Source organism: Marmota monax, unplaced genomic scaffold (assembly GCF_021218885.2).
Source record: "Marmota monax isolate L192 unplaced genomic scaffold, Marmota_monax_Labrador192_F-V1.1 WCK01_AAM20220418_F8-fsc00099, whole genome shotgun sequence".
Taxonomy (NCBI): Eukaryota; Metazoa; Chordata; class Mammalia; order Rodentia; family Sciuridae; genus Marmota; species Marmota monax.
This window is the reverse complement of record NW_026692126.1, coordinates 3290726-3361526: the sequence shown is the minus strand read 5'-3', so window position 1 is coordinate 3361526 and position 70801 is coordinate 3290726. Positions and strand designations below refer to the sequence as shown.

Genomic DNA, 70801 nt, shown 5'->3' with positions numbered 1-70801 from the left:
AAAGGTCCTTAGCAGGTCAGAGTGCCAGAACTTGGTCTTGAAATATCAAACCTCTTAGCCTATTTACTCTTCAGACAGCACCCTGGGGAAGGTGATGACGATGTGATGATGGCATTTTATGGTTCATGATTAGGTGACTTGACTGAGTCTGGTTCGCAGTGTGGTCAGAGACCAGCAGCATCCGCGTCCCCTGAGAGCTGGTTGGAAATGCACAGCCTCAGGCCCCACCCTGGGCCTGCTGCAGCAGAATTTGCATTCTAATAAGATTCCTTGGTGATTCGATGTACCTTAATTTTTAAATTTATTTGTTCTTTCTAGATATACATGACAGTAGAGTGTGTTTTGACATATTAAACATACATAGAATAAGTATACTTGTTCTAATTAGGATCCCATTATTGTGGTTGTATATGATGTGGGGTTACATGGGTCATGTATTCATATATAAGGATACAAAAGATATGTCTGATTCATTCTACTGCCTTTTCTATTTCCATCCCCCGCCCTTCCCCTCATTCCCCTTTGTCTAATCCAGTGAACTTCTAATTTTCTCCCTTATTGTGGGTTAGCATCCACATATCAGAGAGAACATTCTGCCTTTGGTTTTGGGGGAGGGGCTTATTTCATTTAGCATGATGTTCTCCAGTTCTGTCCATTTCCTAGCAAATGCCATAATTTCATTCTTCTTTATCTAAGTAATATTCCATGTGTGTATATATGCCACATTTTCTTCATCCAGTCATCTGTTGTAGGGCACCTTGAGAAGTACTGACCTAGCGCATCTACTCCAACCTTCTCCTTTTATAAACAAGAAAACCAAAAACTAGAGAAGTTCGTGACTTTTCCAAAGTCACATGGCAAGTTGGTAGCTGAGCCAGGCTCAGAGCTCTTTGTACCTGGTCAAAGGAAGAGCCAGGGACTGCGAGTGCAGCACCCTTTCTACCTCAGTACCACCCCTGCCCATCTCCCTCGACTTCCCATCAAGCTGGGCAAGATGGCTTAGCCCCACTCTGATGCATCTCTAAGAAGATACACCTAATTTGGGGGGTTGGACCCTAAGCTTCCTGTGAAAACCTGGAGGGCCTGATTACTGGAGGAGCCAAACAGACCTTGTGGACCAAATTCTTGGCTGGTAGCACTGGTCAATTACAACCAAACCTGCAGAGTACCTCTTCCTGCAGAGTACCTTGGCTTACCCAAGAAGGGAGTAACCGGAGGCCTCCCCAGGGTCATAAAGCCACCCAAGCACTCAGAATGAAAGGCCCATAGAAAGACAGAGAGCTATTATGCCTGCTCACCTCCAGGTGAGCGCGCTGCCTCTGGCGGCTTAAGACACCCTATTAAACAGGAAAGTATGAAAATGACGGGCCGCCAGGCCGAGAGGCCCGTGGTTACGAGAGGCCGGGCCCCTCCAACTTCCTGGCAGAGGCGTAGCTGGCTTCATAAATTCCTCCCAACAGAGAGGTGACGTCGCCCCTGGCCGCTTTTACCAGAGCTGTTGGGCCACCATTCTTCTCTTGTTGTCTAGTGAAACCAAAGGCAAAGGCGGGTGGCAGAGGGGGAGGGTCACAGGGTGAGAGGCTGGCTGTCCAGCCCTGGCAAAGAGCCAGCTGGTCCTTGCACGGTGCCATTGCTGAGGGACTGTGTCATTCCCCTCACCCCCGGCCAGTCACGGGTCTCACACCCCCACCAAGCTGCATGCTGAGTGGGTTTGCAGAGAGAGGCCGACAGCTCATGCCACCCAACGGGGAGGGTTTCTGGGTTAGTGTGCATATTTGATTTGTGGGGTTGCTGCAGGAAGAGCCACAAACTAGTGTCTTAAAACAATAGAAAGTTATTATCTCATAGTTCTGGAAGCTGGAAGTCCAAGATCAAGGTGTTGCCCTGACTGGCTCCTTCCGGAGGCTCTGTTCCATGCTTTCTTCCAACTCTTGGTGGCTCCAGACCTTCCTTGGTGTGTGGCAGGACACCTGTCTCTGCCTCTGTTCCCACGAAGTATCGGCTCTGTTCAGATCCCACTCTGCCTTTCCCTTGGAGTAACACCTGCCCTAAATCCAGAATGAGCCCAGCAAGATCCTCAACTTATTTATATCTGCAAAGACCCTATTCCCAACCTGGTCGTGGTCACGGGTTCTGGAGATTAGGATATGGACATCTTTTGGAGGACACCATTCAGTTCGCGACAGTGTACACTAAAGACTGTGCTTCAGCAGCTGTCTCTGCCCTATAACTGTGGCATGGATGGATGTGGTGTGGTGGGAAATTGCTTGGCTCAGGATCACAGGAAGCATCTTTAAGGCTTAGATCTGCCACCAACCAGCAGTGGCTTTGAGAAAGTCACATACCCTCTCTGAGCCTCAGTCTACCCTCATCCTTACAATGGGTGATAATAGGAGCACCAACAATTCTCCAGGAAATGAAGGGCAGATTTTGAGATAAAGGACTGGAAATCACTTGGTAAACTAGAAAGCACCAGGCAGGTGTGAAACATTGTCCTGATTCTGTGTACGAAGAGTGGCAAGCAGAGGCACACTCATCCACACCAGCCAGCAACCCAGAAATTGCTGGCTCTGCTTGCGAGTCATCAAATGATTTCCCCGTGCAGCAATAAAAACAGAACTCTGCTCTGGACTGCAAACCCACCTTCCCAATTTCAGTGGTCTCCAGTATTTCCTGGATCTGAAAAGTTCTCCAAATCTTGTCCCAAATGTCACACGGCTCACCCTCCCCATCTTCAGCCTGAGTTTCAGAGTTGAGCCAGGGGGTTGCCATATTGGACCTAAGCTGGAGCACAGAGGTCAGTAGGGAGTCCTAAGCTGACCCTTTGGGCCAATCCAATCCCATTGATCCCTGATTGACTGACCAGTTTATAGGACAGTAAGGTGGGGGGACAGAATCCTCTGTGATAGAGACTGCCCAGGATCTTTCTTAGGGCAGAAGAGGCTCCCAGAGCAGACTGACCAAGGGCTGGGACTATCAGATTGGAAGCATGTCCAGGTGGAAAGGTGTGAGAGGGCCCTTCCCCAGCTCTCCTAGACTCATCCTTGGTCACCCTGCTCCTCTACCTTGTCCCCTTGGTAGCTGTGGTGACAATAGAGCCCTAAGACTAGAGATGACTGGAAGAGCAAAGTGTCATAGAGCCCTTCCACCCAACCCCTGCCCCTGCCAATTCCTCTAAAGATCTTTTGTCAAAATGGGTCCATGCCCAGCCCCCACTCTGGAGGGTCTGAAGTCAAGGCGCAGTGGGTGTGCTCCAGCAAGATGATACTGCCTGGACAGAGGGAGCTGAGGGGGCATCTGCTCACAGGGATGTCATACAGGACATGTGAATGGAATGTAGCTTGGCCATAGAGACGTTCATCAAACCATGTCAATATTCAGATCGTGGGCGTAGTTGTGCTGGTGATGCAAAGAGCTCGCAGTGCGTAAGGGACAGCATGTGTGCTAAGTGCCACACGCGAGGTACAATCTACTCTAAGGGTTTAGGGAGGGAGGAGTTACTTCCATTTGAGGACATGGGGGGTGTAAGTGCAGAGAAGGATTTGAGTTGGGCTCCAAATGACAGTTCTGGGATGGGATATGAAGGGCAGTGACACAGTATCAGCTGTGTCTCTTAGAGTGCCCCAAGTGACCAGTCATGGACCCCCAATCAGGTTCAGTGGATGAGAAACTCCACACCTTTGAGAGCATCCCCAAGCCCAGGCCCTACTGACTGCAGCTGGGGAGATGCCATTGCTTATTCCTGGTCATCTTATGAAGGAGACACCTTGCTGGGGCTTTCGGCAGGAGGCCCTGACCGGGGCAACACAGACAGGTTCTTAGCCTGGCCCTGGAGCATCTTGGCTCCCACCAGTGCCCATCCATGGCCTGGCAGGCTGCCTGCCCAGGAGCTCAGAGCAGAAACAGACCAGGGAGCCAGCTGCCCTGGGTGTGGCTGCCCTGTCTGGAGGCAAGGGCGGGTGACTCATCGAATCACCATCGAGGCTGTGCAGGGCTGGGGTTGGGATGGGCAGGTGACTGTGGGACAGAGAGAAAGAGCACGGGGGCTGCTCAGCCCTTCAGCACACACCCCAAGCTCCCGCCAGCTGTGCAGCTCCCACGGCCTGGCCTTTCCCTGGGCCTCTGTGGCTCCACCTCCCAATTACCAGCGATTCTCCAGCCCAGGACAGTGAGGAACTGCCCCTTAGATTCCTCCCTGCCTTGGCTGCCCTCTGAAGCCTCAAGCTTGTCACCCAGCACCTACCAAGGAGGGAGAAGGGGTCAAGTGCCCCCATGCTGGGGGAGGCAGGACCCAGACAGACACCTGAGACCTTGTCACTAGGCCTCTTTGCATTCAGTTGCCAATTCTGATGCATCAAGGGACTAGACAGGATTCTGAGGTCCCCTCTGCCTCTGAAACAGCCAATGGTGGCATTGACAGCCACATATCAGACAAAAATAGGTGGAGAGGGGAGGAGAGGCAGAGGCATCCAGGGAGGCTGTGAGTGGGACCTGAAAGCAGGTGCCGCACTACCCCCAGGAACAGAGAGGGATACTGGAAGGTTCCAGGAGGAAGGAGGAAGTGCAGGAGCTGGGAAAGTGACCCTGAATAATATGGAGAGTATGGGCAGTTAGGTGGGACGTAGGGGTGCTGCTGGAGGAAGGAGAAATGCTATTTTTTTTAATAAAGCACCTGCAGTATACCGGGCACTGTTCTGGACATTTCATATGTAACACCCATTTATGGTCACAAGAACACTAGGAGGCACGTGTTCCTCACCTAATGCTACAAACAAGGAAATTGAGGCACACAGAGGTCAAGTGACTTGTTCAAGGTCACATGAGCAGTGACAAATGTGGGGTGCACACCTTGATCTGTTGACTCCAAAGCCCCTGTTCTTGTTCTCCAAGGTCCTCCCTGGGCAGCCCTGGGGTCTGGGCCACTTGTTGGGTCATAGAGATGACTGTGGACTGACAGGACGCTGAGGTTGTAGCTCAGGCCCCTCAGCCTACCATGGGCTGCAGAACAGCACGGCTGGCCGGGGCCGGGGAGGGCAAAAGGAAAGGCAGGACTCCGTGAGGACAGAACTAAAATCGAGGTTGGCAGAGGGGCAGGGCACACCAGTGCAAGTTCAATGCTGACGGCAGCCGCCAGCACGGGCTGGGTCCCTGCCACCAGTCATCACCTACCCTCCCTGCTGGCTGCTGCCCCACCCACCCACCCCACCCAGAGAGACCAGAAGGACGGCTCTGAGAGAGCTCTGGCAGCAGAGGAGCAACAGGTGACACCCTGCCTCGCCCCTGAGCACGCCTGAGACTCATCCAGGCCCTCCTTTCTGGGCCTCCCGCCCCACTCCTGTGCTGCTGTCTCCTCCCTCCGCCAGCCCTGCCCAGCTCCTTCCAGGACAGATGCCAGTGGGGTGTCCATTCATGGGACCCAGGCCAGTTCCCTAGTCCTGGCCCTCATGGATCAGGGATCTGAGGTCACATGCTCTGATCTTCCAATTAGGGTGCCTGGCCAAAGGGGAGTGGCCTCTGCTGTTCCCATCCTTCCCAAATATCCGGTTTCCCTGTCCATGGCTAAGGGCCACTGTGCACCTCCTGGACCTTCCAGGCCAATGGCCCTGCAGCCTGGCACCTAGGGTGGTCACACCAGGAGAGAAGGTTGAGTTGGTCTATTCCTTGCCTGGTCCCCTGAGGGCAGCCAGGGTCCAGGATTGTGAAAGGAGATACCACAAGGTTTCTAAGAGGCATTGTTTATCTGGTTCCTAGATTGGGTTTTCCTGGGTTGTCCAGGACAGGGCAGGGCTTGAACAAATTCTGGCTTCCTGATATGAATTTCCCTTGGGAGATGAAAAAGGCAGATTCCCTACCCTCACATGGACGCGCAGAGAAGTGTGCTGGGGCTGAGGTTATGCCTGCCTGCAGGAGGTGAGATCCTAGGAGGAGTTGGCCTTTGGAAGCAAGGCTTGGCCAAGTTGCATGGAGCCCAACTGACTCAAGAGACCTGGGTAAGGTCTGCACAAGGCCCTGCTCTGGAGCAGATGACAGGTTCAGTTCAGCCAAATCGACAGTGATGAGCACCTGCTGTGTACCAGTAATGTGGACAGGGAGGAAGCAAAGCTTCCCTGCAGGCTGCTCAGAGACATGAATCTGACAAGTGGGTCATGGGCTGCCACACTGTGGCTGGGGGGTGTCTCCTGCAAGGACAAGAGGATTGAAAGTGACAGGAAGGCAGGAGCCCCTTGATTAAGGCCTTTCAATGGCTTCTCGTTATACTTACAATAAAATTCAAAACCTAGACAGAAGTTTAGAATGTCCAGCACGATCCTGCTCTGTCCAACACAGTGACCACTAGAAACATGTGGCCATCCCACTCTTGAAATGTGCTGGTTTGTTCAAGGAACTGAAATTTTCTTTTTATTTCATGTCATCTCAAGCCATAGAACAGCCACCACAGACAGAGCACTTCCACCATCACAAAAAGTTGTTCGGGACAGCACTGTCTGCTGCCCATCTTGGGCCTACTCTACCATCTCCCTGCTGCTGGCCTGTGGGTCCCAAGGACATCCCGGGCTCATGGGCTTTTTAAACCCACCATTCCCTCTGCTTGGAGCCCCTTCCCTCCCTCCCATGATGGGCAGCTGTGTTTCGTGTTTCAGGACTCGGTCTCCCCCCACTCTCTGTATTCTCCACCAGCCTCGAATCTGTTTCTCCAGAGCACTTAATAATCCGTAATCAGTTGCAAGTTTACCCTTCGACACCACTTTAGGATGTAAGCCCCATGAGAGCAAGATGCTGTTTTTGGTATCCCCAGGGGCTAGTGTAGTGAGTCTCGTCCACTTAGAGCTTGATACATATTTAAGTGGCTGATGAATGGGATCTACACATAGGGAAATACACTGGGGCAGGCATCAGCATGGAGTGAGTGGTTGAGGGTTAGCAGAGAAACAGAGTGATAAGGAACACCTGGGGGCTATTTAGAGATTCAAGAGGGGGCAGCATTGTTCATTGGGGAGGTCATGAGGCCTGAATTAGGCAGCCATGGAGGACTGCTGTCTGGCCAAAGGGCCTCACATAGAAAAGGCCTGACAACAGAGAGCTGGCCCAGTGGCTGTTGTGCAGAAAATTCCAGGTGCCTGGAGCAAAGAGACTGGGTTGAATAAGGTGAGGCCATCCTGGCAAGCATACAGGTCCAGAAAGGAAGGTTGCTTCATCTCCCAGCCCCAAAGGGGGTCTGCATCAGTTTGGTACACAAGGGGAGGTGGATCCCCTTACCTGGGGGGTTAGAAGTTAGGCAAAAAGAACCTGAAGCCGGGTTACTCTTAGAAGCATTAGGAATTCCAGAGACCTCAGCCTTGACTGGGTCTGACCTCTGCCTGGCCCGGGCTTCCCCTACCTCCCTATCTCTAGAAGGTAAACTTCACAGCCAGGAAGTTTGTCTCCTTTACCATTGTGTCCTTAGTGCCTAGGACAGGGCCTGTCCCATAGCAGGTGCTCATTAAATACTTGTTGAATAAATAGAGCCGTGTGCCACTTTTCGGTGAACATTGAGTCCACAGGTTGTTTTACTCTCTTGAAGACCGGGAGCCTTGGTTGTTGAGAGTGAAATCAGGGTCATACTTGATGTGACAGGCAGACAACAGAAAATTAGAAGCCTATTCCTCATCATTTGTTCCTAAGCTCTTGAGGATGAAAATTTACGCATCTTGTTTCATAGTCAAGTCATAATTAACTTCTTTTGGGAAGCTTTCCCCAGATCACCTGCTCATTTTCCAAAAAAATTCACTCAAATTTTTCCACCATCTAAATATATGTTCTAAAAGCATGCCACTTCAAAGATCAGTTTGTGTGACAATGCCCTTGACACCTGTTCTTCATTTTAGTAATGCTACCCTCTTTTCTGGTTGATTTCCAAGATAGGGCCCCACATGGGGTGAGGCTCAGGCAGGTGGGAGAGAGGGTCAATAGGAGAACTTCAACTCACTGGCTCAAAAGCATGCACTTGAGCCCCAAACCGACACCTTCAAGCTCACATATACCTCTCTCTGCTGGCCTTGATCATGGGACTCAACTGCCCCTTCCTGTCCTCCTTCTCCTAGTCCAGAAGGCTGATGTTGGCTCAAATCTAATCTTTACCATTGACTTAATCTGTGTTTTCTCAACTGCAAAACTATACTTCTTGGAGTGCTTATGGGGAGGACCAGAGGAAGAATGAGCTCAATGTAGACCTGCTTGTTGATGCACAGCAATGGCTTGGTGGGTGTCAGGGCCCCCTCGGCCTCTTGCAGATCCCCATTCACTTTGATATTGGCGGCAAGGGAGACCAAAGAGTTAGTCCAGAGGATTTGATTCAAGATTCTCCTGTTCTCCAAACCCACAAGTGGCATCAGAATTATATAGTGTTGACCACAGTATTAGATATTAGAACCCATTGACTATATCTCCTCACTTTACAGATTTGGTGCAGGGGAAAAGAGCCATCATGGAACATCAGGAGACACCATGAAGCAAATTAGTGACAACTGGAAGGGGAACCCAGATGGCCTGACTTCCCTTCCAGGTGACGGAAATAGATGTTATGGGAAGATAGATCCATGGAAGGGTTTTGAACCCACTGTTTGTCACAAAGAAATTACAAGAAGGCAGCCTGGCACTGTCATTGAGGGTCTAGGCTCTCAGTCCAGGCTGTGTGTGCTTGGCCTAATCTGTACCAATTACCAGCTGGTTGATCTCCCTGAGTGTCAGGTTCTTCATCTAAAGAAGAAATATGGTGGTGCTGATACCTGCCTCACAGGTCATGCTAAGGATTCAAAGCATTATAAGGATGACAGGGTCCATACAGCTGGCTTAGAATCATGTTTGACTTGTAAACATGGGATGCTCGTAGGAGCGTAGTAAATGATGGCTATTGCCGTCAACATATCAAAATAATGTCAATACCAAAATAATAGATCAGCAGCTAGAGAAACTGAACTTTATACTTGGAAACAGTTGTAAAGATAATCAGTTTTAGTGTCTGTGAACTTGATTTTTATAGGGATATGGGCTACTCTAGTCACCTCCTTCAGGGCCCTTCTATATCCTAGTAGGTAGCAAAATTATCATTATTTTAAGACATAATTAAGGTTAATTATGGCCAGCATATTAGGTTTTAGATAGGCCAAATGTGGGATACAATGGAGTTGCATTTTTATATGCTGTCATGTGCACTTTATAATATACTTGGGTCCTTAATATATTCGGTGTGCACCCTACTTTAATGCCCATTTTATAGGACTTTTATAAGGCAGCTGGATAGTGTGGTAGAACGAGCACTGAACTGAGAGTCAGGAGGCCTGGTTTGAATAGAGATATTGCCACATATTAACTGGGACACCACAGGCAAGCTACCTCCTCTCCTTACTAGTGCAGTGGGGAGCTGGGTTGGGTGATTCCAAGGCTCTGTCCAGCCCTGGTAGTCAGTGACTGGAAGCAGAATCTGAAAATATCAAGTGATGATAAAGGGTTATAGGTGTTGAACTTTTGCATCTAATTATGACATGTTTTTGGTCACATGTCTGATTTATTTCTTGCTGAGTCCTTTCTCTGCAGAATCAGAAGGGCAAAATAAAAGTGATATGTATGAGCTGTGAGAAGCAGTTACAAATGACCACGGTGACAGCATCCCATAGATATCGGAGACCCCAAAATTAAGCTGACCAGACTGCACTGCTACACAGTTCAGTGATGGATGTCCAGAACGAAAGGACCAAGTCATCAAGAAGAATGTTCAAGGTGCTCAACGTGGCTTTCTTTTGAAGGCAAGATCGCATGCGATGCCTTTTAGAAAGATTCCCATCAAAGTACTTTGAAAAACACTCAGCTGCTGTTACACACCAAATTCACTGGTGTGGCCCCCTCCATGCCTGGAGAGGATGCTACATAAATGAAGTATCTGTGTGTGTCCCCGGGGGTATGAGTGTGTATAGGAGAAAGCACACTGCAGTCCTAAAATACCAAGTCCATAGTAGGATAGTTTTAGAGATGAGATGGCTTCAGTTCTTTCAGTAAGGATCTGGGTAAGATTCAAGTTAGGATTCATTCACCTTAAACTAGCTAGCATTCATCCATTCAAATATTTTTTTATCGAGTGCCTAAAATATGATATTGTTTTAGGGGCTATTATGGAGTTTCAGAGAATCCACTCTTCACATGGTGTTGTATAGGAGTGTATCCACAAGCGACAGATGTGCTACTTTGCAGTGTTGTATTTGACCTCTGGTCCTTGGTGTGGCTTTCCTGCCCTCACTTCCCTTCAAACATTCTGCCTTAGAGCAGAATGAGGGGTCCCCATAAGACTGAGCAATCCCCTTGGGCAGGAACTGTGCTTCCTCTGCCATAAGCTTAGGAGCCCCCAAGGACAGGGTTGGTCTCTGCCATGACTTCAGTGCAAAGGGAGATTGGCACCTGACTCTCAGGGTAGGGGGCCTGGGCAGAAAGACTCCTTTTTCCTAGAGAGAGGTCTCCTTCCACTCCTGGGCTGAGCACATACTTTCTTCATGAGCCAGCGGGAGTAGAACAGAGGGGCGTCTCCCTAGAGCCTCACCTCCTAGGGGAGAGAAAGGAGGAGCCAGCAGGAACTTGAGAGCATCCCACACAGGAGAGCAGCCCTGCCCCCAAGAGCGCTCGCTCCGCAGCAGCAGCAGTGCCCTGCAGCTGGGCGTCTGAGCCCTGGCGGCGGCGCGCAGCCCAGTGGAGTGGGTGGTGCAGGGCAGGGGTGGTATATCCTGTCTGACCGAGGGCGGGCCCTGCCAGTGCCTGGAGACGGACGAGCCAGGGTGGAGGCGCCAGGAGCAGCTGCCGGGAGCCTTCACACGGACCACTCACTCTATGGCCATAGGGAGTCGCTGAGAGCGACAAGAGCACGCTCCCGCCAGCCCGCTGCACCGCACCTCGCCCGCGCCTCTGCTCTCCAGGTCCCGGCCCGCGCACCTTCTGCCACCATGAACCACTCCCCGCTCAAGACAGCCCTGGCATACGAATGCTTCCAGGACCAGGACAACTCCACGCTGGCTTTGCCGTCGGACCAGAAGATGAAGACAGGCACCTCAGGCAGGCAGCGCGTGCAGGAGCAGGTGATGATGACCGTCAAGCGGCAGAAATCCAAGTCTTCCCAGTCGTCCACCCTGAGCCACTCCAACCGAGGTAAAGGCCTGGTGCCCGCACGACCCGTGCACACCTCCCTGGCGCCTCGAACAGGCGGCGGGAACCGAGAGGCTGCCAGCTCCAGGCAGGGTCTCCGCCAAGTGGGAGCAAAGCTCCTGGCAGGGTGGAGCCACGGCCGGCCACTGGCTAGCCGGGTCTAAGAGCTAGTGGGCAAGGTTGGGTAGCTCCCTGGGGTGAATAGCAGGGAACATCCCTCCAGCACTCCGGGAGCCCGAGAATCTCCAGGGAGCTGTTGTCCATGCCCCTGGATCTGGATGGTCTTCTCTTTCTGGTTTTGCTCCGGGGACCAGCCCACTATTCTGTATTGCCCCCCCCCCCCGCCCCCAGTGCGGTTCACCGCCCCAGCGCTCACCGAGGGTTGTGGTCACTTCCCCACATCCATCCTTCTCAGCTTTGCGACCCTCTGCGCCTTCAGTCTGTGGTCAGCGCCCAGCGTTCAGATTCAGTGGGATCCTGATCTTGGTGGGGCTGGTGCGTGGTCGGCGTGGTGGGCTGAGAGAATCACTGAGACCCGAGTTAAGGCTTGGAAGAGTTGCTTCAGGACCGGGAAGTACATGGGAATCAGGACAAGTCCTTGGAACTCCCTGGCATTCTAATGGGAGTTCACCCCAGGAAGAGGCAAATCTGGTTGAAGTAAGCTAGGAAAGTGGTCTTTTCTTTTCTCTTCTCTTTTTCTTCTTTCTTCCGCCCCCACCCCCCACCCCCCGCACCCTTTTCTTCGAATCAGGGATAGAACCCAGCAGGGCTTAACTGTGGAGCCTCGGTTACAGCCTGTATTTTTTTAAATTTTTTTAAATTTTTTTTTTAATTTTGAGACAGAGTCTTGCTAAGTTGCTGAGGCTAGCTTTGAACTTGTGATCTTACTGTCTCAGCTTCCACAGCCACTGGGATTACAGACCCATGCCACATGGGTCAGGGCTTGGATACTCCTGTTTTCTGCAATCGTTAAGGCAGAAACCCCCTTTCGCACTGAATTTGCCCTACCCCACCCAGCTTATGTAGAAACAAGTGTCTTATGGGAAGAGTAGGGAATGAGAGGGGCAGGATTGGGAATCCTCCTAGCCCCAGAAAGACCTCAGCAGAACCAGCATTGATAATTCTCCAAGTTTGGTTCCCAGCCTCTGTGAGTGACAAGGTCCCCCACCAGGGGAAGCAAGGAGAAAAGGATAGGACCCCTGAATCTGAAGAAGAAAGGAGCAATACCTAACTGAGGGGTTGATGGTAGAAGATTTTGAGATCAAATACTTTAATACGAATAATTCCCAGTAAGAAGTCCACATGTTAGAATTCTTAATTTGTTTATTGCTTTTTAAAATTTATTTAGCTAACTTTATTAAAATGCTAGTAAAGACTGCACACAGGAGTGTGCAAATAAGCCCAGGGCAGTCCGGACTTATTTATTAAGTCCAGCCCCAGGAAAGCAAGAGAGGCAGGACTGAGGCAGAAGGAGGCAAAAGATATAGACCTGCCCATTCTCCCATCGGGCACACACACCAGCTCGAATGCCCTACCTCTGGCTTCTGGCCTCTTGTTTCCCCATTCTGAGTGGCCCCAGGGTAGAGATAAGGACAAGAAACACGGCTGTAGTAGGTCAAGGTCTTTTCTGTACTCTTTGCTCTTGTTTCATTCCTGGTCCTTCTGCCAGATTTCCACTCACTTGCCCCACTTCCCTTTTATTTAGTGCCCTGCTAACTCCTTACTAGCCTCTTTTGAAAGTAGGTTTTAGAATGAGAAAATGCTGCCATTTCTGGCCACAGCCCAGGGTGCAGCTCAAGCCTATCTATTCTTCTCTGCAAGAGACTTGCCTGTCCCTCCTGTCCCATCTCCACCCCATTCCATTCAGCCTCAGCTCCTGGCTCAAAGCTCCAAAAAAAATCTCAACCTGGCTCCTGGTACCCCAAACAGCCCTGTCACCCCACCTGTGGTGACATTAGCTGTGCAGCTGTCATCATGGAAAGCCTTGGTCTTTAGTCTTTGTGGGCAATGTCCATCTAATGGGGTCTCAATTCTGAGTACCCAACGAGTTGATGACCATGATGGCTAATGCATACCTATCCAGGAACTCTCCAAGGACTGACCCTGTGGGTGGGTCTCCTCTACCCTCAGCCTCTGGGGAGGTTCCCATCAGGGGCCAGTTTCTCCATCGTCATCCTAGCTGGAAAAGGCTGTTGGGCCACTTGGAGCTGGTGTTTCTGGTTTGTCTGGCTTTGTTTTCATCAGATTTCTCTGTCCTCTCCATCAGAAACGCCCAAGCGTTTCTCATTTGCTCCGTGGTAACCCAAATGCTCATCTTGCTTGTGTTGGTCTCTGTGCTGTGAGCCTGCTTTCCCTGCCGGGACGAGCTCGCCGCTGTGGAAGGACATTGGCACCTGGATAGGCTCAAATTCTCCTTCGGTCTTCTACAAAAGCAAAGAGTCAGTTTTTCTGGGGTCTTTGATCTTCTCTGGCCCCCTGAATCCTATCCAGGGTCGCCCTAGTTAGGAACATCCACTTTAGTGAAGACCAGCCCCGCCCCACAGGTTAATTGACAACGCAGCCGCTGCTTCTTGTCCCTGGTGAGGGATAATCAGGAACTGGCTACCTGTGGGCCTAGTGACAGAACCAGCCTTTCCTCAGACTCCTGTCACGAGAGCTCTTTTCTGTCTTGTCAGTGTGTTTAGAGGAGTGTGTGCCCTGAGACCTGGGAGAAGGACCTACCTCTGTGGAAAGAGTCTGGTGACAAATGCCCATGTCCACCCACACCTTCCCTGAAACCTCGCCAACTAGGCAGACATCTCACCCTGGTCACAGAGTGTTCCTGCGAGGAATAAGGGGGTCTCTGTGACTGAAGACCCTGCAGAAGGAGGTTGCTATGACCTGCCTACCCATCTAGAACTGGCCCCCAAGTGTTATTCCCCTGTGCTTTCAGGGTGTCCCTGTGTGAGTCAGGGTATCAGGTACTTTTATTTCCAGATTGTGTGCTTGTCTACAAGGCTCTCTTTAGGCTGTCTTCCTAAAGCTTCACCCTAATTTTATTTGATCCAAAGCCAAATATCCCTACCACCAGGAATGCACATCACAACCAAATTCCACAGGACCTTCCCTTCCATACCACTTCCTCCAGAGAAATCAGCACCACCAGTGCTATTGGCCTGCTCTGTGCTGCCTCTTTGACATACGGGACTGTTCATTTCAGCCCTGGGCCTTAGTTCCCCTTCTCAGAAGTACCATTTCCTACCTGCAATGTAGAGTCTTTATTGCCCTTTGCTCAGAGATCTGCTTGGAGCAAGTGTATTGGGGAGCTGCCCAGATTGCCCTCCATGCCTCTTGCATCCATCCAGGCTCCTAGGGGGCAGCCTTGGGCCAGCTCCATAGACAGCGTGGTGAAGGAGTGCCCTGGGAACCCCCGCCTCTGGTGGCTTTTTGCGTTTGTGTTGGGTTGTGTCTCAGCATGAACCTCTGCCCAAGGAAGGCTCTGCTCATTCTGCTTTCTTGAAAGTTGCCCTCACCTAACCATAGGCCATGGCTGGGCGTCACTCTGGGGTTGTTTTCTCAGGACCCAAGCTGAGATGAGAGATGATAAAGGCTATTTATGCTTTAGCTTGTTTCAGTGGCAAAACATGCTAATTAAACTTCAAATGAACTAATTCTTTTTTCTTTACCATGTACCTTGGCTTGAAGTTGGGGTTTTAGTCAGAATTTCTGGTGGCCTGTTACAACACATGCAAAAATGCCGAGTATTCCCCAGTGTTTGGAGGCAATTGTTGTTTGTTTCCATGGATCCCGTCCTGTGCTCGGCTCATTGGCAGAAAATTTTTAAAAAACCAAATTCCTTCCCCCGTACCAAATTATGTATATCAATATGCCCATTGTTTGAGGTTTAAAAATCTGAGAAGTACTTCTGTGACAAGGTGGGACTTCTGGAAAGGTGTATACGTTTGAACAAAATGAAATGGACAAATATTATTAGATATCTATTCAAAGTTCTTTATAGGCATATGCCACACATAACATAGCACATTACGTATGTTATGTACACATACGTATAGACAAGCACACAACACACATGCATGCATACACATCACTGTATACACACATGTATGCACACACACTCAGCATGTACGAATACACACACCCACACACGTAGACACACCTATAGCCATATACACATGTATTCCCACACACATACACAGCACACATGCACATATTATATATATATATATATATATATATATATATATATTTATTGAACACTCCCCCACATGTTCACATACCCTTGCTAAGAACATATATACATGAGTACACACACATGCTTGCACATGTACACACACCTTGCAGTGTGTGTTGTATCAGGAGCCCAGCCTGGCCCCTGCTGCTGGCTGGTGTATGGTGCTAGACAAATCACTGCCTCTCTCTGGGTCTCTGCAACTGTCAGAGGGTGGCTTAGATCATGTCAGAAGAGCTTTGTGATGGCAAATCTCTTTGGAAGGAGATTTCAAAACTTCCTACCTCTGCAAACCCTTTGCCCAAGCTGCCTGCAGAAAAGCTCCTTCCCTGAAGGCACAGTGCTCTTTGGGTTTCTCTTGCAAACATCCTAATATCCAGAAATAAAGTTCTAATCCACTATTCTCAAACTTGGCTACACATTGGAATTAACTGGGAATTTAAAAATGCAAATGCCTGGGTCTGGCTCTCAAAAGTTCTGACTTAGTCAATATGGAAGACAGAGTGGGAGGCAGCACTTTAAACTCCCAGGTGATTCTGTTGTGTGGCAAATGTCAGGAACCAGTGTTGTAGTCCCCATCCTTCAGTCACACTTGGGCCCGCCACAAGGGATTGCCCCTGTACCCTAACATAACACCTTTCTCTCTCTCTCTCTCTCATGCATGCGTGTGCATGCCCACATCTAATGTAGTAGTTGCTGGTGATGGGTTTTTGCTCTGGACCTCCACTAGGAAGCCACATCCCATTCCTTGCCCACTCTAACCTACTGCCCTGCTCCCTGTGGCAGGCCCGTCCCCACAGGATGCTCCCACGCTCCACCTAGTCCTTGGGTTTGGTGGTGGCCATGCTTGGATTATCAGAAAGAGCCCCAGATTCCGACAGAGCTGGGCTTGACACGTCCCAGCAGAATCCTGGGGAGTCACATGTGCTGGTGAGGGAGAGGAGAGAGCACCCAATTTGTTTCAGCATTTATATTCTGTGCATGTGCCCAGGTAAAGGCCGAGAACCACACCAGAGTGCCTGGTGAGGTTGTACTGAACTCCTCGCCTCCTCAGGCTCCTGGAAGCTCCAGAGTGGGAAGAGCAGTCCTCAGTGCTCCCAGGAGCCAGGTAGAGGGCCAGGAGATGGCCAGCCACTCTTCCTGTTGAGACATGTGGCCTGATTGTCCTACCCACTCCTGAACATCTCTGAGGGATGTTGTCTCAGAAGTGTCTTCCTGACAATTCTTGTTTCCTCATTTAAAGTCCCCTTGCTATGGGCCTCGCCCTGGACAGAATGGGTGGAGGAGATTTTAGAGAATGAACTGAAGCCATTTTCAATGCTGAAAGATGATGGGCTTCTTTCTCAAGCTCTTCATGCTGAGGGATAGCTGGGCTTGATTCCAATGCAGAAGGAGCCAAAAGAGACCTCAGCCTTACATAGGAGACAGAAGCAGCAGAGATAAACCTCTAGAGAAGCTGACCTGTGACATGTCCCTTGCCCAGCAAAGGGGATAGATTTGGGAGAAGGGAAGAGCAGAGGGGCTTCTAGGTGCCTTCTTCCCCTGGGGACTGCCTGTTGGTCAGGCAGGCCAGTGTTCTGAGAGCCCTGGTCCTGGGATGGAGAAAGGTGGATCTAGTTGATGAAGAAGATCCTAGTTTGAATGGGGGACACCCAGACCCTGCTTTCTGGAGGAAGGCTACATAGGACACACACATGAGTACACACACACACACACACACACAGAGGGTATACAGCACAACACCCCAAGGGACCCACAGAGTAAGCAGTGGTTATACTAGAGGGCTTGGAGTGCTCGGGGCTGGGTGGGGTCACCTTTCTTAGCTGAATTTTGTTCAAGGTTTTGAATACAAGGAGAGGTATTGGCTAAGAAGGAGAGAAAGAATGTTTCAGGTGCAGTGGGTATGACCTACTTGAAAGCCTGGAGGTAGAAGAGGATGAGTCACCCTGCAATGGTTTGCCTGTCCCCATGGGTGAGACAATTCCATGTATCCTAACAGGGAGCTGCCTCCATTTTCAAAGGTTTTTGTAGGTGAGAAAGTTTGGGTTACCTCTATGGGCATAAGAGATAATCAGCCGGACCTTGTCCAAGGCACCCAGGGGAAGTTGCATGCAGAAATTGATCTTCCAAGTGGTAGATTTTCTGACTCAGTTTTGCACATTGAAACTTCATATTGGCATAAAACAAGACAAGCTCTCTGGACAGACCAACCCCAATTGCTTGTATGTTAAGGAAAGCAATAGATGCTCAGAGGTATTTGTATGTTGACCTTGGGGTTCTATGGGTGGGCAAATGCCTTCTGGGGATGACATGGAAGTTGGGCTGGCTGCCAGCTTCACTGTGAAGCCACCATCTTTTTGCTCATGGTCAACGCACCTGTTTGGAGAGAAGAGTAGGAAGGCATGTGATTGGCTGAGAGGATGGTGGTGATTCTGTGGAGTGACCTGGGAGCAAGGACCATCTCTCTTTACCTCTCCTAGAACCAAGAATCCTACTCTAGGGAGTGGCTTTGGTTGTCTGAAACTGCACACAGCTCCTGTCTTGTCCCATTTTATGCCACCCATTGGAAACCTCCTGGGTGGAGGAAGCCCTGGTTGAGTAGAATTCAGAGACCCTGATCCCATTTGGCATTAAATGGAGATGCTGAGCATCTAGGCACCAGGTATCGGAGACCTTCACCACAGGGCTGGGCAGGGGAGAAGAATTGGTCAACAGAAACGGCCAGCTTGCACCAGTTAGATCCAGTCCCTGCTGGAGCAGTGCCCTGTACCCCAGATCCTCAGGAAAGTAGAAATATGATTCTTGCTTTGGAAAGTGCCCAAAGTACCTGGTGGTAAAGACTGGTATAGACAGAAGACAGAGATGGAGGTATCATTAGTCAGGAAAGGCTTCCCAGAGTGAGTCTGTAGAAGTGGGGAAACTGGGTGGAGAAGGGATTAACAACATTGACCTCATTGAGAAGTCCCATGTTCTTGCTGTTGAACTTGGCTTTTAGCGGACATTGCTTACCAGCCATAACCCAGGGGTCAGGAGCAGGGGAAACAGCTTTTCTGCATGAGTAGGTCTCTTATAGACAGAGCTCACCTACCACCTGACCACTCAGTTATCTAGCACACTGCTGGTGTGACTTCAGGTGTATGGCATCTCTGGACTCCCCCCTCCGTTGACGCCATTGCTGTAAGTGCAGCTGCCTTATGCCAGAGAGGTAGGACTGGCTGGTGTGATGGCAGCCTTGCTCTCACAGGGAGCCAAGCAGTCCCCGGTTGCAGACAAGTCTTGAAAGATAACTTTAGCAACTTTCTGGAAGGTCCCAGAGGCCTTGGCCCAACCAAGTAAAAGTTACAGCCCACACTTCTTGTCACCAGAACAGACTTATGGCTGGGACATGGTCACTGGTTTGGGGCACTATAGAGCATCCCACCCCTGCTTCTACATACATGTGTCCACCCCCTCCCTCCATAGCATCTGAGACCCCCACCTTTGTACAGAGAAGAACATGTGAGAGGGCAGCGGGGCAGGTGTGGGAGGAGGAGGCGCTTCATCTGAAGACCTGGAGGGAAAGTCCCGTCCAGCTGATCAAGGGCGGAGGCCCCAGTGGGAACCTTTGGGGGATGCCTCTCCAAGTCGGAGTCCCCCCTGGGGCTCCATAGAACCCATCTGTCACCACCCCAGATTTTCCATCTGGAAGCAGCTGGCTGACCCATGCCTGCCCTTTGGAGAGAAATACCTCTCATAAGGTGAGAACCAGGCAGACTCTGGCCTGCCAAGCCTTAGCAGGGGTAATAGTGGGCTGGACAGAGGGGAGGCAGGGACCTGGCTATCAGCTCCCTAGAGCCCTGACTGTGTGTGCCTGGCTGCACCCTCTTCTCTGTGAACTAACTAGTTCTGGGTGACTGATCCCACAAGACTCCTCCAGTCTTCCCAGAGAAGCAGCTGCAGAGAGGGTGAGAAGCTAGCTGGCTGCATTATCAGCGGTTTGGAGTAAGTCAGGGCCCAGTGGGCCATGGCAGAGTCCCAGGGCTTGCTCAAATGGGAAGGTCCTCAGTAGTGGGGCCTGGACCTGGGCCGTCGAGGATTTCAGGCATAGGGTTCTCTGGAAGAACCTTGAGGCAGGTGGCAAAGGAGGCGATGGTTAGCTTTAGATGTTTGTTCTTCTTCCTTGAAAGCTGAGCTTTGTCTCAGGAGAAGTCCAGCCCTTCTGAATGCCATTGAACTTGTGTCATTATAATAATACAACCATGCAATACTGGAGCTCTATGGGGCCTTTGGGGTGCAGAGAAGCCAACACCCTCTTTTTACAGAAGAGGAAGCTAAGATCCAGAGAAAGCATGTCACTTGCCTAAATGCCAGACGGGATTGATTTCAATAAGTCTAGTCTCTAGTCCAGGGCAAGTTGTGACTGCCACAGCCCAATAGCCTTAATGTTCATCGGTCTTCTATGATAGGGAATGGGAGTTAAGGGAAGTGCCCTCTTTTGTGACCTATGTATGGGCATATGGCACTGGACAGAGGAGGTATCCCCAAGAAGAGATGCTGGCCTCTTTCCAGTGCTGCGCCTCTGATATTCCCATTGACCTCAGCTCAGACCATCCAGTCGCTGGGAAAACTCTTGAAGTCTCAGTGGGTATGGCAGAAGAGGAGGGGCTGATAGGCCAGGGGACACCACCAACCAAGCCCTCTTCCCCCTAGACAGGGTTTCAAATAGGGAGTGTGACAATGGCTTTAGGAAAAAAAAAATTGTGCACATTCCTGCCAGGAGGCTCTTGTTGGATCCCTCTTACCTTCATTCCCAGAGGCCACATTTAACAAGAGTGTACAGCAAAACCTGCTCTAGAAGTCTGGGCCTTGGGTCCATGGCTTGACCCTCATGGAACTCCCAGGGTATCTGAGGGAACGGGCAGTGATGGATACAGAAGTCAGGACAGTATGTGTTCAGAGGCTGATCAGAATGAGCTTCCCAGAGGAGGTGAGTCTTGAGACCCATGAGAGTCAATGGTTGTAACCCAGGAGCGAAGGCAGAGTTAGCAAGGGAAATGGAGTTAGCAAGAGAGTCCTGCAGAGTTGGGGATGTCCCTCAGAGCCCCCATGCCAATCTGGTGAAAGGGGGAAGTGGGGGGGGTTCCCACCAGGAACCCAAAATCTAGTTCTGCTTTTTGTGATTCAAAGCCACTTTACCCCTAATAACCCTAATGACACTCTGTGTTCCCTTGGAGCCTGTCATTTGTGGGTCTCCAAACACTGTGAAAACATTAATTAATCCTCACCGGTCCTTTGAGGTTGATCGCTTCTCCCTCTTCAGTTGGAGAGCCTCGGAAATGAAGGAAGAGGCGGAAGGTAACCTGGTCATCTGTTGGGGCTGGGCTTAGGTTTGAATCCAGACTCTCATCAGCCTTCGCCGCTCTGTGGCTTTGACCTTGGGGCTCTGGACCTGTAATGTCGAGATCCTGCCTGCCTTCCCCAAGTGAGAAGTTGATCTTTGCGGAATACAGAGTCATGATTCCCTGGACTGGAATAGCAGTGCTTCAAGACCCTCTGGGCCACCTCCTGACTTGTATGTGTCAACCAGCCTCAAGCCACAGGGAAGCTATTAGACTCTCCAAAATAGGTCAACTGAAACTCTCTGTTGCATTGTCCCTGCAACAGTCTATGGTGGCCTTTCCCTTGGCCCTGGCTGTGGAGGGAGATGGAGATTGCCCACCCTCCTCCTTCAGGAATTCAGATCAATCTCCTCCATGGGAGTGGGAGACCTGGATGCCGGGGATGCCCTAGGAGGATGGGGGAACATTATTGCCATCCCTGTGGTAACCCCCTTCTTTTGCTCTCCAGGTTCCATGTACGATGGCTTGACTGACAACTATAACAACTATGGGACCACCAGCCGGAGCAGCTACTACTCCAAGTTCCAGGCAGGAAATGGCTCGTGGGGCTATCCGGTAAGGGACTGCTTCCATTCAAAAGGACCTGGAATGTTTGGGGGGATTATTTGGGGTTCCAGGTGGAGAAGGCCTGCACTGCTTGCTAAGAAATAGTGATATAGGTCTTGGCTAGTGGGTCAGGGGTCATCAGTTCTGCAGTTCTTTGGTAGCTGGTTCAGCATGTAGTCTCACCTTTGGCTGGTAGGTTATATCTGAATGAACATTTTAGACAAAACATAAAGAAGAGAGCATTTAAAAATCAATTTTCCTATATGTTTGATTCAATCATGTATTTGAGAGAAGTTTGAATTCTTAAGGCCAATATATAGACCTGTTTAGCTGTTTCTAGGAAAATCCTGAAAAGTGTTCCTTCTTTAGTATGTTCTGATGGCCAAGGAGGGACTCTAGAAGGTCCTCTGAGGTCAAGAGAGCATGTCCACTGCAGCGACTCCTGCAAAAAGGGGTAGGTGCTGGAGTGAATCCTTGCTTGAGTTTTAAGTCAGACAAACTTGGGCTCACATTTGAGCTGTCACTCACTAAGCTTGTGACTTTGAGTAAATTACTTCATCCTCTGGCCTCGAGTTCAGGTAAAGCAGACATTACAAATTCTACTTGGGAGTATTGTCAGGATTAAATGAACTAGTGTGCATTAAAAAAAAAACAGATTACAACAATTCTTTAAAAATTCATATGGCTAGAGATTATTCTAGATCCTTTAATCCTGATTCAGTCTCTCTCTTCCTATATGATTTCAACCCACTTTACCCATCTGACCATTTACTGAATATATATTTACTGAGGGGAACTCTGTGCCAAGCACTATAGTAGGCGCTTTTGATATAATTGTACAAACCAATACAGTTTTCTTTTACTCTAAAATCAGGGGTACCAGGCACTCTGAAATTCTCCCAGTCCCCAAATTCTATGAGTTTCATTTATTTTCACTGATCTGAATTTTAGTGTGCCTTGTTCTTGGGGATTATTTTGTGACACATTGTGGAGATAGCAGTGAAAGTCACTTCCGGGGCTCTGTCTTCTTGGGGCTCTGGATCAGTAGCATTTTCTTCCAATCCTGTTGCTCGCAGATGCCACTCCTGATTGTCAAAGATCCTGGGTCAGGGGCTAGGAAGGAGGTGGGTGGTTTATGAATGTGGTGTTCTTTTGTCATTGGTTTGATTCAATTCTTTTTTTAATTTTTTAGTTGTAGTTGGACACAATACCTTTATTTTATTTGTTTTTTATGTGGTGCTGAGGATCGAACCCAAGGCCCCGAAGGTGCTAGGTGAACACTCTACCACTGAGCCACAACCCCAGCCCTGTTGATTCAGTTCTTTTGGGACTAATATTTAGTGACTGTGTATTTTTCACGTATTTGTTGGGCACTAAAAATAAGAGAATTAAATTTTCTGCAGTTTTTCCATGATTTCTTTTTAAAATCCTTCCTCCTTTATCACAATATGAAAATTGAAACATTTAATCAACAAAGCTGAGATTCTTATGACCTGTGCTTTTTATTAACTTCTTAGACTTAGAACCAACCTTTTCATTTATCAATATCCTATCACTTTAAGCTCTCTTAGGTACAGTATTCCTGCTTACATGTATCAAAACTCATACTGAACAATGAGCTCTGGGTTGCAAAAGAGGATTTACTTTTTGCGCTTGCCTACAAGTCTTTGTCCAAAGTTAAACAAAAACACACACAAGTGCTATCCATGATTCTTGATGTCAGCCAACACTCTTAAGACAACATGAATACAATAGGGATGACTGAACCCAGGAAGCTGGCAGATCAAGCACAAATGTGAAAGGGCTTTGACACAAAGGGTGATGGCCAGAAAGACCCTGAGAAATTGTCTTAGTAATGTAGGTAAAGGGATTAGGTGAAACCCAAAGAAGACAGGTTGCTGGACCCGCAATCCAAGTGAGTAATCATGCTGACACTAAAGATGTTATGTGTCCTTACATACAGGATGTCACCAGGTCAGAGCTTAGAAGTGTCACATTCTACCCTGGTTCTCTCACTCTTGGGACCACTCTGGGCATTAGTTTTCTCATCCCTAAAGTAGAAGTGTCTGCTTTCCTTGCAGGTTGATATCATACCACAATAACTGTGTTATCCAATGGACAGTGTAACCATGGAAATCTGTAGAAGAACTCTTTGGGAGGAGGTGTTTCTGAAATCCATCCTCATGTGGCTTATGTTGAGTGCTTTGCTTCTGGTTAATTAACTCAATCCTCAGCTGTCTTGCTGACTTTAATGCTCCCACCCCTCCCTGTGCCCATTTTCTGACAACCAGTGAAAATCTCTTTCCTTCCCCGAACCCTCAGGCCCCACCCTCCTCACTCGTTTGCTGGCAGGATGGCAGACATGACTCATGACAGGGTAGCTGCTGAGGCACGTCCGTCTCCTCTCAGTTCAGGAGAGGCTATGGGAACAGGGAAGAGCTGAGCACACACGAGGATTTGGCAGAGGGAGGGGGCCAAGCAGAGGAAGTGGAATAATTGATATTGGAGCCAGACATATAATCAGTTGAGCACTGGGCAAAACCAAATGGGGGGGTCCAGATTTAGGGAGAAGAAGAGTGGGGAAAAATGGTCATAGAGATCTGTGGAGTGAGATAATCCCATGCCTGTGGGATTTTCCCATGGAAGGTACACCTGGCATGGAATATTTTATTTCCCACCCTCTAGTGAAACCAATATGGCAGGTGAAGGCAGGGAGCGTGGGGAGGAGGGTGTGGTTCCCCTGCACAGCGTCGTCAGCATGTCTTCTGAGAGCTGAAGAGGGACCATTTCCTGCAGACACTTTATATTCACTCAGTCAGCCAAATGCTATTGAGCAATGGCTGAGGCATGGCAGGAACTGAAGCGCACTGCAGAGACAATTGAAAAGACTCTGGCTTTGTCCCCACTGAACTTCTCCTCACGTTGGGATAAGCACAGAGGTCAACAAAGAGAATGCAGGTATTCGTTGCTGAACTCGAATATTCCACTAATACTGTCCCTGCTCAAAATCTCAAGATGTTTCTAGAACCTCCAAACAGTTTTACTTTTTATTCTTTTCTTTTTCCTTTTTTTGAGATGGGATCTCACAGTGTTTCCCAGGCTGGCCTCCTGGTTCCTGGACTCAAGCAATTCTCCTGCCTTAGCCTCTCCCATCCCCACACCCCAAGTAGTTGGGTTTTACAAGCTCAAAACACCATTTCCTGGCTTAAACATTTTAAAATAGAGCTGTCTGTAGTGTACATATTTGAAGAGCCATACAAGAACCAGTCTCATTTCTTTATTGTCATGACCTGTGTTTGACCAGAAAATATTACCCACTTTAAGGACTTCATTCCTCAAATTTGGCTCCAGTTCCAAATATGGAAACCATCCTCAAATAACAAATCTTTGTCACCAGTGAGCAGATATTTTATTTAAATATATGAAGTATTACCTTAGAGTTTTGCTTTATATTCTGTCAGCAATAGCCTTTTAATTAAAAAAAAATCATACTGTTTATAAACTATGATCAATCACCTGTACCATAGATTTAGCAATTGACTATAGAGAGTCTTGTAAGGCTTACAACAAAGTCTGACATACAAAAAGCATGGAGAGGATTAAGGAAAAGACTAGTCCAGAGAAATTAATCGGCACAGACCATCCATGACTTCTGGCCACTCCAGCCTCCTCCTTCAGAGACCAGGATCTGCTGGAGAACAGTGTTGGAGCCCCAGAATCCTGCAGTCCTCAGGGATTGGAGGGAGCTGGCCAGTTGGGGCAAAAGATGGGGCCATTGGTAGCCCCACTGCCTGGTTTCTCAGATGGACAGAATCAGCTCCAAGGCTCTGGTTCTCAGAACAGGACTCACGGATATTAGAGTCCCTACAGGGTTTACATTTTGCAGTGAGGAAACTCAGACCCAGAGAGGACAAACTACTCCCAAAGGTCACACATCTGCCTAATGGTACAGCCAGGATCCCTGACCTCTAACTCCCAACCTGATGGAGTTTGGTTATGTTACCCCAAACATTTGCAATCTCTGTGATGACCATTTTGTGGGTTTTCACAATCTCCACACTTTAACACTACACCCACGTTCTAGGGACTTGCAAGAGACCCAGAATTCAAATTCCTTCATTCCTCCCCTCCCTGCTTTCCAACCACTCTACTGTCCTTGGAGGACACCCTAGGTCCAACACGAGCAGCAGGGCATGGTCATGATTTTTCCCTCCTAGATTCAAGCTGGGTTCCCTTGGCTATAAGCCAAAGTAAGATTTCCAGGTAAAGTATACCAAAGTACAATATTTGGGATATAATTATACTGAAAAGTTATTTGTTGTTTATTCAAAATTCAAATATAATTCTACATCTTGTGCTGCTAGAGAGAGCTGAGTCTGGTAACCCTAGAGGATAAAAGCAAGGCTGCTTTAAGTACTTTTGTCCTATGCTAGGGACCCAAGCATAATTACTTTAGGTCACATCCATTTCTGTTGAGAAAATGGAGGCTTTGGTCCATCTTAGTTGTCCTTATAATGGGTCATTTGAATACCTTCCTCTGAGTCAGCTAAGATCGGGATGAGGGGAATAGAGAGCTATAGCCACGGTGCAACATATGATGGTGAGCACCATGTTAAATCACTCAACCATACTCAGTTCAATCCAGCCTGGCATGCTTAAGAGTGAGAATCTCCAGTGGAAGGCACAGCCTTCTATTCCAAAACTGAAAAATAGGTTTCTATCACATGGATTGGTCCCTAATGAGGCTGAGTCAATTGGATTATCTTGATTCCCAGGGCATGCATGTGAGATTAAGATAGCAATCCCCCTTTCTACCAACTCTCGTACTAAAGGGTTTTTCTTTTTTCAAACTAAGAGGCTCATCTTGAGCATTCAGTTCTTCTGGGAGTCCTATCAAGTAAAATATTCTTTGGTTGTGGATTGGACTGAACCATCCTTCCTATGATCTAAACCTTAGAGGAAAGAAGCCAGGAGGTCTAGAACATGGCATACCATGGTGACCGCCATATTAAATCACTCAGTCATGCTCGGTTCAATCCAGCCCGAAGTGCTTAAGAGTGAGAAACTCCAGGAATATTATCAAGAGAGAATTATTTGTACTAGATCTTTTTCCCCAGACCTTTGCCTAATTGATGTTGCTATTTGATGGTTCCATTATGACAGGGTCTTATACAACATGCTAGAGACTCTTACCATGAGGAGATCTGATCTTATCCACCCTAGACTCAAAGCAACCTTCTTGAGTCTTATTACAGATGAGGGAACTATGGTTCTGTGAGGCTTCAGTAGGGTATAAAAAATCAAACACAGTGCTCTCCAGGTTGGTGGCCTACCCTTGGTCAGAGTTAGCCATGTTGATTGATTGTCCACATTCAGAGTCATGGGTCAAGTACTGCAGAGGGACTTCCAGAAGGAAACATGGCAGGACCCTTGTCCTAGAAGCAACAGAACGAGAGTATTCTTACCAATCCAAAGCTAACGGAGGAGTCTGTGCCCAATGAGCTCTGGACTTTGGCCAAGAATTTTAGATTCTAGTCCTGGTTCTTCCCCTTAACAAGTTGTGTGACTCTAGTCAAGTTCCTAATCTGGCTGAGCCTCAGCCTGCCCACCTGTGAAATGGCTGAAAGTTCCTATCTCAAAGGGAAGTAAGAGAGTCATAGACATGACATCGGTTCGTCAGTGGGAGACCTGGATTCCAGTCTCAGACAAACTGAGCCTTCGCCCCTCTGGGCTTTGGTTTTCTCAACAATGGAGCAAGACAGTTGGAGTAGATCTGAGCTAAAGACTCATTAAGGGTTTAGTGTGGCTTGAGAGCTGACTCAGTAGCTGCAGGGCCTCAAAGCCAAGCCCGTGGTCTCTCCAGGGTCAGAAGCAGTGTCAACTCCTCCAGCCCAGCTTTCTGCTTCAGGCCTCCAGATGGATGAAGGCTTTGCAGTTCCTCTCTGCTTTCATGTGAGCATCTCCAGGCACCAGTTAATTAGCCCTTACAAGGGGGGAGAGAGTAGGACTGCATTTACTTTAGCTTTACAGAGAGGGAAACTGAGGCACAGCAAATAGCTCTGCTGAGTAACTACCCTGAATTAAAACTGAGACTCAACCCTCTCCTCTGCTCCCTTACCCCGCCCCTTCCTAACTCTGAGCAGCACTTTCCAGGTGTGTGAGCTGGCCTCCTTTGACAGTACTTGCTGGGCCTCTGTCTTTTCTTGAAAAGTCCAGGTGAGAGGAAGAGAGACTAGACCACGGCCTCCTGCTCCCATGCAGGCATGGATCCTGCTCCACGAGGGAGTGATTGATGTGTTTGCCAACTCAGTGTCCCTGTTGCCAGCTCGTGACTCACTCCCACCCAGCCCTAGGAGATAGGAGGGTCCCACAAGGGCCCTAGGCTCTCACCCAACAAGAAAAGGCAATGATCCTACTTGCCAAGGGACAGAATGTGCCTCAGAGAGAGAATGGAGGTAAGTGAGAGAGTTGACAGGGAGGCTCCCGGGGCGCCCCTCCCTGTGGAAGGCGGTGGCCGAGCGTGTGGTATGTTTTCACAGACAAATCACTGCTATGGGGACAACTCCCTAGATTTAAGCTGTGTAGCAAAGATCTACGTCTGGAGGGTCCCGTGGACATGGGCTGTCCTTTATAGGCCACAGGCTTTATAAACCCTGAGAAGTTTCTGACATTCTTAGGATTGGGGACAAACTCGGGAGCGTCCTTTCTGTGCCTGCTTTGCCCTCCATGGGAAAAGCAAGTGTGACTTGAGGCCTCTTCTCCTGACTGAAGACTGGGTAAGCCAGGGAAGCCTGTTGAGTAGAGAGAAGGAAAACCTGGTCCAGGGGCCCATACCCCATCACTACCCCTGGGTGTCTGAGGGGACCCTCTTCCTCCTGGGCCTCAGGTGTATCGTCACATGCAGCTCTGACATCATACTCTGTCCTTCCTTAAGGGAGAGAAGGGGGATGCCCCCACTCGGCCTCAGCACTGGGGGCCTACAAAGAGGAGTATGTGTTCTGGTGATCATGTGCAAATGGTGTTCTCCCTGGAGGGGCTCCTCCAGATGGAGGAAACTGGGACAGGCTCCTGAGACAACTGAACTTTGAACTGGAAGTGAAAGTAAAGGAGAAGGGAGCTAGCCGACCAAGGGATGGAGGGTGGAGGAGGAGCGCTCCCGGGCCTGGGGTACCTTTCTGACTGTTCACAAGAATGGGCATCATCCAGAGGAGGGTAGCTGCTAACAAAGAGCCACCTCTAGAGGTCTTTCCAGCCTCCCTGGTCTCCAGTGGCCCATCCCAAAGGCCCCAGAATGCAGGATGTGCCCCAGAGCTGAGCAAGTGGGCTGCTCTCCCCTCTGTTCTTGCCCTGAGGAGGAGCCAGAACCCAGGATCCCTGTCCTGGGTGTGTTGTCCCTTGTGGGGGAGGGGGAGGAAGGCCAGGCAATTTGGCAGATTGTTCAGGGAGAGATGTCACTGCCAATGGATTCAGTATGATAGCGGCATGGCTTGTGGGAAGTATCCGGCATAGACAGCCCAGGACACCGTCACAGGCATTCTCAGAAGGATCGCAGGAAGGAATGGCACTCTCCACTGAGGTGACAGAAACTTGTCCACTTGGGTAGAGCTCTGACCTTCCGGCCGGGCAGGACAAACTCATACTTAGATTGAAACACCTGGGGCTCAGTCGCTTCCGTTCTGACCAGGTTCTGGGAGACAGATTAATTCTCTGGCTACAGAGAATATGGGATAGTGTTGTCTCCTGCAAAAGAAAGTTTCTGGAAAACTTGACCAGTGCTCTCTTCCCCCCAATCCCATTGCCACCCTTACCCCACCACTGTCACTTATTTCAAGCGTAGGCTCTGAAACTTTAGAGGGAAGATTTGAAGAATCAAGGATAATTGTAAGTTTCTTTATTTCACTCCAGAAGAAATTAGTGGAGTCTTGTTTGGGGGTCCCTTTTACAGAGGGCAAAAAATGACACAACTAACAAGTCTTTAGAGTCCTTATAATATAGTTAATAACACCGAACAGATGAACAGCACATGAGAGGATATGATTAACAGCTAACTCCTGCGGCACAGGCTGCAGGCCTCTTTCCTCTGTAAATGAAGGGGTCGGCCCAGGTGTCCTCAACCTCTCTCCCCCGAGTGCAGTGCCAGGAATCTTGGAGATTTGGGGACAGGGGCCCTGTGGTCTGGGTTGTAAAAGGTACGGGCTGTGACGCAACCTGGGTCCCACTGCATTCTCCCAGTTAGCTCTCATGTCCTTGGGATGATCCCTTGAGCTAGTGGAGCATTCTGAATCTACACAGAGTACTCATACCCTCATGTCCCCACCTGATCCTTCTGTCTGTGTGAGATCAGTAGGGAACCAGCTGTCCTTTTCCCAGTGTGATTTGCCAGGAAATTAAGCTTTGGAACAGAGCAGGGGCTCGCCTTGTGCTCACAGGTAGATTTGGCAGAACTGAGTCCCTGTGGACTTGAGGTCGGTGTGACGCCTGAGGGGAGAGGGAGCCAGGAAGACAGGGGTTGGGGAGAAAGGGGAGTGGGGTCTCTGCCTTGCTGGGAAAGTTCAATGCCAAAAAAGCAGGGGACAGCAAGAAGGGTCATTGAAACAAAGTGGGGGCATGGTGGGGAGGTGTTGGGGGAATCTTCTGATGGTTCTTTGCTGCTTTGGGAATTTTTCTTTTGTGACTAGGCCCCAGTGACACAAATGCAGCAGCATTTCCCAAGTGGGTGGGAGGGCCATCCCCACCCTTTGCTAGGGTGAGGCTCCGCTTTCTCCCCCAGGGCCCTGGCAAGTCTCTGCGAGGCCTGCCTGCCCCAGGAGCGCAAACTCAGCTGAAAAACAAAATCATATCAGGAGGCGGGGTGTGGGGAGAGATGCAGCAGGGGCTCCTCCCCTCCCACCCCCACCCTACACACCAGGGCGGGGCTTGGAAGGACACAAAGACAGGGCTAAGATAGGCCAACTAGAGGCTGTGACTTCAGCAAGGGTTGGTTATAGATTGCCGATGCCAGTAGCTTTACAGTAGGGCAGTCTGTAGTTGGGGAGATGGAGGCTCAGAGAGGTAAGCTGATTGCCCAAGGCTGCACAGCTAGACTAGAACCCAGTTCCTCAGCTCTTTAACCCAACTCCTACCCACACTTCCTTTGCCACTGTGAGCCATCGTGTTTCCTTGAACAGAGGGTATTTGAACTCTGATGGCACAATTTCCCTCAAACCATCATACCAACTGTTATTTACCTGTTTTTCAAGGAATTATTTTTAAATTTCATTGCATTTATTTTGAAAGGAAACTAGATCATTAACTCAAAGGAAAAAAAAAATTTAAAAGGAGAAAACTAGAATCCTTTGCCATAAAGGAAGGCTAACCATGACCTTAACAACAAATAATAATAATTAATAGGAAGAAACAGAACATTATTTAATTCTAGCAAGGTAGGTTTGCCTGAGAGAAAATTTTGGTTTGTTTTGCTCAGAAAGGGAGGTTGGCAAGTACTAAGGAAACATACTGGCTCCCAACCAGGCTTTCTCTTTGTGGTTTTCAAAATGGAAAGGCAAAGAGCTTCAGTGTTAGTTATTGCCATGTTCTTAAATCCCCTAAAGTCACCTGGCAGCCACCAATGGTGCATGACAGCGCGTGGGGGAGACTTGGGGGCATTAGCTAATGGTTCAAGGTGGTTTTCCCACAGTGGTCCTGCAGATCAGGCAGAGGCCCAAGGAGGAAAGCACCCACTGAGACCTCTCACCCAGGCCACCTGCCCACTAGGCTAAATACTTTTTTCAATGGAGCAGGTCCAGATGATGTTTCTGACTGACCTCTGTCGGTCTCCATACCATCAGGGCTTGCTGAGCACTGAGCTCTGTGGGATGACTGTCCTTTGGAGCCCACCTGGAGAGGGTCCTTGGGAAAGCTCCTGGTTTCTTCCACATTTGCTTATGGCCCTAAGCTCCTCTCGGGAGTGCTGGGGGCAGAGCGGGGTTGCTCAGGGCCGGTGCAGCCCAGCCGGGGTCCGTGCAGTGGTGCATCTGTAGTAGGGTGTGGTTGGAGGGACACGAACCAGCCACTGACCCCACCATTGCTCTTGTGGCTTTAGTCAGGACAAACTAGTTATTAAGATCACAGGATCTCCTTGCCACATGTACCCCTTTGGCCAAAAGGTCTTTATCATTGGGCTACTAGTAGAATTGTGTCACACAGCTGAGTACGTCTTTTGTTCCCTCCTCCTCCCCCTCCTCCTTCCCCTGCTCCTCCCCCTCCTCATACCCCTCCTCCTTTTCCCCCCTCCTCCTACCCCTCCTCCTACCCCTCCTCCTCATACCCCTCCTCCTCCTCCTCCTACCCCTCCTTCTCCTCCTCCTCCTTCACTGAGGATGGAACCCAGGGCTCATGCATGCTAGGCAAGTACTCTACCACTGAGCCACGCCCAGCCCTACCCTGTTCTTGAACATGTCCAAGGACTTCAATATCAGCCAGCAGAGGAGGAGCAGGCATCTCTGAGGCCTGGCATGCCTGAAGAGTGGGTCTTCTAGAAGTTGGGACAGCCACTGGCCAGAGACACTGGTAAAGTTCCTAAAGAGAAAACTTTTCACCTTGTTCCAGTCCCCAGGTTCTCATGTCAGGGCCTAGGATTGAGGTCAGAGACCTGAGTTCTGGGTCAGGGTCTGCTGCATCTTAGCCACCTAGCTTTGGACAAGCCTCAAGTTCTCCAAGCTTAATAGGTTCACAGCTCTTTGCCTTGACACCTCATTGGTCAGGTGGGAGAGTGGGTGGTGCTGCGAGGCTCCAACAAGATGGTTCAGGAGGAATGCCTCTGCAAACTGTAAAGCACCACCCCAGCTAGGGTGTTCTAGGAAATGCTCAAGGTACTTCCAAAATCCTCCCTACCTGTCCTGGAAAAGTGTGTGTTGCGTGTGAGTAGGTGGGCAGTGTGCACAGCAGTATGTGAGTGTGCGTGCAGGTGTATGTAGGCACGCGCACACCTGCTCACCATTGGGTAACAGGGAAGATCTTTTACCCAAGCACCAAAGAGTCTGGTCAAGTGTCCCTCCCTTCACGTGTGAGATTCTTGACTATCTAATCAGGTGGATTCTTTATACCACTAGGTCTCCAGGTAGCTCTTTGGGGCCAGGTAAGAATCTGCCCTTCAGGATGTTTCCACCACATAGCTTTTGGCCGTCCTCTTTTTGAGGCTGGGAAACACCTGCAGGCTCCATGCACAGCTGGCCTCCCCTTGATGTGCTTGCCAGAATGGGGTTGGGAAGCTGGCCCAGGGGCTCTTCCTGACCTTCAAATGTACTCTCCAGGGGAGATGGCCCATTATCCAAGACTTCAGGAGTTCTTTCACACTAGAATGCCCCCTTGCCTTTCCCTCCCTGGGATGACCCATCACTGGACAGTTGAGCTGGCCTCTAGGCTCAAAAGCCAGAAGCCAAGACCTCAGAACATGGAGTTCCTAGAAGGCTGGACAGCTGGGTCTCCAACTTGTCTGAGTTCATGGACGAGATGGCCAATGACCAGGGATTTGTCAGCTGCATCTGAAGTGACAGACACCTGCCTGGGAGTCCCCTTCCAGAAGGAAACAGATACCTGTGTAGGAAACCTGAGATTCTTATTGCCACATCCATCTTAGGAGTGTCAGGCGCTGAGAAAACCTATTGCTCCCATGTAGAGGGAAGCAGTGGAGGGGCACTTCAGAGGATCTGCTTAGAGACCAGGCAAGGCGCTGGGTTTAGAGACAGAGGTGGGTGCTGTGGTTGGCGCAGTTATTGGTTTGGACAGGAGATGTTTCTGAGCATCAGCTTTCAGCTGGGCACCTCCCACTGGATGCCAGGAACTGCTGCGGTTCTGACACCCCTGGAGCCCGAGAGGCCAAAAGACCTCCTTTACCCCAGATTCCTGATCTCAGTGAACACCCCCAGGCTGCAGCTTGAAGCTTTATAGGTCTCTTCTGTCTGAACTTCAGTTATCTCAAAACTTTAGGAAGCATGTCCTCTGTTATCCACAAATGTTTGTTAGCATTTGCTGATGGATGCACACTCACGGTTTGTACCCTTTGGAGATTATAAGTGACGCTGACCATTAGTAACCAGATTTCTAGTAAAGTCTACACTCTCAAGATGGGCTTCAACACTTGTGTTTTTTACGTTTTAAAAGTTCAGGTAACAAAACTTGCCCACCCCAGCATCGGGCTGTGTCACGTTGCTTTCATGCCTCTTCTGGGTAGACACACATGATTGCCCATCAGCCACTGCCCTTCAGTTGGCAGATGCCCATCGGGTGGCTTCTGGTGTTGGTCTCAGGGTCCTGGTGATGGAATAGTGGGCACAGCTCCTCTCTGCCTTGGAGGATTCCACAGTGAGGTCCACTCACCATGGCCTCCTCCAAGGCCAAACGGGATTGCTCTCTGTCCAGATCTTAGTGTTTCTGAACAGTGTGGCTGCCCTCTCCAAAGCTGTGTGCCAAGTAAAGAAGGTTAAAAAAAAAAAAAGGCTCAGCCCAGGGTGGAACCCCTGCTTTTCGAGAAGGATTCATGCCCAGAGGAATCAGGGAGTGACACTCTCCTGCTAAAGCCCCATCTTTGGTGATTCAAGCCCTGGTGGCTCTCATGCTGACTCAGACTGCTGTGTAATCAGCCACCCTGCCCCTCTGGGAAAAGTCTCCACTCCCTGGTTCCTGTGCTCCTCCAGGGCACCATGCTGGGAGAGGACTTGAACTCAGCCAGTCCCTAGAGAAGCTTAGAGGAGAGCCGCCCAGCCCTGTGTGATGTGCACCTTGCTGCCAAGGACTAGGCTAGCTCTGTCCAGTCCCCGAAGCCTGACTGAAGCCCCAATAAGATGAAAGACGGCTGCTGTGTGCCTCCTGCAGGACAGCCCCTCAGTGGGCAATGAGTGGCAGTGGCAGGGGCTAGAAAAATGACACATGAAACCTGTCCTCAGAGGGATTTTAATCAAAGTCCTTCCTCAAGAGAGCCCTCCCCAGGCCCAAGAGGCAGGAAGGCCCTAGGAAGTCGTGTGTGTGCTCACTTTCATGAAGAGGGCCTGGGGAGATCGCCTTTCTGAAGATGGCCCTGTTGGGCCCTCGGCGGGTGTGTGACTCCCAGGGCAGAGCAGGGTGTGTCCCGTGGGAGAGCCGGTTTGGCCAGCCCCACCTTGCTGGCAGAAGCTTGGTTTCAAAATGGGCTAATAGCTAGGGACACAGACGCTCTTTTCATCTTGGCCTGCTCAGCACATACCAACTCCCAGAGAGCCAGGCAGCTTCTATTTGGTCAGCCAGGGCTAGAATAGAACCCTCTGGGCTCAGCCAGAAGGCACCAGTCATCCAAGTCAGGGGGTAAAGGGAAGAATCCTGGTCCATCGTGGGCTAAACACAGACTGTGCTGCACCCCAGGCGGGCTCGCCCCGGGTGGACCCCTCCTGCCTCCCTAGCAGCTCACTTTGCTTGTGGAGGCTCCTCTGTACCCTGGAGGCTATGGGAACCCCAGTGCCCATCAGCAACCAGAATCCCCATCCCCAATATGAATTCTCCTGGCCCGTCATGGGATCCTTTTTTATGCACATTTGCTGTGAGTTCACCCCTGTTCTAGGCACAACAAAGGGCATCTTTGCCCCCAGAGAGTTTGGAGGAATGACAGAAACCTACATTAGCAACTAGAGAGAATCCAAGGCCACAGACATGTGTGCCGGGGGCGGGGGTTAGATTTTCAACTCTGAGCACTCCTGATATCTGGGAGTAGGGTGGGCGGAGTCAAAGCAGGCTTTGTGGAGATGACAGGTTTGAGAAGAAGCCTGGGAGTAAGTAAGGTCTGAAAGCAGGTGGGGAAGGGAAGCCATGTAGGATAGAGACGAAGCAGGGGACCCAGGCACGGCTACTGCCGCAGAACAGCAAAGGGAATGTGTGGGGATGAGAAGAGATGGCTGGACATGCGGGCTGGGCCCAGGATGATAGCTTGCCTTGGAAGCAGCAGAGACACCTTAGGCTCTCCAGCAAGGCCCAGGCTAATGGAAGCTTTGCCTGAGGAAGGTGGAGTGATATCAGATCACTGGAGGTCCCCAGGAGTCACCTGAGGAGAGCCACGACCACAGTCTGGGAACTAGGGGTGGCAAAGGGAGGAGGAAAGGATTCTCAGGTATCAGGACAGAAAGATACCACCTTTTCCTGAATGGCTAGTTAACTATCCTGTCCTATGACCTTGGGCGCACAGGAGCTCTTCTGGTTTGGAAGACTCTTCAGACTGCACAGTTCTCACTCCAGGGAAAGCTACCTATATTCTGGTCTTTGAAGCCCTGGGTCTTGGGCTGGGATTGCTTTGCTTAGGTCCAGTCACCCTCTTGGACTTTCTTGCAAAGTGAGGGGTGGGCCTCAGAGAGCTTCCCAACTTAAGGAGGAACAGGAAGAGAGTTAAACACCACACTTCTCCAAGAAGGAAGAGGAGGAAGGAAGAAAGGCAGTCGAGTCACAGGACCCAGGTCATTGGCAGAGCCTTGAGCAGAGCAGGGGCTGAGGAAGGTGGAGTGATATCAGAGCCCTGGAGTCTGGAGCACTGGAGGGGACTCCCACCGAAACAGCCTTGGGCTATGAATTCCAGGGTGGACCCTCGAGAGCCCTGTGATCGCCCAAGTGGAGAAACAAGTCTCTCTGGGGGCAACCTTGACTTCAACCTGGCTGTCCAACTCAGTCTTTTGTCTGGTTGAATGGTCAGCTCTTCTCCCAGGAAGGTGAGTGGCTAGTCTAGAATGTTCTGATCCATGGGCTATCCCACCTGAGGCTGGAGTTTCCCAAGGAAGCATGAGATAACCCAAACATGGTGTGTGTGTGTGTGTGAGAGAGAGAGAGAGAGAGAAAGAGAGAGAGAGAGAGAGACTGTCCTTTGTATTCAAAGAAGAGGAGGCTGCCAGCAGATCACTATCTATCGTGGGGGTGTGGCTGGAGACTGGCATTAGCAACAAAAGTCTCCCACCTGCTGTGGGCACAGTCTGCCCACTGCTGCCCGCACATTTCCCCTGGCTGCAGCTGTTCACTCGGGACATGGAAGATAGTGTTTGGAAATGTGGGAGGGACATTTTTCTAGTCACAATGACTGCAAGGTATTGTTAGCATTTAGGGCCTGCAGGCCAGGGCCACCAAACAGCCTTTGATGCCTGGGGCATCCTGAACAATGAAGAGTTGTTCTGCCCGGATGCCCACAGCACCCATAGCACCCTCGTCAGCACCTTTCCAACACACAGCCTGGCTTCACTGTAGGTGTGCCATCTGGGGGGACCAGGTTTCCCCATTTTCTGAACATATTTTGACCTGTTATGGGCCCTGGAGTAAGAACAGTGTGGCGCTCTGAATCTGGGATGCATTTCCTTCCTGGGCTCCGCTGGCTTCCTGGGTTCATCCCTTCTGTGTCAACCTGGTAGCTTTTTCAGGTTTGGTGTGGATGATGTAAAACCCTCAGCCAGATCCTAAAGGCAGCCAGCCTGTCCTGAGTCAGAGGGATACAGTTGTCTCCATTGAAAAAACAATTGTGTCACGTACTGTCTTAAATGCATTACAAACATTAGTCTGTTGACTTCTCCCAGTGACCCTGTATGTTGGGTACAATTATAATCCCAGTAATACAGATGGAGAAATAAAGGCACATTGGGCTTACGTCACTGACCCAAGGCTACACTCCTCAGGCAAATGGTATAGCCAGGGCAGTCTGGCCCCCGCATTGTGTTCTTGATCACTGGGTCTTCCGCTGTGTAAGTCCCAGCCCATTGGGTTTGAGGAGTACTTAGAGGCTACAGGCCAAAGTTGATCACAGGCGTCTATGCAGGGAGGGATAGAGGAGGCCCGCCTCATGTGAGCAGTGGAGGGGACCTAGGCCTTCCCATGGAAGGCTCTGGCTAGGTTTGTCTCCTGCTTGTCAAAGTGATAGCTAAGGACCACCGTGATGGGAGGAAGCCATTTATAGTCATCCTTAGTCACCATCTAACAGAGCCCACCAACACCATGGCTCCAAAAGCTGGGGGTGGGGGCGGTTTCTAGGAATGGGTGATACCACTGGGGTGTGGCCCATGGAGGGGGGCTGGAAAATCAGTCCCCAGGCTGGGCATCCCTTCCTTGGGCACCCTGCCTGCTCCCCTGCAGGTACAGCCGGCACCAGTTCCTTCGGGCAGCCCACCCTCGCTGAGACTTGCCAGGGCTGCCTGCTGCTCCTTTTCCCAGCACAGGGACACAGAGCCCAAGGCCTCTGTCAGGCTTAATCAGCGTGATGGCATCTTGGCTGGGTTTGGGCCAGGAGAGTGTCTGGACTCCTCATCGTGTCTGTGATGACGTCCAGGTGTGTCATTTGTGAGAACAAGGGAGCTCCTTGTAGCGATTCCGCTTAGGGCTCAGCCTGCCACTTAGGAGCACTCAGCTTTCCTTCCAAGATGCCATCTGCCCCCCTCCTTCCCCTGAGAAGACGCAAAGTGTAACCTCATTGCATGTTTTGCATGTGATCTGCAAGGTGCCCATTCCATGTCCTGTGCTCAGGATGCTGCCCGCTCCCCTGGCCGATGCCTGGTTACTATCTACTTCTGCCTTTCCAACCCCCACATGCCAGTTCCCTTTGTGGATAGGTTGGTTTGACCCAGTTTGGGGAAGAAAAGTGCACCTGCCTGAGCGCACAGCTGGGTGTGTGGGTGAAGGGGATGAGCTTGCCTCTGCCAAGGTTAACAGCCTGTGGCTTCTTCATGTTGAATGCCATTTCCAATGGGTGGCTTGACTCCCAGTCCTCCTGGGAGCTCAAACCATGAGAACTCCCTGTTCTCTACGCTCCCCTGCAGAGCTGAATGAGGACCAAGCTGAAGGACAGCTCCTCTCTAGTTCTGTGTGGCCAGATCCTGCATTCTGGAGAATTGCCCAGTTCCCAAAGGACCTTCCATACACACACACACACACACACACACACACACTCACTCATTCTCTCTCCTTCCCTCCCTCTCATTTTCTCTCCCCCGCCCCATGCTGTCTCCCTTTCATTCTCCCCCACCTCTCTCTTTCTCTCTCTGCCCTTCTCTTGGGGTGGGGCAGGGAGCATCTGGGCTGAACTTGGCCCTGGCTCATCCCAGCTAAGGTGAGTCCCAAGTCAGCACCTGTACAGAGACATTTTATCAGGCTCAGTGTTGATCCTCTAGTCTGAGAGCAAGTCCCAGCAGGCCAGACCCACCAGCTTGTGAGCTCCTGGGAAAGTTCTCCTTGGACAGTTTTGTCCCAGAGTTAATTCCCACCAAGTCTCTGCAGGCACCTCCTGTGGAGGCTAACCTTCAGAGGGACTCACACAGAGCCTGGGTGCCTCATTGTCCCTGGTCTGTTGTCCTTTTGGATTGAGCCTCTGCCAAGTTTCTCCCTCCTGGTAGCCTGACAGCAAAGCCCAGAGGCCCAGCCTGTAACCTACCCTGCAGTCCCTGGGGCCCAGCTCCTGGTTGCAAGTGGCCCCTAGCAAGCAGTTCCTTATAACAAAGGGCCCAGGGAGCAGGTACAAGTAACCAAAGAGAATGGCAGTGTCAGAAGCTTCTGGGGTCTGGGAATGGCCCAAGGGGATGAGGCCAGGGCTTGAGATTCAAGGTCAAGTCTTGGTTTTGTCCTTGACTTATTGAGTGACTGTTGGAAGACCTTCTTCTCTCTGGGTCTGCAATTTCCCACCTGAACTGTGTGGCCAGATAGGTGGCTGCTAGACTTTCTGGACTGCATCCCACAGTAAGAAGTACATTTCACATTACAATCCAGCAGCCACTCACTGTTCACAAACAATCTGTGTCAGTATTATGCACATTGCACTCTGGTATTTTCTATTCCCATATATATTGCTCAATTCTGTATTTTCAATAATGCTGAGCACAATCTCCTTAGTGACATAAATCCATAATGGGTCAAAATTCACTGTTCAAAAATATAGCAGGGGCTGGGGCTATAGCTCAGTTGGTAGAGTATTTGTCTTGCATGAACCCCAGGTTTGATCCCCAGCACCACAAGAACAACAACAAATATATATATATATAGTAGATTATGGCTACAGGTCCTTTCTCTCCAAACATTCTGGAACTTTCTTTTTTTAATATTTATTTTTTAGTTGTAGTCAGACACAATATCTTTATTTTATTTATGTGGTGCTGAGGAGCGAACCCAGGACCTCACACGTGCTAGGTGAGCGCTCTACCACTGAGCCATAACCCAGCCCCCACTCTGGGACTTTCTGAATATTGAGGGGAGGCCGTGTCCTGTGGCCAGCAGGATCCAGGATGCCCTGTCAGGAAGCTTGACTGAGCTTTTCCCCCTTTCCCTGACCAGATCTACAATGGGACCCTCAAGCGGGAGCAGGACAACAGGCGCTTCAGCTCCTACAGTCAGATGGAGAACTGGAACCGGCACTACCCCCGTGGAAGCTGTAACACCACCGGTGCAGGCAGTGACATCTGCTTCATGCAGAAAATCAAGGCGAGCCGCAGTGAGCCCGACCTCTACTGTGATCCCAGGGGCACCCTGCGCAAGGGCACACTGGGCAGCAAGGGCCACAAGACCACCCAGAACCGCTACAGCTTTTACAGCACCTGCAGCGGTCAAAAGGCCATCAAGAAGTGCCCCGGGCGCCCACCCTCTTGCACGTCCAAGCAGGACCCAGTCTATGTGCCACCCATCTCCTGCAACAAGGACCTGTCCTTTGGCCACTCAAGGGCCAGCTCCAAGTGAGTGCTGCTAGGCTGGGGTGGGGGCCGGGCAGGGCCAAGTAAGGGGTAAGCTGCTAGCTCAGCTCCCTCTGCACGGGGCTCCCAGGAAGTGGGGAGAGGCACAGCCTCTGTCCTGGCTTTGGTGTCAGCGCCTTGAAGAGTCCCTGGCCAGAGGGGCCATGACCCGGGGAGTTCAGCATGAAAGGGAGACCGAAGCCAGATATTGAGTATATAGATTTAAAGGTCACAGGGAGGTTATGAGCAGAGGGTTAGCTAACTAGAGATGATCAAGGAGGCCCGTGCTTCTCCCAGTGAACTCCTCCAACCCTCAATGTCAGTGTCACCCAGGAATGCAATAGAAATGCTCATTCCAGCGCCCCCCAGTCCCACTGACTCAGAAGCACCAGAGGGGCCTAAGCAATGCATGTCTTAATCAGCCCCACAGGTGCCTGGGAGTCAAGCTAGAGTCTGAGCCTCTGGACTTAGACCCATCAATCTCCGTCTATGTTCTGGAAGCAAAGAAATAGGCCCTGTGTGAATGATGGGAATAGAACAGGTTGTGGGTTATGTTATAAAACAAGTAAGTCCAAAGGACAGTTAGGACAGACAGATACCCGAGAGACATGATCTAGGGCTCAGGGACAGAGCACAGCTCCCGTCCACAAGAAAGGCCACTGCCCAGGGGGAATGAAGGGAAACCAATGGGGTGGCCCATGAAGAGCCACAGGCTGGACCGGGGATGTGCCTCAGAGTGCTTGACTAGCCTGAGCGAGGCTCCGGGTTCCATCCCCATTCCTGAAAAAATATGTGCCACAGGCACAGGTGAGTGACATTGACCTTGTCTTTCAGGCATCAGAGCTCAATGAACCTTAAAAATATTCTTTATCACCTAGTGATTGTTGTTCATTTATTTGGCAAATATTTGCTGAGCAAATATCACATGCTCAGCTCTGTGGTGAGTGCAAGGGACGTGGCCCTGACAGGATAGCCTAGAGCGGTTCTGGAACTACACAGTCCACCTCTTCTCACATCCCCAGGAGTGTTGTGTTCTTTATCTTTAACCATCACAACCCCTTCCAGGAAGGAGCTAGCATTCCACAGTAAGGAAAGGAGGAAACAAGACACAGAGATGTTAAGCAGCGCCCTCAAGACCACACAGCTATTTCTATATCCTATGTTCTCTCCACACTGTGCTGAAAATTAGCAGAACCCCATTCTCAAGTAGAATTCCACTTGAGGAACATAACATATATTTATGATAATTTGGAAAATGAATAAGAAATCTCTCTCTCTTGAAGACTCTGATCAGAGCAACATGTGTCCCCAATTAGAGGCCCAGAATGGAGGGCCTAGATAGGATATGGAGGGGTTGAGTGACAAGCTATTTAGATGTTTGACTGAGGGATGCTGGGTGACATTCTTTCAATACAGGTCAGGGGTGCTACTAACCCAGCATCAGAGAGCTCTGCCCTTTGGGTGATTTTTCCAGAAATCAAGCTGGGTTGCCCTAGTTAAAACCATGTCTGTTTATTGAGCACTTAGGCAACACCAGAATCTAGTATGAGGACTAGAGGATTCCTTCTATAAATGATGAAGGATACCCACGGGGTAGAGCTGGGTATCACAGAAGGTTTGCCCCTGTCCTCAGCAAACCTGTCTCTTGGGAAGCAGGACACACTCAGGACACAGGAAAGGCTGCCTGTGACTCTGGCCCTAGGAGCAAGAGGGGTTCTTAGGAGAAAGGGATCCTTCTTTGGAAGGCTTTGCAGAAGGGGGAGTGTAGCAGGTCTGCCATGGTGTGCAAAAGATCACATCATCCTCCAGATGAGGAGGTTAAAACATACAATTTCTGGTTTGCAGTTCAAAGAAGGTGGACTATCAGCCATCTCCTATGGCTCAAACTAATGCATGCCCTGGGATGTCCGCCTAAGCAGTTTGAACTTGAACCTGCAGTGTGGAGAAGCTTCTGATGGTATCTGAACTAGGAAACAATACAGGGGACAGGGTTTTAGGACTACTTCTCTTGTTAAGGGCTGTAATGTGCTGGTTGGAGGAGTTTGGAAAAGGGATCCAACTAGGGGGGTCTCTGGTGACCATCCCCTGAGAATGATCCTGATCAGGAGGAAACTGTGGCCATAAGGATGGGAAGGAGGTGTGAGTTTCTTTTTGTGTAAGAGGAGCCAGTTACACTTGGGGATGGATGGATGGAAGAAGGAATGAATAAACTCACAGCCATTCTCTTCCATTTTCCCAATACCAGGTGCAAACATGACAGAAGGCATGATAGGTGGAGAGATTACCCTCAGGGAATAGGAGTTTTGCTCATGGGAGAATCAATTGTCCTGCTTGGACCTTAACCCAAGACCAGGGCCTCACCAGAGCCAGTGTTCCCACAGGGGGAAATACAGTGGGTGAGCCTGCCCCTTGTCTGGGGGAGCTGTTCCATAGCAAGTATTCTCCAAGAGGGCCTGAGGGCCTCGCCCTGGCCCTCTGGAAGGCAGATGAGGTTGTGGCTGCTTGTTGTGCAAGGGAGAATTCTGGGCCCGTTCATCAGGGCTCCCAGCTCACCCCGTAACACGCCCCCACTGTATGTTCCTCGCAGGATCTGCAGTGAGGACATCGAGTGCAGTGGGCTGACCATCCCCAAGGCCGTGCAGTACCTGAGCTCCCAGGACGAGAAGTACCAGGCCATCGGGGCCTACTACATCCAGCACACCTGCTTCCAGGATGAATCTGCCAAGCAACAGGTAATGGGCTGCAGGCTTTCCACCCTGGTAGGTGGGAGCTGAGCCTGGGTGTATCACCTTGACCCTGCATTCAGAGACGGGGGCGGGGGGGGTATGTACAGTTGGCTTCTTCTCACCTTGCCCAGCTGCCAGGAATAAGGAGTATGTCTGGCATTGCCCAAGGTCAGAGCTGGCATCTTAACCTGCAGAGCAATGCTCTCTGTTGAGTGGACACTAGGCAAGTACATTGGTCACAGAGGAGACCCTTTACTGACAGCCATGGGTTTAACAGAAATCCCCTTTCTCAAATTTCACTGAAGAACATGACTGCTCCCTACCCCCAAAGTGTTTCCTTCTCTCTCTCTCTCTCTCTCTCTCTCTCTCTCTCTCTCTCATTGAAAAGGGGACACATATACTCTGCAGTTTATGTGAGACACATATACTCTGCAGTTTAGCCCAAGGATATTGAGTTTCCTAGAGACCAGGGTTACTTTCATCAAAATTTCTGCCATAGAAGAAAGCGTTTCCTTGGGTCCATGGGAGGATCTCCTATATCTGTGTTCTGCCTACGATTTTGAGGGGGGGCATATAGACATTTTATCTCATCTAACCCTCACCACCATCCTCTAGAGGGGAAAAACAGGGCCCAGGAAAGAGGAGCAACTTGCTGAAGGTCTTCCAGTCAGGATGTCGGGGAGCTGGGACCTGAGTCTGGGTCCGTTGCCATTACCTTTTGCCGCCAATTTATTTTGGTTGATTTGTATATTTCTGAAGTGAAAGTAGACTTTTTTTTTGGGGGGGGGGGTGGAATCTGCTTTAAGCAGAGAGTGAGTGGCTCAGCCTCCCTCCCTTGACCGGACAACATGGCACCTCTTCCGGCAGGTCTATCAGTTGGGAGGCATCTGCAAGCTGGTGGACCTTCTCCGCAGCCCCAACCAGAATGTCCAGCAGGCTGCTGCGGGGGCCCTGCGCAACCTGGTGTTCCGGAGCACCACCAACAAGCTGGAGACCCGGAGGCAGAATGGAATCCGTGAAGCCGTCAACCTCCTGAGGAAGACCGGGAGCACCGAGATCCAGAAACAACTGACTGGTAGGGGACCATGCAAGACTGTGGGCTGTGGCCTTCGGCTGGGGTGAAGGCCGGTCCTTCCAGGCCAGGCCAAGGCACATTTGCAGATTTGTCTGGGAAAAGTGGCACAGGCCCGCGCCATATTAGTAGTATCCAGTGGTGACCCCAAATGGTGTGCACCTCCACAGGAGGTCATGGTCCACAGCTGGAGGGCAAGGGGAGGAAGGCTTGATCCCTAGACTCAAGGTGGGGTGTAAGAGAGGTCACCGTGAAGAACTTAACTTGGACTGGGAAGATAAGACCATGTAGAATAATAACTGATAAGTTTTTCTGGAATGACTTTCAGACATAGAAAATAGCACCACATAAAAGAAAATAAAGATATTGTGTCCACCTAAAACAAAGAAATAAATATTTAAAAAAAAGAAGATTCTGAGTGCTAAAATTTACATGAAAAACTGCCAATCAATCAACAATATTATGGTCACCTTCCATGGGCATAATTTTGACCTAGAAAGAGAACTTGGATGTTCCTGTCCCTCAAAGTACTTTCAGACTAGCAAGGACCCTGAGAATCGGCTCATGAAAGAGTCGGACAACTGGTTGGATAGACCAAGCCTACTGGAAGGGCCCATTTGCTAGAAGAGCCCAGGCTGGAGTGACACCATGGTTTCCAAGTTTTTCGGAGCCCACAGGTGTTGAGTCAACCATCTCTGACCCCCAGGGCTGCTCTGGAACCTGTCTTCCACTGATGAGCTGAAGGAGGAGCTGGTGGCCGATGCTCTGCCTGTTCTGGCCGACCGGGTCATCATCCCTTTCTCGGGCTGGTGTGATGGCAACAGCAACATGTCCCGAGACATGGTGGATCCCGAGGTCTTCTTCAATGCCACGGGCTGCTTGAGGTAAGAGAAGAAGGTCCTTGGGTCTTTTTGCCCTGGCCTCTGACCCTTCTGGAGGCAGCGCCATCTTGGCCAGCATTCAGAGAACCTAGTATCTGGCCCAGCACTGCCTCTCAAGGCCTGGCTCCAAGACACAGGACCCGGCATTGCTACCTTCCCTGACTGTGGATCAGGCCCAGGGTCCTACTATCTCCTCCGAGGAGACACAGAGGACCTTAGTTAGAACTCTAAGGGTAGAAACACCTGGATCAGAGTATTCAAACTGATTCCACCATTTCATCCTCCTCCGCCTTGGAAAAATGCAGTTCTTGTGCGATCTTGAAGAGTGTTCTTTTAGACAAAAGTCTACTGATTGGCTGCTTATGAGTCACTTTCCCAGCTGTGATGCTAAAACCACTTGCCATGTTCATTGGCACGAGGACAGCACTGCTTTGCCCAACCTTTCCGGAGTTCCATACCAGGGTGTGGCATAGTCCCTGGGGGCTGCTAGAGAAGGAGGCTGGGGTGGTTGTTCTCAGAGCAGAGGTTTGCAAGCCAGGGGTGGGGGCTGCTGCAGAGTGTGGAACAGAGGAGCAACATTCCCTGGAGGGTCCCACCTTGGTCTAGTGGGGTGTGTCTTCCCCAGTTGCTGAGAAACCCCCAGAGTGGAGAGTGCAGCTGGCTCGTGCTTCTCCAAGCCTCCAGGAGCAGAGGGACTAGGGAGATGAAAAGCCAATGTAATTAAGGACGTTAGAGGGCTGCAGGGCTACTGGGAGCAACAGCAGACAGACAGACAGACAGACAGACAGACACACACACACACACACACCAGGCAGAAGGGCCCAAAGTGCTTGGGAATGAGCTACAGCTGGGGGTGGAGTGCGGCTTGATGGACAGTGTCCCCAGCCAGCCCTCCTGAGCTCCAGTCCCCATCCAACTCCTCACAGAGATCCAAGCAGGTTTTCTTTACCCCTTCACTCTTTTTCTCTTTTTTTTTTTTGTCCTTCCTTCCTCCTCCTACCTCCAACCCCCAACCTCCACCCTATCCTGTGTGCCTGTCCCTCTGTCCCCCACTGTGGGTCTCTTCCACACTGTCCTCACCTCCCTCCCTGTCCTCTTACCCACCTTGCCCACATCCTCCCGCCCTCCCCGTTCTCTTCTTCAGGAACCTGAGCTCTGCGGACGCAGGCCGCCAGACCATGCGGAACTACTCGGGGCTCATTGACTCCCTCATGGCCTACGTCCAGAATTGTGTGGCAGCTAGCCGCTGTGATGACAAGGTGAGAGTGCAGCCCTGGTGACACCTTGACCTCTAGACCCAGCCCCCATTCTCTGTCCAGAGCGTAAAACCCGGGGCCACAACTGGAATCAGTGAGGCCAGCTCTTGGCCTCCTGGTCATGACTTTTCTGTCTCCCAGATCTAAGGAGTCAGGGTTGCACTTTCTGGGTGCCTCTGAGGCCTGGCTCACTGACAGAACAGTAGCTTGGGGTCTGGGGCAGCAGAGAGTACATCTGGAGCAAGGGCATAACACACAAGGGCAGGCTCTGGGGGCCACACTGTCACGAGTGATGCTGAGCCCCATTGGCAGCCCTGGGAACACACACTCATGCTCCCAGGGTCTCAAAATTTTTCCTGAAATGAGACTCCTGCCCCTGCTGCCCTTCCACTGCCTTCAAAAAGGCCATCAGCAGGCCATTTTCCTACCCTGTCTGGACTTTGGGACATAACAGCACAAACAGAAAGGATACATCATGAGGGAAGATAAACCAAAGTCTGGTTCATTGCCACTGAGGAAGGACAGTGGTTCAGGAGTCGGGGAGACAGTGGGCTGCAGTGTTCCCCACATCCACAGGGGACGGGCTGGGCATCACAGCGGTCCCATGAGGAGGGATTTTATCTCCTGCTCCCTCCACTGGAGGGGACAACAGGGTCTCAGGAGAGAGCCTTGTCACTTGGTTGCCTGGCCTGGTTCCTGCAGACAAAGTGCTTTTCTTCTGTGCATGCAAGATCCCTTAGACCCACATGACCCTCAAACCCCAGAAGCCAGATTCCCTCAGATCCCAACAGGACCCAAGCCTCATTAAGGGGTCAAGTCTGTGGCCACTGAGTCCTAGCCCAGAGGTACACCAAAGGCAAATGACAAAGATGGGGGCCAGCTGCTACTGTGAAGTCCCAGATCCCAGGCCTTACTATTGGTGTGCTCTAGCACCTGTGGTACAGAGGCTGAGGTGTGCTCATGGGAAGGGAGCAGGAGAAAGTAGTGGGGCTTTGGAACCTAAAGGAATTGGGGCTGCTCGAGAAGGAGATTGTTCCAGAAGGGCAGCCATATTCCTCAACACCCAGTGTGCCCATCAACACTTAGTCCATAGCAATAAAACACTCTGGTCTGTTGTGTCCTACGGTGTGTAAGACCCCATGGTAGATATTCTCCATGGACAGTAACACCCTAGGGGATCTTCCTAGGACCCCCAAAGATAAAAAATTCACAGATGCTCAAATCCCTTTTATAAAATGGTGTAGTATTTGCATATAATATATATAGATAGATAGATAGATAGATTGGGAATTAAACCCACAGAAACTCCACCACTGAACTACACCCCCAGCCCTATCCCCCTTTTTTAAAAAAAAAATTGAGACAGGTTCTAAGTTTCCCAGGCTGGCCTCAAACTTGCAATCCTCCTACCTCAGCCTCCCATGTGATTGGAGTTACAGGCATGTGCCTGGTTTTCTTCCCATATCCTTTAAATAATCTATAGATTACTTAGAACACCTAATATAATGTAAATGCTACATAAACAGTTGTCATACAGTATTGTTTAGGGAATAATGATGAGAAACAAATCTGTTCATGTTCAGTGGAGATGCAATTTTTTTTTTACATAATTTCAGCCATGATTGGTTGAATCCATGGAGGCCAAGCCCAAGGATATTGAAGGGCCAACTATCTTCTCAATAGCCCAGTGAAGTCATTTTAGTCCCATTTCACAGTTGAGGATACTGAGACCCATAAGGTGAGGTAAGTCACTCAAGTTTAAACAGCCAGGAAATGAGAGAAGTAGGATTCAAGTCCAAGTCCCAGGCATGTCCCAGGGAGCCCTTTCCAGACTGAGGCTATGGTGGGCCATGGTGCTCCTATCCCTTGATGCCACTGTCTGATTAGTCAGGTAGCCCAGGAGCCCACGGCGGGCTGAGCAATGGCTCAGGCACCTGCTTCTGCTTGCTCCCCAGTCCGTGGAGAACTGCATGTGCATCCTGCACAACCTCTCCTACCGCCTGGATGCCGAGGTGCCCACCCGCTACCGCCAGCTGGAGTACAACACCCGCAATGCCTACACGGAGAAGTCCTCCACCGGCTGCTTCAGCAACAAGAGCGACAAGATGATGGTGAGGATCAAGTCAGGGCCCACCCACCAAGCACTCCACCAGGTCCGCTGCCCCATCCCACCTTTCCTCTTGGCCCTCCGGGGGCCCTGAAAGCATCCCTAGGGAACAGGTCCCTGCCAAAGCCATGGCCTTGGGACTGTGCTGTGCTCTGGGAGCTCAGTCTTGCGTGCAAAGGGCATCTGTAGGAGCCCAGATCACCCCTGAGGGCAAAAGCTCCCCCCCCCCCCGGCAGGCCTCTGTCTCCCCTGACTTCTCCTTAGCCCCTGAGGATCGGGGACAGCCAAGAACTCTGACCCCTCTCTGGTGCTGGTTTCCACCACCTCCTGAGCCTCCTGAAAAAAGGGTGCTGTGGAGGGGTGGTCAGGCCTCCTCCACTGGGCATGGCTGTGGAAGCCAGGTCTTGAACTAGCCTTGTGGGCCCAGGGTAGGTCAGGCCCACATTAGGACTCTGGGAGGGAGGAAGCATCCTGCTGTGAGACCCCAGAGCAGCCTCACACAGCAGGAAGGTCTGAGCCTGGCTGCCCAGAGCACTTCCCGGACATCAGGAATGCTCTCCACCCCCAGGAGACTGTCCCTGGCCTGTTCCCCAATTCCCTGGCAAGCTCGGATGCACAGAGGAAAGCGGTGAGGGGGTGGTGTCCAGGCTCCCTGCCTCAGCAGGCATGCCGCAGCCTCCCGCCAGGCTCCACAAGGTTGGGGGACAGGCAGGAGTCTCAGGTTGTGTCCCCTCATCAGGCTCCACGCTGACCCACTCTTTGTCCTCAGAACAACAACTATGACTGTCCCCTTCCTGAAGAAGAAACCAACCCCAAGGGCAGCAGCTGGCTCTACCACTCGGATGCCATTCGCACCTACCTGAACCTCATGGGCAAAAGCAAGAAAGATGCCACCCTGGAGGCCTGCGCGGGTGCCCTGCAGAACCTGACGGCCAGCAAGGGGCTGGTGAGGAGAGCCCCCTCCCTTCCGCTCCTCCCCAATCCTCCAACCCGCTCTCCAGGGGTGCTCTGCTCTTTCCCACCAGTGTGTTCCTGGCCAAGTCTATCAAACACAAACGGCCGTGAGCTTCATGCTGCAGACATGAGTCTAGTGTGTGCCAAGCCCTGGGCTGGACATGGGGAATGACAAGGGCCAAGATGCCTCGCTTTCTGGGAACTCTGGGATGGGTCTCAGTGGGCAGGCCCAGCCTGTTGGATTCTATTGGTACCCACATGGTCCCCTTTTCCTTGCAGTTCCTGGCCTCCTGGGCTCTGCTTGGTGTCAGGGACAGAGTTGCAACATGTGTCTAATAGGAGGAATCTCCATTTGGTGAATTAATAGAGGTAGAAAAAGAGGGAGTTTGGGACATGGACAGACAGACAGATCCAGAGGAATACGTGACAGAATCATATAGTATAGGTTTGAAATCAGATAGATTTTGAGGGACGAGATGGAGTGGGATTAGAGGAGGCCTGTTTGCAATCCAGAAGAGCTTAGAAGGAGAAGGGGGACAGCTGTTCCTCAGTTTTACTTAGGGTGAGAGGGAAGTGGACAGCCAACTGAAGGTAAAGGAAGTTTCCCTGACCATGAGGGGAGGAGCTGGGGCTTCTGAGGACCCCCACATCTGGATGCATTTGTTGCTTTGAGGCTTGGGTGAGCTGACCTCCCTCCAGGGAACCCCATCCGGCAAGCCCTCAGCAAATATGGATTGAATCCTGCAGAGGTAGGGAAGTTGGAAGAAGATGACAGCCATTTTTTAAGTGACAAATGCTCTTGAACATGCAATTCTGTGTGAGCAGATTCTTTAGGAAGGCAGAGCTGAGATGGTGGGGTGGGTGACACTGTTGTTAGTTAGAAATTGACTCTGGATCCCCCCGAGTGAGGGAAATGAGACTTCTTCTTCCCAGCCACCTGGCTGTATGCTTTTCTCCCTGGGAGCAGGGAGCAGAGACAGAAAGGGAGGACAGGTCTGTAGTCACCCATATGGAAGCAATTTGTGAGTCTCTGCCCTTGCTTTCATTGTGAAGGAGAAAGGTTCTGGATCTGTTTGGACAGGCTGCCCCCCTCCCCACTGTGTGCAAGTGAAGCCACAAATCAGCTCCTCCCTGGGACCCTCTCTTGTAGATGTCCAGTGGCATGAGCCAGTTGATTGGGCTGAAGGAAAAGGGCTTGCCACAAATCGCCCGCCTCCTGCAATCTGGCAACTCAGATGTGGTTCGCTCCGGGGCCTCCCTCCTGAGCAACATGTCCCGCCATCCCATGCTGCACAGAGTGATGGGTAAGAGCACCCACACCTTCCCCTCCAGAGAGGACACACAGGAGCCCACTGGAAGGTCACCCTTGAGCCATTCCCCAGAGCAAGCATTCAGAGGGGAAGCTGGCCCAGGAGAGGGGTGGAGCTGGGAGGAGGCAGAGAGGGGTGCAGGTCTACAGAGATTCCCATCTGGATTGGAGTTGGCTCCAAGGCCCGAGGGGTCACCTTGCTCAGAACTTGGCTAAGGGCAGCCCAGGACTGTGGACCAGAGAGAACCCTTCAGCCCCTCTTCTTCTTAGCAGTCCTGACCCCATACCCCATCCCTTCCTCTCCCAGGGAACCAAGTGTTCCCAGAGGTGACCAGGCTCCTCACCAGCCATACTGGCAACACCAGCAATTCCGAAGACATCTTGACCTCAGCCTGCTACACCGTGAGGAACCTGATGACCTCACAGCCACAGATGGCCAAGCAGTACTTCTCCAGCAGCATGCTCAACAACATCATCAACCTGTGCCGCAGCAGGTGGGCGGGGTGGATACGGGTGCCCATGCCCACCTGGCCCCACATCACAGTCCCCCCCTGGCTCTGAACAGTAGAAACAAACATGGAGCAGGAAAGCACCTAGGATGGGGGAGGCGGGGGTGGGGAGCTCCAGGGAAAGAAGGTCCCGAAGCTGAGCTTTATGGGGTAGAGGTCCAGCCTCCAGACCTCAGGAGAGGGGACAGAGGCAGATGCTTCGTGACTGGGTGACATGTGGGGACAATGGATCCTTAGAGGGTTGGCAGGAAGCATGGAGCACTAGACCCAACTCTGTGGGGACTTTATTCTGCTCCATGGGCTATCTTCCCAGAACAAAAGTCTAAAGGACAGGAGTCCGCTACCAGCTTGTGGCCTTGGGGGTGCCTCTAGGTGGGCAGGGGTCTGGGGTTGTACCCACTGTGTAGTGACCAAGGCCCAACAGTCTTGTGCACCCTGGGACCTCCCCACATCTGTTTCTGAGACCTGGAAGGGGTCTGGGGATATAGCTCAGTTGGTAGAGTACTTGCCTTAAATGCACAAGGCCCTGGGTTCAATCCCCAGCCCCCACCCCCCCAAAAAAAGACCTGGAAGGGAGGGTTGAGGGTGGAGGGTGTTCTTGTGTCTCCTGGAATCTCATCTCACACATGCACTTCCCACCTTCCCAGTGCCTCACCCAAGGCTTCAGAGGCTGCCCGGCTCCTCCTCTCTGACATGTGGTCCAGCAAGGAGCTGCAGGGTGTCCTCAGACAGGTAAGCACCCACACCAGTAGCCCCTTCTGATGAGGCTCTTCCCACATTTACCCTGTACCAAAGTCCCAGTGGATCAAGAAGCGGGAGGTGGATTGGCCTGCCCACTCACCCAGGTGAGGCTTGCCCCAGAGTCAGAGCAAGAGATCCTGCCCCGCAGTGAACCTGATCAATGCTCTGTCCAAACCTCTGGACCCAGGATCAACCAGGGGAGGCAAGCGGGTGGAGAGCAGAGGAGATGTGCACAGTCTCCTCTGTGGGGTGGGATTGTTTAGGAGAAAAGTAAAATGCACATGAGTCACTTGGGGGCATGACGGGTGCTCTGCTGGCGAGGTAGGTTTGGGCTTGATTACAAAGGCCCTTCAATTTCAGGCAGAGTTTGGACTTGGCACTGGGGAACCACTCGAGGTTTTGCGTAGAGGGTCTCATGATGGAAGCAGCCCTGGAAAAACTAATTCCATACCAATGAGTGAGGTCAAAAGGACCCTGGAGGCTGCTCTGCTTGTCCAGTGTGACCTGCCCCTCTCTGTCCTCAAAACTCCCCAGCGTCAGCAGGCCCCGAGTCCCCCATCAGGCTGTGTTCTGAGACATCTCACAATGACCCTCTAGCCCATTCCTGCACAGCCATTCTTTGGGCTGAGGTGTAGGCCGTGGGGAGGTGGGAATAAAGGAGAGAAGGCAGAAGCAGCAGCGCCGTGCTGATGGCACTTGAGGCTTGGAGACACTGCAGCTGCGTCAACAGACACAGATCAGCTGGCAAGAGCTGGAGGAGGCTCTTGGGGTGGGAGTAGGAAGTTGGATCTGGATGGCTTGCGGGAGGTGGAGTGGGACCCTGGCAGAGGCTGGAGCTGCAGTACAGATTAGTGACACCATGAGAACAGGCAAGCCCCTCCTGGGGCCCTTGCCTGTGGAAAAGTCTTACGGGACAGGGGCAGAGAGGCATGAAGACCCTCACTTGGGGGCCAAGAAGGAAGAAGGCCAGGGAAGCAGGATGATCTGCACAAGTTTCCGGAAAGGGCCAGAAGAGTAGTGCCCAGTGCTGTGGAGGGGACAGGGAGGAGAGAACTGGGAAAGGCCCTGGGGCTAGCTGCTAATTCAGAAGTCCCTGGGGACCTCAAAGAGTACTGCTGGCAAAGCAAGGGGAGCATCTCAGGGCTTGTGGCCGTGGTGAGGCAGTGATGGGGACAGGAGAGAGGGGGCACAGATAGGAGGCACCCCTCGCTGTACTTTGGTCCAAGAAGAAAGAAGACAGAGGGGAGATTGAAAGAGTACTGTGAAAGACAGAGGGGGTCCCAGTGTGTCTGTCATTAGAGGAGAGGGAGTGGGCAAAGAAGGGGAGAATGGAGGGGATGGGGGACAAGGAGGACAGGAGACCAACCTGGGAAATAGAAAGGGACAGTTCTCCTTTATCAGAGCACGGAGACAGTAGGAGGCCTAGGAAGCCTCCATGGTCCAAGATGGGTGGGAAATATGAAGGTGGACAATGGCCTTTGTTCTCCATTTGCCAATCAACCCTCTTTTCGAGCAATACCACCATGAGGGTGGGCATGGCTGAGTGGCGGCTACCCGATAGACACAGGGGTGGGTATGGGGAGACGGGTAAGGACAGGGTGATACTTCCTTGAGCTGTTTGAAGATGATCCAAAGGGTTCAACTCATCCAAAAATACAGAGCCCGCTCCTGGCCTAAAAACACATAAGGAATCCACTTCTCAGGTTCTCTGTGTGAATTCCCCTCTGTGCTATCCTTTGGGAACCAGTGTCCCCATTCAGTCTCCACCTGTTTCTCCAGTTGTACTTGACAGTAGCCTTGGCAGCATCTAGGTCAAGGTTTCTGTTCCCAAAGCACCTTCAGATCCATCATTAATTAGGTTGTCACAGCACAGGTGAGGCAGGTCACGTGGCTTTTGTCTTTTTTGCTGACTTCGGAATCAGAATTCTAAAGAGTTTGTCTTGATTCAGCGAGTCAGGGCAGGAGCGAGGCTGGGATCCAGAACTCTTCACTCCTGCGTTCTTTCCACCAAATTCAGCCAAGCTCAACAGGAGCGAGCAAGCAAATCTGCAGGGGGAAAAAACAAGATCATGTCATACACGCCCAAACTCAGTAGGCCTGGGACTTTGCTGTTTGGGATCCCCTGTGTCATCTCCCTTTCTGTTCTCATAGATCAGCCATAAGCTGACCTGGCCCTCAGAGCTCAGGGCTGAACCAGGGCCCTCTTCTCAAGTCACCCCTGTCCCCACCCCTGGAGGATGACTGCTATCCTCATTCACTCTGACACATATATTAAGCCCTTGCTCTATGCTAGAAGAAATAAAAGGAATGAGACCCTGTCTCCACCCAGCAGGAGCTCAGAGGCTGGTGAGCTGCCAGCGAGAGAACAGATAAGTAAACAGAACCTCATAGCACAGTAGCCTCTCACTCCAGCACCAGCCCCTGCCCCTGAGTTTGAGAAACTCTGGGCCTGGCCTCCCTGCCCCAGAGCTCTTGCCAGAATTTAAAATAAGACAGGCCGGGGCAGTCAGAGAGAACCATTGGCAACGTCTTAATCTGATTTGGGGGGGGTTGTGTAGAGGACTGTGTTCAGGCCCTGACTCAGGTTTCTGCAAATTCAAGTAGGGAACTCCAATGCGCTGGTAGAAACCAAAACACATTGCACTAACTCCTGGATAGGCATGGTATTGGGTCTGATTGCACATTGAATTAGTCTGTTTAGCCATGACACATGTGCACCGTGGTCACAGCATACCACGTCCAGAGGCTGCATGAGCCCAAGGATGCTACGGGAAGGCTGAGGCTGGCCCTGCGGGGACCCCCACGCTATTTTGTCCTAGGATAAATCAAACAGCTCGTGTTCCTCTCCTGCAGCAAGGCTTCGATAGGAACATGCTGGGAGCCCTAGCCGGGCCCAATAGCTTCAGGAACTTCACCTCCCGATTCTAAGAAGAGACTGTCCAAGCAAGTGCAGCTTGCAGGTAAGAACCAGCCCACCCCCTGCCCAGATCCCTCCAGGGCCACCCTGAAACCTTGGCCAATCTCAGAGAAGGACTAGGCCTATGCATGCCAGAGACACACAAGCATCCTGGCTCAGATCAATACAAGGACTATAAGCACAGCTATGTAGACTCCTGACTGAGGGCCTGGGCTGTCCCACCACAGAGTAGAGATGTAAAATGTCCTGATAGAATCAGAAGGGCCAGAGGGTCTGGGCAGGACTTCTGGGTACAGCTATATAGGTTGCCCACTGTAAAACCCAGTCAGTGCCAGTTACGTGGACTACAGTGGGTTCTGATATGGATAGTGGAGTTACACAATATGTCGTGCTTGGTTTGATCATCCAAATCTCACTTTGTTGTCCTTCTTATAATCTACCTTCCAGTCTCTTCACATACCTAGTGTGGGCAAGCTTATTCCAGCTGATGTTTCTAGGGACCAGAAACTCAGATCTAATACTATGTCAAAGGTGTGCGAGCTTTAGCATTCATCTGAATCACCTGGGAAGCTTGCTAAAATGTACACAGTTGCTCCCAGTGCCAGAAATTCTGACTCTTGGAGTGGAGTCCAAGGAAATGCCTTTTAAAATGAGTATCCAAAGTGCTTCTTCTTCAGGGAATCCAAACACCACAGGATGCTCAAAACAGGCATCAGCAAACCTAGACAGGCTCACCAGTGGCAGCTCCGGTACAGAGCCATCTGTACCATAGCCAGGGACAAAGACAGAGCCTCCTGGACTGCATTTTTCAGTCCCGGCCCTCTGCTAGCAAATCCACCCCAACCCCAAAGCCCAAGGAGGGTCCTGGTGGTCCACAGGAATATTAAATAAGACTACAGATACCTCTCATAGATAAGCTTCAGCAACTTGAGAACAGGAAAGGGGAGAAGATTAGAGATAGCAGACGTGTGTGTGTGTGTGTGTGTGTGTGTACTGGGGTACTAGGGATTAAACCCAGACATGCTCTACCACTGAGCTACATCCCCCAGTCCTTTTAAAAATTTTTTTTTAATTCTAAGGGTCTTGCTATGTTGCCCAAGCTGACCTCAAACTTTCGATCCTCCTGCCTCAGCCTCATGAGTAACTGAGATCACATGTGTGTGCCACCACACCCGGCAGGGTAGCAGAATATTCATGAGTGTGATATGACTGCTCAGCAATGAACTGAGGGTGCAGGGGATGGTAAAGGTGACAGGATAAAGCTGATCTGCTTCTGAACCAACAGAGCTGTAGATGAAGGTATCCAATCTCAGGCCAGAGCCCGCGTTAGGCCCGATGTGAGCAAGAAGACGGTGGCAGGATGAGCCAGACTTACTCACATGGAAACACTTTGCTACATGCTAACTTGAGGCTTTCTCTTTTTCCAGAAAGATACGACCTATATGAGAAGACCTCAGGCCTTGCTGGATGGGTTATTCTGTCCATCCTGTGCAGTATTTGGAAAAGTTCGAGAGCAACTGAGAACAAACCTGAAAACTGTGGATGATGGAGATATTTTTAGATTCTTTTTTTTCCTTGGGGAATTGGCAGGCAGTGGGGGGTGGGGAGGTTGGGGGGGACTTTCTTGAGTTAAATGGGCTTACATCTGATGTCAATACTTCCTTCTCTGAGAAATGGTATATATATATGTGTGTATAATGTAAGTGTGCATGTGCGTGTGCATGTGCGTGTGTGTGCGTGAGTGCCTAACAGCATAACTACCAACTGCAAAAGCTGTATCGTTGCAACTCATAAGATAGGGCAAAGATGTCTCCATGTCTCTCCCTCCTAGGCAAGGATGACATGTGCTTTTAGGTTAGCTGCCCGTAGTTCTAGAAATATATTATGCCAGGGCAGGGACCCTCACCAGAGTCAGGCCACAGAGGTACCCTACAGCCTTTCTGTGGCCATCTCCAAGGGCAGGGTGGGAGGAAGAGGAGCCGGGTTGGAGCTAACCTCCTTAAAAGACTGCTTTGCAGTCAGGGAGGTTGGCTGGGGTGTCAGGGCTTGGTGTATCTCATGGGAAAATCTGGTGCATCTGACAATGCTCCATTCTCACAATGCCACAAGGCATGGGGTTGGGCCGGGTGTGGGGCTCTGGAAGGCACCAAGACAATCTTGCTTGCTTAGCTGTGAGAGGTCGCCTTGGGAGTAGCAGCCAGAGAGATGGGATTTGCTGTTCTCTTGGGCTGTGCTGCTGCAGAGCAGCCTTGACCTGCAAAGCCCCAGCTTCCAGGGAGCCTGTGCTATAGGATAAAGAAGGCAAAACATGGTGCTCGAAGCCAAAGAGCTGTTCAGAGGATGGCTATTTGGTCTCATTTTCCCAGCGGAGAAAGGAATAGGCTGGGGCTGGACATCTGCCTAGTCAGGGGAACAGGGGAGGAAGGAGTTGGAAACTGACCAGGAAACTGCCTCCCACCAAGCCTGCCAAGTCAGGTGAGGGAGTGTTTGGGTTCCCAGAAGACCAAAGGGAGGGCGTTTATATAGACCACAAAAGGGGAATCCTATCAGCAAGTCTACACCCCTGTCAGGGGCCCGGCCTTCCTCCCCCTGAACCCCGGCCGTCCTGTCTCCTATCTTTGTGAAACCCATGGGGGATGTGATAAGAAGCCTGCCAGGGGCACCAGGCACCCCCTACACCCCAGACTGTGCATTTCGATGAGCAGTAGCAAAAGGGCCCCCGGAGACCTCATGAGAAGTCCTGTCTATGGCAGTAGCCCTTAGTACAGACCACCAAATGAAGCAGAGTGAGCACACCCAGGCTTTCTCTTTTTAGCCGGGCTGGCGTGGTAGGTGTTTGGGAGACATTAACAGCCTGGGCTGTGCCCTTCTCTAGAGGAACACAGGTGCCCCTTCTCTTCATTGTCCTCATCAGGACTAAGACTCCTTTCTGGACTCAGGATGGCTAATTAAGAGATGCAGCCACTGAGGTTGGGGGAGGCCAGACGTGTGGAGGTGTCCCAGGACACCTAACCAGATGCGCTCTGCTGTTGTGAGTCTATCACACCCTCCCCCATTTGGGCTCCCCTCTGCCTCCCAGGGAGCCACGTGTGAGCCTGGTCCCACCAGACTGTCCTGGGTGTGGGTTTCAGGAAGTCTCCTCTGCCCATCATTAGCACCCAGAGGAATCCATTTCTTTAAAAAAAAAAAATGTTTCTGGAGCACCCCTCTGTGCCAGGCAGTGTTCTAAGCACTTAGGATACATTAGTGAACAAGCAGCCCACACCTTTATCTTCACCTCGCTTGTGTTCTGCTGGGAGGGGTCGGGGGACACTGCACCAGGTACTTGGCTTTAGGGATCCCCCCGTCGGAGAGGACTGTGAGGTCAGGACAAGAGGGTAATAAACCACTAGAGTGAATCTCCTACACGCCCAGGGTGATGCCAGCCCCTTAGCACGGTCCTCACTTCCTGCAGTCCACCTCAACCCCTCCCAGGTGAAGAGCCAGATGGGCCCAGTATTCTGCTCTGGGAAGAAGGCAGCTGCTCGAACCTCAGTGGCCCAACAAGGACAATTAGTTCAGGCCTGATTTTGGTTGCTTCTTGTGCCCTGGCCAGTGGGGGCCTTGTCATATGGGCCTCTGATCCATGCCTGTCATTTGGGAAGAGCAACATGAAGAGGGACTTGAGGATATATTTCCTAGATAAAGGGGTTTGCTGGGCCTTATATGTCATATCAGAGGCCTATCTTAGGATTTTAAATCCACACTGGCCTCTGGCTACCACCCAAAACAAGAAGTTCTAATTTGGGACAAAATGAGAAAGGACACAGACCCATGCCCATCTTAACTCCAGAATCTCCTGCGCTTAAGACGAATGCAGTCATTGGCCACCAACCCCATCTTTAGTGTGGGCCAGACTAGTCGCCCAGACCCCACACTATGCCAAGGCCCCAAGAGGCAGAGGTGACCTTTGTTGTCCCCCCTCAGCCCCTGGCTGAGAGACTAGCTGGGGCTCCCTGATGGGCAGGGGAGGGAAGCCCCTAATTACTATAGGGCATCTGGCGCCTCCTTCTAGACCACCCTCCCCTTGCTTTATGTTTGTATAAGAACTTTGTGCTGGCCGGGCCCAGTTCCCTTGTATGATATGCCATGTATTTGCTTTATTTTTGGTTGTTTTGTTTTGAAATATAGGAAATCAATAAATTACTAGTGTTTCTTTGGACTTTTTTAAGCTGTGGATTATTTGGGGGTGCTGTTGAGAAATGACTTCCTTCCAAAGTCTCTTCTGACCGACCCCATACTCGGCAAGGATTGAGAATGCCACCTGAGGGCAGAGGGATGACGCCCTCATAGACACCTGCTGTCCCTTAGCCCATGTGAGCCTCACCATGACTCTGTGATGCTAGGTTTGTTATCCTGATTTTTACAAATAACTAAACTGAGACTTAGGATGGGACAAATCAGCCCAATGTCACTCAGCTTATAAATGGGAAACCATCACAAGCGCAACCCCAACTAGGTGGGATCCTGTAGGAAAGACAACTTTAAGAGTCAAGTCCAAGAAGCTCATGTTTCCTGGGCACCTTCTCTTCTAGGGCTCTGTATCAGGTGCTGGAGGGTCATAGACACAAATGATATGGAGGACCCCAGCCCCAAGGTGTTCATATGTGCTACCAGGCAAGCTAGCACACAACTCTAATCCCAGCAACTAGGGAGGCTGAGGCAGGAGGATCACAAGTTCAAAACCACCCTGGACAAATTGCCAAGACCTTGTCCTAAAATAAAAAATAGAAAGGGCTGGGGATATAGCTCAGTGGTACAGCACCTCTGGAATCAATCCCCAGTGCCACACACACATACACACACACACACACACACACACACAGTCCTATGGGATAAGACATGTGGAATCAATTCCAAGGGTGGTATGGAGATAACTGCTGTGGGCCATCTGGGAGAGCCAGGGCCACCTGGGTGGAGAAGGTAGGGAGGTTTAGGGAAGCTTTTCTTGGCTTGGGAGTATGTTCCAGGAGGCTAGGGACTGAGCTGCAATAGAGGCTGTCCCTGGCTTCCTGGAACACCATACAGTTTGGCAATAGCCAGGAAGAAGGAGCAGCTGCACCACAGCCCAGGAGAGGACAGTGTCCATCTATGGTCCAGAGTGTTAGATGCACGAGGCTGGGGCCTCTGGAAATGTTTCAATATCTGAGAAACATGTATTGGCTGCAAAATATGAGATGAAATTACCAATTAAACATCAACACATAGTCACATTTTCATTGAAATACAGCACACAGACTTGAAAGTACACAGACTGAAATGTCTGTAGCTCTAGGACCCTCCTCAAACTACACAGCACCAAGCCCAGAAGCAGGGCATCACCAGCACCCATGCCCCTTCCTGGTTTTGTCCCCTCCCCAGGGGTAACATAGCCACTCTCCTGGCTTCTGACACCATATGCCAGTTTTGCCTGTTCTCAAATTTCACATAAGGGAGCCAGTAGTAAGTCCTTCTTTGTGTCTGGCTTCTTTAGCTTCCTAAGATGCATCTTCTACTGCATGTCACGTTCGCTGCCATGTGGCAATCCATGGTTACAATCTAGTACTTAACAAACAACTGAAAACAATTTGTGGATTCAGTGTCTCACAGCCCCAAAATTCTCACAGGTGATGTGATGATCAGGAAGTTATAGCTAATGTTAAGGAAATTGGATTTTATGTGGGATGTGGGTGTATTTAATGTGTAGGATTATCAAAGAGCTACGGAGGTCTTAATTCAGCCATCCCTGTCCAAGAAGGTGGTAAGCCTTTCCAGCTCTTTGGGGCACTGGCTGATGAGCACAGAGGGCCTCGGGTCAAGGAGCACATGGGCAAAGCAAACTGAGAGGCACAGTTGCAAAGAAAAGGCTTCACAGACCACAGGAGCCTGAGGCTCCCCAATCTCCGTGTCCAGTATGCCCATAAGTCTATCCACCCTGAGCCTGGATGTCATTTCTTCCTGTTTCCTTTGCAACTAACATGGGCTGGGGCCCAACTGACCCCATGGGAGAGAGAGCTTCATTTTCTGGAATGCAGTTCATTCTGTAGCCCAACCCTGTTGGAGAAAATAGTGAACAGAAGTGGTTAATAGCAGCAGTTGTCTTTTCCTTTGAGGGGCCACAGAATAAGCCCTTTTGCTTTCAAAGCCTTAGGGTGCTCATTTTCTGTCTGGGTGGGTATTTCATTCTCGTAAGACAGGCAGGAGCACAGAGAATTAAATTCCAATTTATAGACGAGAAAACTAAGACCCAAAGAGACAAAATGATTTGCCCAGAGTCACATAGTGAGTTAGTAGCAGCATCAAGCCTGGGGCACAGACCTCTTGTGTCCCAGCCCAAGTACTCTCTAGAAGCATTAGAACCTGATAGAAAGGCTTGCTGTGGCGGCGATACCATGCATAATCAAATCTCTAGTGAATCAGAGGCTTGCCGTACCTTGGGGCATCTGAAGATTGCATTTCGTGAGGTTGCTGTGCAGACATGCTGATAAATGAAAACTCCAATTCACAGAATCTCAGATGCCAGATACTACTGTACGCACCAGCGAGTCTGGGCCTGGCTGGTTTGGTTGGTTAGAATATGGGGTTAATGAGGCCTCAGAGTAAAAAGAAAAAATGCCTCAAAGACCCGAGCTGGTGTCCCCCACTATCGTGGTTTGTATATGAGGTGCCCCCCACAAGCCCCTGTGTTAATGCAGGAATACTCAGAGATGCAATGATTAGTTATGAGAGCTGTGATCTAATCAGTCCACCCTAGTTTGAATGGGCTAACTGAATGGGAACTACAGGCAGGTGGGGCATGGCTAGAGGAGGTGGTTCACGGGGCAGGGGGCGGGGGGCATTCTTGGAGATCATATCTTGTCCCCCTGAATCCTTCTACTCTCTCCCAGCTTCCATGAGCTGAGCAGCTTTTCTCTGCCATGTTTTTTCGCATGATTTTCTGCCGCACCTCAGAAGCCCAGAACAATGGAATCAGCCAGCCATGGACTGAAAACTATAAAACTATGAGCCCAAAATAAACTCCTCCTTGAAGTGTCATGTATTTTGGTCACAGTGATGAAGAGCTGACTAACACACCCACCCTACCCATCATCCTGCAGACACCTGCTGCTGGCTCAGAGGGTGCATCTGTCACCAGAGACACTTGGCCTGCTCTGAGGAGCATATCAAAGGGGAGAAGCCCCATGGATGGAGGATCAGCAGAGACATGGGCACTCTGAAGGACTTCCTACTTCCAATGTTCCAACCCCTTCAGTCAACCATTAGGAAGTTTCATGACCGATGAGTTACTAAATAAACAAGTGCAAAGTATGAAGCTTTCTGAATCTCTGGGCGGTCAATACCACCTTTCCACACAACCGTGGCCGTGACAGTTCTGCTCTCTCTGTCTCTCTCAGAAAGGAAACCAGCCAACTGAAGGCCACACTGAGCTCATGGATGCTGAGATTCACACTCCTACATTCCGGGGTCTATGTTTTTCTGGAGGACTGCTGGGCTGTGGTATAAACCTGGAGAAGGTGACCATCTAGTCCAAAAGCATTAGCAATGCTGGACACCCACATTCATTAGTTACCTTCGATTTTCACATGATGCCACAAAGTAGGTACAATCATTCCCATTTTGCAGAGAAGGCAATCTGTGGTTCCGAGGAGCCCAGGAACCCATTCAAGCTCACACAGCTAGTAAGTGATGGACTTGGAATTGAAGCCAGTTCTGAGGACATGGCTTGTGCTCTTACTGCTTCACTCTGGCTGTCATTTAGATGGCAGTTGCCAACAACACTTTGGCTGACTCCTAATATGCCCTCTAATGACGCCATCCTCAGACCATAGTGCCCTTCTGTAACCTAAATTTAAGACCAGGACAAGCACCTGTGCCCCAATCATTTACTCCAAACTTTCCCTTTTAATTCAAGATACATCTGGGGAGAAAGGTTCTTGTCTTCCTCCAAAAAAAACTTTCAAAGCAAAAACAGCTTCTGACACTGCCACTGACTCCAACTCCACAGAGCTGAGAACAGCTGTCCTCCAGACGACTCCTTCCACGGCCACTCCTGACTTGGAAAGGGGCTGCTCCTTGCCCATCCTCTCCCTGTTTCACACCAGCTCAGACCTGCTCCTTCCGGGTCTCATGTCTTCTTGGCTTTCAGACATCCTGGGAGCACAGCCTTTATTCTTGGCCCCAACAGACCAGAGCTTTCTGTTGGCTGGACAACTGGCAGGATATAGAGGTTGGCTGCAGGGGCCAGGGCAGGAGGGCAGGTGGGTGGGAGGGGACCGTCCAAATTCTGGGATCCTCTCCCTGGAGCTGCCCATGGGAGGGGTCACAGGCAGAGTCAGGAGGGTCCTCAGAGCTCTCCTTGGCAGGTATTGGTCACACAGCTCTGCCCCAGAATCCTTTGGGTGAAAGGATCTAACACGGAAAGCTGAGATGTTGCACAGGTAAGAGAAGCAGCCAGATGGGAGGGGCTTTGGGCAGGAGCTTACCCCCTTACCAGCCCCCTTCTTCCCAATCCTTAGAACCTGGACTCAAGGAGCTTGTGGGAAATCTCTGGTCTAGTCCAACTCCCTCCTTTTGCAGGTAAAGAAACTAAGGCCCAGAGAGGGAAAGTGACACACTCAAGGGTCACCAGTAGTACTAGTAGCAGGGCCATATCTGGAGCTCTGGTCTCTTCCCTTGGCTCCTTTTTGCCAGGGCCCCCCTCCTCACCTGGTGCTCCCAACAGTGTGGGCCGGAGCCCTAACCTCTCTCCCATGGCCCTGGGGGGTGGCACAGCCTGTTGCCCTCTTTCCATTCTGGACCATGAGTTCCTTGAGGGCAAGAATCCAAGCAGTGCCCAGCACAGGAACAAAGAGGAAGGAAGAAGAGTGGCAAATAGAACAAGAGGGACATTTTCTTATCTGGAACACCATTTTAACCCATTGCCAAGGTTTCACAAAAATGAGACTCTCAAGTTAGGGGGCACTCGCACCTACACACACACACACACACACACACACAATGATAGAACCTATACACACAGCCATGTGGCTGCCAGGATCTGGGACAGCACCGGACACCATGGGACACAAAGCAGAGGCTTAGGGAGGATTGGTAGGAGGAGCAGGACTCTTCTGATAGCCCTAGCATTGGTGACCAGGATGCAGCAGGGGATAAATTGGCGCCAAGTAGCCCTCCTTTCTAAAGAGGGTTTAGAATAGTTGGGATCAGACATCTTTGAGCAAAAATCTGAGCACTCCTAAACCACGAGGCTGGGTGAGATGACTAAGGGAGGGCACGCGGACAGGAAAGAGAAGAGTTCAAAAACCAGGAAGACCCAGCAAGAGAAATGAGAAGGAACTGCCGGGGGGCCGAGGGAAGCTGGGGGAGTGTGGCACCCCAAACCAAGCGCAGGGGGAGCAGATGGAAATGACGCTGACAAGCCCTGGCCACTGGATTTATGGCTCTCTTAACTCCTCCTCCTTCTCCTCTTCCTCCTCCTCCTCCTTTTCCTCCCCTCTTTCAGGTAAAACTTAGATACAGTAGTATGCACGAATCTTAAGCAGACCATTAAGTACATTTTGACAAATGCGTGCACCTTGAACCCAGAGCGCTCTCAGAACACAGAATGTTGTCACCACCACAGAAAGTGCCTTCATGCACGTTTCCTGCCTGTGGTACCTCTCCTCTAAGAGGTGACCACTGTTTTTTTTTTTCCATGATAGAGTAATTTGGCCTCATTAAAAATATCTATATCTACAGGATCTATGATGTATGTCCTTTTTCATTTCAGATGTTGGTCATTTCTCTTCCCCAGCCCAGCCCTGGTCTTTCTTTTCTCGAATAGTCCAGCTGGGGGTTTATCTTTTCAAAAAACCAACTTTGAGCTTTAATTTCATCTGTAGTGTGTGTGGGGAGGGGGGGGCGGGTTTCCTATTTCATTGGTTTCTGCTTTTCATGGTTTTCTTTCTTCTACTTGCTTTGGGTTATTTTTTCCTTTTTGGCCCTAGATTCTTAAAGTAAAAATTCAGACAATTGATTTTAGACCTTTCAAATAAGTAGCTTTCTCTCTAATCACTACTTCAGCTGTATCACATAAGTCTAGACAAATTGTTCTTTCATCATCTTTTTAGATGAAACTGTTTTCTGAATTCCCTTGTGATTCCTTATTTTTTTTAATTTCATTGGTTATGTAGAAGTGTTCTTTAATTTCACACAGTTGGAAGTTTCTAGATACTTTCCTTTTATTAATCTCTAATTTTATTCCATTATCCTCAAAGAAAATATTCTGTATCATTTCAGTCCTTTTACGTTTATGGAGATTATGAGATTTTTTTTTTCATGGCCCAGCATATTTTCTCAGTGAATGAATCATGTAGAGTTGAAAAACGTGTGTATTCTACAATTGTCAAGTTACACATGTATTTGTTGCTATGATTTCCCAATGAATGTCATCATAAAATGTCCTTCTCCGTTTCTCATGAAACTCTGTTTTGAAATCTATTATGTCTGGTATTAATCTCTGGTTTTCTTATGGTTACAATTTTTATCTTATATATATTTTCCATTTTTTACTTTCAAATTGTGTCTGTATGTTAAGTATGCATCTTTTCTACATAGCAAATAAATAAGACTCACTCATTTTACCCATTCTGATAATCTCTGCATTTTATTTTATATATATACACACACATATTTGTAGTTGGACATAATACCTTTATTTTATTTGTTTATTTTTATGTGGCACTGAGGATCGAACCTAGCGCGTTGCACGTACTAGGCAAGCATTCTACCACTGAGCCATTTAATCTCTGCATTTTAAATGGAGTGTTTAATTAGTTGATATTTGGTGTAATTATTGATATGGTTAAATTTAAATTTTCCATTTTACTATTTGTTTTCCTATTTTCAAATCTACTTTCGTTCCTCTGTTTTTCTTTCCTTACCTCCTTATTTGGGGTTAAATAATTTTAAAGTTCCATTTATATTCACCAAAATATCTTTTTAAATTTTTTTTCTGATTGCTCTACAGATTACAATATACATCTTCAAAATTTTCATAGCCTACCTAACAGTTGATCTTGTGCCATTTTAAATAAAATGGAAGATTCTTGGAGACGACAGCATGGATCTGAATTGTCAGATCAATTTCTTTGGCAGATAACAGGGAGAAACACTTCAATATTTTATACTTTACAGCAATAGGCAGTATTATTATAATACTGGTTATAATACAGTATTATTATAATTCTAGTTGAAGAATGTGAATAAGACCTATTTCTAATGAGTGGGGCTAAACAGAAATTGGAAATTGGTTGTCTTCTTGTATTTCACTAAAATAAGAGTGAAAAATGCTCTTGAAACCAGCCAGGTCCATTTTCCGGCCCCCTCATTTCTACTGGAGTTGTCCTATGTATTATACTGACATGTGTTAAAAATTAACTGTTGTCCTAAGAACACGTATGAAGACATGAACAGTGTGACTCTGCTTTGTGTACAACCAGAGATATGAAAAATTGTGCTCTATATGTCTATATGAATTGTAATGCATTCTGCTGTCGATAACAAATTAGAATTAAAATATAACAAATTAGAATTAAAATTTGTTTAAAAAATAATTAAATATTGTAATTTTGCTTTAAAATGTCACATGCACTTGAAAGAAATTAAGAGAAAAATAGCCTTTAATATCAACCATTTCTCGTGTTTTGCATTTCTTTCTGAAGATTCAAATTTCCATTGAGTATTGTTCCCCTTCAGTCTGAAGAATTTATTTTATCATTTCTTCTTGTGCTGGTCGAATAGCAATGAATTCTTTGTTTGCATTTATTTTTTAACTCTTTAAATGGATAACTTTTTCTTCAGTACTGGGGATTGAACACAGGACATTGCACATGCCAGGCAAACGCTCTACCCCTGAAATCCACACCCAGCCCTACATTATCTTTAAACATCTATCTTTTACTTCAAGGACAATTTACCTAGATATAAAATTCTGATTAATGGGGTCTTTTTTTTTTCAATTCCTTCAAAGATGCTATTCCATTGTCTTCTGCCCTCTATCATTTTTGGTAAGAATTTAGCTGTCATTTGTATTATTGTTTCTATGTATATAGAGTTATTACTTTTCTCTGTTTTTTAAAATGTTACTTTCATTATTGGTTTATAACAGTTCAGTAGTAATGTGCCCAAGTGTGATTTTTTTGCTAGGGCTTGCTGAGTTTCTTGGATCTCTATATTTAAATTTCCATGCTGGGAAAATTTTGGCCATTATGTCTTCAATTATTTTTTGTGTCTCCCTTTCTTTTTTTTTCCCATTCTGGGACTTCAATTACAATTACAATTACAATGCTAGACCTTTGGATATTATTCTTCAGATCACTGAGTGTCTGTTTATTTTTGTTCTCTGCTCTTCTTGTGGGTTTATCTCTATGGCTCTGTGCTCAGGTTCACTAATTCTTGTGTCATTTTAAATGTACTGTTGAGCCCACCAAGTGAATTTTTATTTTACATATTATATTTTCAGCTTTAGAATTTCTACCTGGTTCTATTTAATAATTTCTACTTCTTTGACAATGTTTCTTACTCATTCATTCATTACAAGTATATTTTCCTTCATATCTTTAAGCAAAATTCTAATTTCTCTTCGAAAATATTTGTGGCTCTTCTCAACACCAACAGTGTCTAGCACAGAGCAAGTGTTCATCATACCTTGAGTCAATGATGACTCTTGATATAGATTGATAGAATCTCACATGAAATTAACCTTAGAACTCTTCCAGCCCCCACCCCACCCCATATCTGGCCTTGGAAGTCATAACAGCCTTCCAGATTGGCCAAGCAGCACCTCTGAGCTCTCCAGGGGAAGAAAATTCAAAGTGCCCTAATTGTCAGCATGTGTCCAGCTTCTGGGCTCAAACGACTTCCACTCTCAGGCCTCATATAGCTACTGGGGCTGTGGAGAGTAGCTTCAATTTCCCTTTCCCATGATAATCATTTCAAATATCTGAACATAGCCATCTTGTGCCACTCAGCCATCTCTTGGTTTCTTCAACCATTTCTTTAGGGCATGGATTTGTGTCCTTCTCAGTCTTAAGTCACTCTTCTCTGAACATATCTCAGGTTGTCACTGTCCTTCTAAGGAACTGGAGCTCTGAATAGGGAAAGAAACATTAAATTTGGACTGAGGTGCACCAGAAACAGAGTTGCTGGAAACTCTCGTTTCTAGTCTATTCTGCCCTCCAGATCTGGAAAACACCAAGGTCTCTGGGCTTGTTTTCCTTGGAAATTCATGAGAAGGTTTCTTTTGATGCACAGGGCCCCAGACAATCAATCAAGCTCTTTCAGCCTGTGTTGGCAGCCTCCTCTGGGAGCTGGTTTAATAAGGAGAGAAAAATGGGTGTGGTATATGTTAGTATGTGGAAACAGGATTCCCCAGAGCAGATGGATCCAGCTTGGGTAAGCTTATTCTCAAGTCATTCTGAATATAGCTCTTCCTAGTGGGGAAGCAGCCCAGATGCTACAAAATGTGATGTCTCAATGTAACCGTCAGGAGGTCCTAGTTCTTCCACAGTCAGTAGATGGCCTTAGAAAACCTCCTCCCGTTTTATTTCCTTTCTTTGTATCTTCTAGTGCTGCCCCACCATGCTGACACCTTATGACCTCAGGGCAGCAAGACTCTCAGTCTTCTTTTCCCATGTCCATCAGAGTCCCTGGGATCTCTACAAACCCCAAACCTTGGCCCCAGCCTGCCTAGCTCCCTGGCCAGGGCTGGGAACACACAGTTTGGCATTCCTGCACTGATTCCCACACCCTCCCCTGCTCGGCCTCCTCAACCACACTGCACCAGCGGGAGGCAGGAGCTGAAGAAGCTAGTGAGTCAGGCCATCAGAACTGGCCCTGCCAGTTCCATCTTCCATCTAACCACAATGTCAGCAAAAGCCCTTGGCTAGAAATCTCGTCACCACACTCTCCGCAGATGGACAAGGAAAGCAGAGTTTTCCTGCATACATCAGCTCAAGTACTAGAGTTAGACAAGTCCTCCCTCCATCCCTCAGGTGGGGATGACACCTTCTTTTGCCAGGGCCATCAGGCCCACAGGAACAGTCTTTTCCCTTCCAGCAGGGACTCCAGCTCCAGGATAAGGCTGGAGCATTTGAAAGCATTTGAGACTCACAATAATAGCTGAGCCACCAGGCACACAGGAGAGATGGAGGTTGTTGAGGACATCAACCTCGTAGGCCCTGGATGCGGTAGCACTTTCCTGTACCAGCCCAGCCCCTGCCCGGCTTTATCAGACTCAGCTCCTTACTTGGAAAATGGAGGTAAGGGGTCTTTCAGTGACCAAATGGTCCCATGTAAAAGTCTTAGCAATTGGAGCCAGGTGTGGTGAGACACATATGTAATTCCAGTGACTCTGGAAACTGAGGCAGGAGAAACTCAAGTTCAAGGCCAGCCTCAGCAATTTAGTGTCTCAAAATAAAAAGGGCTAGGGATGTGGCTCAAATGCAATTCCCAGGACTTGTTCAATCCTCAGTACTGCCAAAAAGTCTTAGCAGTTGGGGTATGTGTAAGGGAATCATATTAGCATATCCCAAATCATTTCCACAAGATATTCATAAGGGCTAAGTGGCAATGGAGGTCTAAGTTTTTGGAAACTCTGGTCCAAAAAAAAGGTCAAACATTAAATTTTCTTTACTAGGAAGATTTGATGTGCTATTGTATATCACAGCAGAGAAGGGGAAAGAAAAAGAGAAACAGAGATGGTGGAAAATCCTTCCTACACTTATTTCACAGCAGAACATTTCCATAGACACCAGTGCTTCAGAGACCCAGTCCGTGCTGCAACACTTAGATTGTTTAAGCTTACTTTTGAAGAGGAATCCCAGGCAAAGTACCTTCTGGAACATGATAAATGGCAAGACAAATGGCTATGACCAGGAGAGATCTTTTCCTGCTGACCAAGTATAACTAATCAGTAGGGCCCTGCAGGGGGATTCTGCCTTGTCCAGCGCTCAGCTGGCTGGACAGGCGGGAGGCAGGCTGGTGCGAACACAGGATTCAGGTTGCTAGATGGGAGCGAGGCCCATTTCGTTATGATGGAATTTGAAATGCTTTCTCCTCTGCCTCCAGTTATTCTGGTACCAGCTGATGCTGGTTCCCAGAGTCTGTCTTTTCAATTGGAAGGTCATTGGAACAACAGGGGGAACCTGCTCAATGTCCTCAGGTGGTAATGTGCATGTCATTTCCACAGGCTCCCAAGTGGTGTTCTTGCTGCCAGTTTGTGGACTTTGAGTAGCAAGACTGCTGCTCCCAGCCAACCTGGGAAGGCCTCTGGGAAGGGTAAGTCATGTCAGAGAGGGGTTATTTGGAGGAAAAAGAGAGAAGAAAGCAGAGCGGAGGCTACAGAATCATCTGAAGGTGGCAGAGAGTGTGAAAGAGATGGCTTTGGAGGGACGGAGAAACACGTGCACCTACTTGGGCCCTGGATTTGAAAGCTAGGAAGGGGCAGGAGGCGCAGATGAGGGCTGGAGTTGGGGTGACATCAGTGCCCCACACCCTGGCCTCCTGTTGCTGTTTGGCTGCACGGAGCAGGCAGGTGAGGCACATGGGGCAGGGACCTGCAAGTCATGGGAAGATGGGTCTGGCTGGGTGGGTCCCAGGCCTGCTCCGAGAAGGAAAGGGTGGGAAGGAAGGAGCCAGCCAGGGCCAGCCTATGCCTCACAAGGCTTGCAAAAGAGGTGGGAAGGGGAGGTGAGCAGCACGGTGCAGGGAGATCTACGGCAGGCAGGGCAGGGGGTGCTTTCCAACATACAGAATCCCAAAGACAAAAGCGAATGATGCTCACAGGCATCCTCGTGCCAGGCACTGCCCCGAGCACTGGTATTACATAAACTCACTTAATCCTCTTGACAACTAATAAGGTCATTATTAATAATCCCCTTTTCATAGATGAAAAAACACAGACACAGTAACCTGCTGAGCTCACTTTGCAAGTACATGATAGAGCTGGAATTGAACTCAGGGAGGCTGGCCTCAGAGTTTGTGCCCTTCCACACTCTCCAGAAGGAGCAGACTCTGGATACACGTGACTTCCTTCCATTCCCTGTGTCCTAGCAGGATGCAGAATGGGCCAGGACAAGAGCGCCCCCATCAGGCGTTGCCAGGAAGTCCAATCTCTTCCTCAGGAAAACCACCTTTGCAAATAGTCTGTCCCAATCATTCCCCCCGGGTGCAGCAGCCCAGGCCCCTCTCTCCCCTAGCTGGACTCTAATGATTATCTCATATCCAACTGTCCCTGTCCTGGGACCCCTTTCTAAGCAGGAAAATTGTCTCTCTTC

The 70801-nt window shown here is 49.9% G+C and overlaps 1 protein-coding gene and 1 non-coding gene across 2 annotated transcripts; one reads left to right on the top strand and one right to left on the bottom strand.

Annotated features, from left to right (window-relative positions):
- Nucleotides 1–10677: 10677 nt before the first annotated feature.
- Nucleotides 10678–58665, top strand: Pkp1 (plakophilin 1). Its single transcript, XM_046465017.2, has 14 exons — nucleotides 10678–11166; nucleotides 21218–21324; nucleotides 39604–39998; nucleotides 42583–42727; nucleotides 43589–43796; nucleotides 44500–44677; nucleotides 45819–45933; nucleotides 47886–48041; nucleotides 48807–48983; nucleotides 50142–50295; nucleotides 50608–50794; nucleotides 51457–51541; nucleotides 54404–54510; nucleotides 55895–58665. Exons 1-13 carry the CDS (start codon nucleotides 10965–10967, stop codon nucleotides 54476–54478), a joined length of 2184 nt encoding a protein of 727 aa, XP_046320973.1. The 5' UTR covers nucleotides 10678–10964; the 3' UTR covers nucleotides 54479–54510; nucleotides 55895–58665.
- LOC124107175 (small nucleolar RNA SNORA40) lies at nucleotides 22891–23017 on the bottom strand. Its single transcript, XR_006856311.1, has one exon. It is a non-coding gene; the product is annotated as a small nucleolar RNA SNORA40 (small nucleolar RNA).
- Nucleotides 58666–70801: the final 12136 nt, after the last annotated feature.

Coding starts and splice junctions, on each gene's coding strand:
- Pkp1 (XM_046465017.2), top strand. CDS start 10,965: ATGAACCACTCCCCGCTCAAGACAGCCCTGGCATACGAATGCTTCCAG. Junction 21,325..39,603: donor ATGGCTCGTGGGGCTATCCG/GTAAGGGACTGC, acceptor TTCCCTGACCAG/ATCTACAATGGGACCCTCAA. Junction 48,984..50,141: donor TGACGGCCAGCAAGGGGCTG/GTGAGGAGAGCC, acceptor CCTCTCTTGTAG/ATGTCCAGTGGCATGAGCCA.